This window comes from Mauremys mutica, chromosome 20 (assembly GCF_020497125.1).
Source record: "Mauremys mutica isolate MM-2020 ecotype Southern chromosome 20, ASM2049712v1, whole genome shotgun sequence".
Taxonomy (NCBI): Eukaryota; Metazoa; Chordata; order Testudines; family Geoemydidae; genus Mauremys; species Mauremys mutica.
The window spans coordinates 20,207,983-20,269,555 of NC_059091.1; the positions used below are offsets into that span (position 1 = coordinate 20,207,983).

Sequence of the window (61,573 nt, forward strand, 5' to 3'; positions counted from 1 at the left end):
CAAGAGGAGAGGCAATTCTTGATTTATTCTTAAGTGGAGGACATGATCTGGTCAAAGAGGTGAATATAGCTGAACTACTGGTAATAGTGACCATAATATAATGAAATTTAATATCCCTGGGAGGGGGGAATGCCACAGCAGCCCACCCTAGGAGCATTTAATTTCAGAAAGGGGAATTACACAAAAATGAGGAAGTTAGTTAAAGAGAAATCAACAGGTACAGTAGTGAAAGTGAAATCTCTACAAGCTGCACCTTAATAGAGGTTCAATTTAAATGTATACCCCAAATTAAAAAAACCACCACAGTAAGAGAACCAAAAAAGTGCCAACATGGCTAAAAATGAAGTAAAATAAGCAGTGAGAGGCTGTTAGTGTCCCCCCGCCCCCAACTCTGAACTCTGGGTACAGATGTGGGGACCTGCTTATACTCTACCAGCTTAGGTTAAAACTTCCCCAAGGAACAAATTCCCTTCCTTGTCCTTGGACTGTATTACTGCCACCACCAAGTGATTTACACAAAAATTTGGGGATAGGTCACTTGGAATCCCTATCCCCCCCAAATATCCCATGAAGCCTCTTCATCTCCTTTCCTTGGGAGACTTGAGAATAATATATCAACCAGTTGCCTTAGCAATGTGAGCACAGACCAGGCCCTTTGTCTTCAGGACACTGAAATCAAAGTTCTTCTTTTAAGAACCTTATTATTTATAAAGAAATAAAAGAATCACACCTGCAAAATCGGGATGGAAGATACTTTACAGGGTAATAAAAAGATTTTAAACACAGGATTTCCCTCTGTGTTTAGCTTTACAGATACAAAAACCAGGAATAAAACTACCTCTATAGCATAGGACAATTCACAAGCCAAAACAAAAGATAACATAATGCATTTCCTTGCCCTACTTATAGTTTCTATGATTTTAGAATTTATATTCCAGGTATATTTTTAGGAGATGTTGAACCTGCTTGGCTTCTCCCTCCGTCCGGAGAGGTAACAACAAAAGAGAACAAACAAACAAATCCTTTCCCCCCAGATTGGAAAGTATCTTCTTTCCTCGTTGGTCCTTCTGGTCATGTGCCAGCTAGGTTATTTGAACTGCTTAACCTCTTACAGGTAAGGTGATTCAGTGCAGCTGCCAAGGAGGGATTTTATGCTACTGCATACATAAATGTTGCTACTCTTCCCCCTATATTTATGACAGAGGCAAAAAGGCATCTTTTAAAAAGTGGAAGTTAATCCTATTAAGGAAAATAGAAAGGTGCATAAACTCTGGCAAGTGAAGTGTAAAACTATAATTAGGAAGGCCGAAAAAGTAAAAGCCAAACTTTTTTTTAAGTACATCAGAATCAGGCAACCAGTTGGGCCACTGGACGATCGAGATACAAAACGAGCACTTAAAGATGATAAAGGCATTGCAGAGAAACTGAATGAATTCTTTGCTTCAGTTTTCATGGCTGAGGATGTGAGGGAGATTCCCAAACCTGAGACATTCTGATTAGGTGACAAATCTGAGGAACTGTCCCAAATTGAGTTGTCATTGGAGGAAGTTGAAACATATTGATAAATTAAACAGTAATAAATCACCGGGACCAGATGGTATTCACCCAAGAGTTCTGAAGGAACTCAAATGTGAAATTGCCAAATGATTAACTGTAATTTGTAACCTCTCATTTAAATCAGCTTCTGTACCAAATGACTGGAGGATAGCTAATGTGAGGCCAATTTCAAAAAGGGCTCCAGAGATGATCCTGGCAATTAGAGGCTGGTAAGCATAACTCCAGTACCTGGCAAACTGGGTGAAACTATAGTAAAGAACAAAAACTTGTCAGACACATAGATGAACATAATTTGTTAGTGAAGACTCAACATGGTTTTTCTAAAGGGAAATCATGCTTCACCAATCTATTAGAATTCTTTGAAGGGGTCAACAAGCATGAGGAGAAGGGGGATCTAGTGTACTTGGATTTTCAGAAAGCCTTTGACAAGGTCTCTTGCTAAAGGCTCTTAAGCTAAGTAAGCTGTCATGGGATAAGAGGAAAGGTCCTCTTATGGATCAGTAACTGGTTAAATGATACAAAACAAAGAGTAGGAAGAAATTTACCTCCCCTAATTTTCAGAATGTGGGGAGGTAAATAGTGATGTCCCCCAGGGGTCTGTACTGGGCCCAGCAGTCCTATTCAACATATTCATAAATTGTCTGGAAAAAGGAGTGTCAAACATACAGCTAAGGGTAGCATAAAATCCCTCTTTTACCTGTAAAGGGTTAAGAAGCTCAGATAAGCTGGGTAGCACTTGACTAAAAGGACCAATAAGGGGAGAAGATACTTTAAAAATCTGTGGGAGAAGGTTTTTTGTACATCTCCCTAAGCCATATCTAAACTAAGCATCTAATATTGCAGAAATAGTAAGTAATAGCAAAGAAATGTGTTAGGTTCTTTTGTTTTAGCTTGTGAATTTTTCCTGTGATAAGTGGGAGTTTTATCCCTATTTTTGTAAATTTAAAGTTTTGCCTAGATGGGAATACGCTGTGTGTTTGAATCTTTTGTTATTCTGTAAAGTACTTACCATCCTGATTTTACAGAGATGATTCTTTTACCTTTTCTTTAATTAAAATTCTTCTTTTAAGAACTCAATTGATTTTTCATTGCTCTTAAGATCCAAGGGTTTGGGTCTGTGTTCACCTGTACCAATTGGTGAGGTTTTATTCTCAAGCCTTCCCCAGGAAAAGGGGTGCAGGGTTTGGGGGAATAGGACTCCAAGTGGTCCTTTCTCTGATTCTTTGTCTAAATCACTTGGTGGTGGCAGCATACTGTTCAAGGCAAGGTGGAGTTTGTGCCTTGGGAAAGCTTTTAACCTAAGCTGGTAAAAATAGGCTTAAGGGGTCTTTCATGTGGGTCCCCACATCTGTACCTCAGAGGTCAGAGTGGGGAAGAGGGGTAAACAGTAAGGCAACAAAATTTGCAGAGGATACAAAATTACTCAAGATAGTTAAGTCCAAAGCAGACTGTGAAGAGTTTCAGAGGGATCCCACAAAACTGGGCGACTGGGCAACAAAATGGCAGATGAAATTCAATGTTGATAAATGCAAAGTAATGCACATTGGAAAACATAATCCCAACTATACATATAAAATGTTGGAGTCTAAATTAGTTGATACCACTCAAGAAAGATCTTGGAGTCATTGTGGATAGTTCTCTGAAAACATCCACTCAGTGTCCAGCGGCAATCAAAAAAGTGAAAAGAATGTTGGGAATCATTACAAAAGGGATAGATAAGACAGAAAATATCATATTGCCTCTATATAAATCCATGGTATGCCCATATCTTGAATACTGCGTGCAGATGTGGTCACTCCATCTCAAAAAAAGATACATTGAAATTGGAAAAGGTTCAGAAAAGGGCAACAAAAATGATTAGGGGTATGGAACAGCTTCCATATGAGGAGAGATTAATAAGACTGGGACTTTTCAGCTTGGAAAAGAGGCAACTAAGGGTGGATATGATAAAGGTCAATAAAATCATGAGTGGTATAGAGAAAGTAAATAAGGAAGTGTTGTTTACTCCTCATAACTCAAGAACTAGGAGTCATCTAATTTAAAAACTAACAAAAGGAAGTATTTCTCCCCCCCCCCACACAGTCAACCTGTGGAACTCCTTGCCAGAGGATGTTGTGAAGCTCAAGACTAACAGGGTTCAAAAAAAGAACTGGATAAATTCATGGATGATAGGTCCGTCAGTGACTATTAATCAGGATGGGTAGGGATGGTGTGTCTAGCCTCTATTTATGGATAAGTTTATGGAAGGGATGGGATGACCTAATTTTGGCAATTAATTGATCTTTGACTATTAGCGGTAAATATGCCCAATTATCTGTGATGGGACACTAGATAGGGTGGGATCTGAATTACTACAGATAATCCTTTCCTGGGTGTCTGGCTGGTGAGTCTTGCCCACATGCTCAGGGTTTAGCAGATTACCATATTTGGGGTTGGGAAGGAATATTCCTCCAGGGCAGATTGGCAGAGGCATTGGGTTTTTTTTCACCTCTCTACAGCATGGGGCACTGATCACTTGCTGGAGGATTCTCTGCACCTTAAAGTTTTAAACCACAAGTTGAGGACTTCAGTAGCTCAGACATAGGTCAGGGGTTTGTTACAGGAGTGGGTGGGTGAGATTCTGTGGCCTGCATTGTGCAGGAGATCAGACTAGAAGATCATAATGGTCCCTTCTGACCTTGAAGTCTATGAGTCTATTTGCCAGAAGCTGGGAATGGGCAACAGGAGATGGATCACTTGATGATTACCTGTTCTGTTCATTCCCTCTGAGGCACTGTCAGGGGACAGGATACTGGGCTAGATGGACCTTTGGTCTGACCCAGTATGGTCGTTCTTATGTAATGTGGCCATCAGCCTGCAATGAGCCAGCCTAGGGCAAGATGGGGTGAGTTGTGCCTGCCTGACTTACATAGGTGCTGGACTAGGGGTTCTGGGATGATGCCTCACCCTGTCTTAAGTAGTTCCCATGAGAGAGAGTTTACAAGTTGGCTCAATGGCTGTCAACACCCCGGCTGTACAAATTGTTCCAGCACCCTTCTTGCCTTAGGGAGCAGCCTGCTATCTCTCTCTCTGCAATTTGTTGTGATATGTCAGTGTGATGTTTCCCAGGAGTTCCCAGACTCGTGACCCACCTCGCAACCATCTGGCCTTAGCATGAGGACGTCTTGTCTGTGTCTGCTACGGAAACTACCAGCCTCGGGCAACACAAGCACTGCCTTCCAGGCTCCCGCAGGCCTCGCTCTCTCAGTACAGCTTATCGATAGGCACACACCAACCCTGGAGTCCTCCGAGTGTCCCTCTGGACTGTTCAGCCCCTGTCCCACTGAACACTCCCAGAGCTACGAGAGCCACACTTCCCAAAGGAATGGCACACACCAGCTTGTAAGGCTCAGCTCAGGATCACCACGTTACTTAACGCACAGCACTTAGACATACATATACAGTGGAACCTCAGAGTTCCGAACACCTCAGGAATGGAGGTTGGTTGTAACGCTGAAATGTTCGTAACTCCAAACAAAACAGTCTGGTTGTTCTTTCAAAAGTTTACAAATGAACATTGACTTAATACAGCTTTGAAACTTTACTATGCAGAAAAAAAATTCTGCTTTTAACCATCTTAATTTAAACAAAACAAGCAAAGACACTGTGCCCTTACCTCCAATCTTTTTTTTAACCTTTCCCTTTTTTTAAAAATTGTTTATGTTTAACACAGTACTGTACTGCCTCCCCCACTCCCCGTGTTGCTGCCTGATTGCGCATCTCTGGTTCCAAATGAGGTGTGTGGTTAACCACTCTGAGGTTCTACTGTAGTGAAAACAAGAATAAGTTTATTATCAAACAGAGATTCCCATAATCGAGAGTGAGAATATTGGAAACAAATGGTCACAGTCACGTTGTCTGGAGCAGCTCATAACCTGAGTGCCAACCTCAAGGCAGAGACTCCAAACTGATCCCTATGTTCTATGATTAGCTTTCACCAACCCAGTAACAAGTGTGAATTTCTGAAACACTATAACAGTCTTACCATGGAGTCACAGACAGACTGGAATGCCCACGGGGACTATCTCAGCAGCCAGTCAAACTGGACCAAGTGAGAAATGGTCACTTACACCAAAGATCACTAATATTCAGGTTTCTTCCAGTCCCAAGATATCAGCCTCTTATCCCAGGTCAATCTGTAGTTTAGATCACACACCAAAGACAACGCTTGTAGCCAATCCTGTAATAAACTAACTAAAGGTTTATTAACTAGGCAAATGAAATGAGAGTTAAAGCATGCAGCATGCGTACGCAAATGAGTTACACTCTGTGGTTCTAAAAGGTGACAGAGTTGTAGCAACCTGTCAGCACTGAATGTCTTTTAGGGCTAATCCAGGTTGACCCAGTGGATCTCAGCTCCTGTTTTCTAGTGCCAGCCCTGTGAGTCCAAACAACAAACGACAGAGAGAGAGAGAGAGAGAGAGAGAGAGAGAGAGAGAGAGAGAGAGAGAGAGATGAGAAAGTTTGTCATCTAGTTTTATTTCCTTCTTCCACAATTTAAGCTGATGGATTGAGCACTTTTGCATGGAGCCTCTGCATGGGATGGGGTCATTAACAAAGCCTTTGTGTTGTGATGTCCCACAATGGCCCATTTGGATTCAATAGCCCTTCCCGATGGGCAGGAAATAACACCTTCTGTAAGGATTGAGCATTTTACATTTGTTGTGGAAAAATAACTGTGTTGTGTTTGGACTAGAACAGCCTGAGGCCCACTATATTATAAGCATGCTGGAGAGCCCATTCGTTTGGCAGCTTTTCCAGATAATGAAACAAAAGCTTATATAGCTTAAAACTACAATTAGTAATTTTTTTTAACAGAAAAACAGCCCATCATTAGGAATACAGAAGCACAAGCTTTTCTGTTGATTAACAGGTTGTTCTTTTGCAGTTAGCACAGAAGCTTATATTTTTTCAAGATTTGCTGTTGCAATTGTGTCTTGTTAGGGAAGAAAGAGGGGGTGAGGAAAATTACTATGACCACATACACCGTTATCTTGACCAACATTTTAGGCCTACTCAATTTTCTTTTTCAATTCCCCCTTTGGTGCCTTTTTGGCACCACTTTGGCCTAAACTTCCATACTTATAAGCCTGTTAATTTCCTCCCTTTTTTCCCCAAAGGTTATTGTCAACAGTTATTAACGCCACCCACTTCCCTGCACTGGCCTGGTTAGCATGAACATGGAAGATGCTAGGATTATTACGTTCTTTACAACAACAACATAATTCTAGGCCAAACAATAATAATATAAGCATGAACATTTTCATTGTAATAATATGATAGGGTTGTTATATAGCTTTAGTTACAAAACACAATACATTATACTTAGTACATAAAGTAGACACTTTATAGGCTGTGTGGAAAGCATGCTTTTTAATTTGGTATATATTTTGGAGCATATTTTTTTTAGTAATTTAGAACTTTTTTGGACCTTTAGTAGGTGTAAAAGCAAATTTTGGAACCGATTAGGCTGTTCAATTAAAAGGTATTAGAACTTAAGTGCTGATTGTAAAATTTTATTTGCAGGCCAATAAATAATATTACTGCCTGCAGCACAGGTGAGGTTGAAATGTATGTTTTAAGTGGTGCCCTTAACATATACACAGTTATTATTTGCTTGGAAAAGCAGGTATTCTGCTAGGGTAGTTCCTTGTTCCATACCTTTCCAGCAGATGTTATCATGATGTACCACAGCATGGACTCACCCCTGCAGCGCCTCCTGCTGGTCATCCTTGGGAATTAGCTCTTTGACCCAGGAGCACCCTCTGCAGGCCAGTGATCCGCTTGTCATTGGCCCCCATGTCCCTCCCAGGGTCCCAGTGCCCTTATCCCAGGGTTCTGCCTCCTGCAGTACCCCACAGTCTTACTGGCTTTCCCCACCCCCTATCCCCACATCACCTCAGTCATGGCTACTGCCAGTCGCTGTTTAGCCCCCACACCCTGGGGCAGACTGCAGTGTATCAGCCAATCATCACAGGCAACAAGAGGTTTGGACAGGCTGCCTTTACCCACCCTCTGGCTGCCCCCCTGCAAGCCCACTACCTAGGAGGCCTAGAACTAGGCCCTGTAGCCTGGGGAGTTACTAGCCTGTGGCTTCCCAGCTCCTAAGGCCTTTCCCCAGCCCTGCCTCACTCAAAGTCCCCTGGGTGAGTTCCCAAGTAGCCAGGCCTGTTTCCCTCTCCAGTCAGAGACAGACTGCTCCCTCTGGCTTCCCTGGCCTTCTTATAAGGCCCAGTTGCTTAGTTTGGGGCGTGGCCCGAGCTGCAGCCACTTCCCCCAATCAGCCAGGGTTTTACTTTGCCCAGCCCCAGCCCTCTACAGGGCTTTTCTAACCCCTCCAGGGCCAGAGTGGGTGCTCATCCTGATACACATGAACAGTGACAACTTTCCTGGGTGTTAGTTTACATACACGTTGAAGCTGTGTGGGTTTTAACGGCCAGAATGTTTATTTGACTTTCTACTTTTATTCAAATATTGGGTGTTATTTTAGGAGCATTGACTATAAAGTGGTTAGGCATATTGGTAGTTTAATTTTTTTAATGTTTTGGTGAATTACCTAATCCAACATGCATCCTTCCCACAGACCCGGCAGGATTTGGTATGTGGGAGCCAACACCCCTCCAATGGGTTCGTATACTCGGAAGGAGCATTGTGAATGTCTGCACTTTTACCCAGAACATTTTTAAGTATGTTTTTAGGGCCATAGATTAGATAATACTTCTGAAGCATCTTTAAGGGCAGTGGGCCAAGTTTGATGTTTAAGATTACTTTGAATGGCCTTTAGCTGGTTATTCAGGAAATCCATGATTTGAACATGCCAGATTCCACTGCAATGCCTTTTTAGTCTTAGTGATATTTAGCACCATAGTTGTTAGCAGTTTTTGGGTTATTGAACTAAGGGTAGAAATAACACACAATTTACCAAGGTCAGCCTGCACCTGAGTTAACTGTGCTTTAGTAATAAGACCTGCGGCCTTTTTTAATTGTCCTAATTTTTTTATATTGTTGAGCTTTATAACTATTACAAATTGCAGCTGCGCTGTTGGCACCATTCCATAAGTGTTTGGCCACGTTCCTCTTTTTTTGAGAGGAAACCTAGGCCTTTTGCTGTCCTAACCTAAGGGCTTCACCTTTTGAGAAATTAGGGTATGCAAAGGTGATTTGGAAGCTGGATAAGGGTAGTGTGAATTTATAGCTTTTAGAGGGCCAATTTTTAATGTTCTTTGTTGTCAGGAATTAATGGACCTTGGGGGTTTTAACAGTGCAAGTGTTCCTTCTTCTTTTTTGGAACAGTTATGGTTTAGCATTATACAGGGGAGAGGTTACTAGCACATCATCCTGTAATGATTTGGGTCTTTTAGTAAAATTTAAATGCATAGTGGTTCTGTTAGCAGACAAGGGAGAAGTTACTAGTGCTTCACCTTGTCCTTTTCTTCTGCTGTCCAGAAGGAACAGCAGCACCAAAAGGAGCGATAGCCTGCTTATTAACTGGAGAGACATCTCGTGGCAGAGGAACCTTTTAGCAGTGTGAAGCATGGGTCCAGGCAGTTAGTTTTTGGCACATTACAGCGGTGTTGGTAGTTAACAGCACTTGCTACGGGCCTTTCCAGAGCAGGGCCAGGGCGGTCTTTCGCTGATGGACCTTTATGTAGACCCAGACTTCTGGTTCCAGAGAATGCCAGGGTTGCTTAGGATCCTTGAGTAGTGCCTTTTTTACCTGTGTATAAAGAGGCCTGACACATTTTATTAGTGCCTGCTGTTGGGTGACGTTAAGGGGCTTGCACACCTGTTGCATGATCAGGTCTGTGAAATGGGTGCCTTGGTTACTGTTGATAGAGAAGGGTAGATCAAACCGGGGAATAATTTTTTTTAACATTTTTTAGCCACTGTGATGGAATCAGCCCTGGCACAAGGGTAGGCCTCTATTTATTTGGAATACATAGAAATACAAACAAGGGCATATTTATAAGAACAATATTTTTACATATTGAAAAATTAATCTGGATATTTACAAAGGGTCCCCTCGGGGTGGGGTGCACAACTGGTTTAGTTCATACTGGTTTGCCACTGTTGTGGGCTAGGCAGATAGGGCAAGAGAGGGTGTATGGGGATCTGTAAGAAGATAGTGGTACAATACTCCTCAGATGCCGGACAGAGTTTAGGGCAATCCACTTACACCGGGTACTGTAATGCGGGGAGAGATATTTATCTCACTTGAGTTTGTCACGTGTGAATGAAGGACTGGATGGTTCACAACTGGTGCCCATTTACAGTCTGAGTACAATGCTAATCATTAACCTGCAGAGAACATAAGAACAAACAAACATAAAAATGGCCATTCTGGGTCAGACCAAAGGTCCATCTAGCCTAGTATCCTGTCTACCGACAGTGGCCACTGCCAGGCTCTCCAGAGGGAATGAACAGAACAGTTATCCTTCAAGTGATCCATGCCCTGTCGCTGAAGGAACAGCAATGGATACAGTGTAGAGTCAAGCAGCAGGGTTTATTATGCACAGCGCTGGCAGAGTCACTTTGCTTATTAGGCTCAGAGACCCTGCTAAATAATTAATTACAAATAATTATACAGGGTTCTCACTGGGCGGAGAGAAGCGATGTCCACACCGAAGTTAGTTTTAATGAGATTTGCAGAGCCTGCTAGGCGGTGGGTTGTAGCCAAAGTCCCACTGTAATGCAAGTCAGAGCCTAAATGTTTTGTAGTGTGGCTGTAGCTCAGCTCCATGTCACCAGACTCGGGTGTGGAGAGTCTGCCAACACCATCTAACAATCCCCAGGGACTGCGCTTCCCAGCCCTTCAATTCCAAAACTTGCCACTTGCTTCCCAGGAACTTTATGTAACATGGGGATACTGATAATCGCCTCCTTTGTAAAGGACGTTGAGACCTTCTGAGGAAATGAGCTACAGAAGAGGTAGGTAGTCTTAGGGTGCAGGTCCAACACAGGCTGGTCTGGCCCCTCTCCTCAACAAGGGGTCAGCTGCTGCTCTGGATCTGAAAGGCTCTTGGTATCTCCTCAACCATAAGGCCTTGTAATGTCCTAGGGACGATCCCCCTCTGGGTTCCTGACTAGGACGTTGCTTATTCCTTCCCCTGAGCATCCACCCTTAAGATTGGAGACTGGCCACTTCCCAGGGCTTTGGGAGATGAGTCAGAGCTGCGGGACACCAGTGTGGTGCTGAGGTGGGCCAGCTACTGCTCTCAGTTACCCGGGTGCAGGGCAGGAGTAACTCTACTGAATTCAATGGGGTTACGCCTGATTTTTCTATGGAATATTCCAGCTGCTGGGGGTGGTTCCAACAGGGTTCTCACACCCAGGAAAGACAGAGACTGTTCCCTTCCCCCACCTCGAGAAGCAGCAATCAGCTGTTTGTAATGAACCAGCAGCTTCCTCTCCCATGCGAAGGCTGCAGTGTCTGGAGCTGGGCAGAAGCAGGGAGGTGTTTCAGACACACAAGGCTCCGCTTTCCCTCCACGTTCTTCATTGCTGTGTAAGTGGGGTCGGACTGAGCTCCCTTCTGACGTGGAGTGATGAGCTGGGGGAACAGACTCCAGGAGCAGACTGTGTTTGCCTAAGCACCCTACTGTGCCTAGGAACTCAGCAGAGGGAGCTGCTTTGCCAAAGTGACCCTTTTGGTGGGTGTTGGGTTACAAATCACTTTAGTAGGGAGTGCAGGGGAATGGCAGGTTGTCACCCTGATTGTGTGAGGAAAGGGCAGCAGAACTGTGCTTAGCCTGCCCTGAGTGACGCTCACTCGCTAAGCAGGGGGGTAGGGACGCCAAATCCCCTGAGAGTGAGAGAGAAAGAGGGTCTGGACAGGTGTCTGTATCCGGGGGCGTGGGCTCTGCCTAAAGAGTCCTAGAGGTGATTTGACCATCTCCCTCCCCACTGTGTAAAGACAGAGCTGATCAGACACACTGGAGAGTGTTTGGTTTGTTCAGTGGTCACTGGAGCTGAAATCACTGAGAACCAGGTCTAGCCGCTGAGACTCAGGGCACGTCTACACTTAACACGCTGCATCCGTACAGCTGCACCGAGGCAACTGTGCTGCTGTGGCGCTTTAATGGAGATGCTCTAAGCTGACAGGAGAGAGCTTCTCCCATCAGTGTAGTTAATCCACCTCGAGAGGTGGTAGCTGAGTCGATGGGAGAAGCTCTCCTGCCAACACAGCGGTGTCTACACAGAGGGTCAGGTGGATATAATTACATCGCACAGGGCACAGGCCGGCTTGTTGCTTCAGCAGTGACGTCATCCTGGTCCCCTCCCAGCTTTGCAGAAGGGGAGGTCTCAGAATTGGTTCCCCCCCTCCACTTTCCTGCGAATCTCAGGGCTCCCAATGGAACAGCAGAGGAAAACTGGGACAACCGTGTGTCCCAGGGAAGCATGGAGGGCCCGACCCATCTTCCAGATCTGAACCCTTCTGCAGGCCGGACGGCTGAGCCAGTGGCAACAGCCATCTACCTAGCTGCATGAATGTCTCCATGGACTGCCCCCATCGTCCTGTCACCTGCCCTCTTGCAGCCCCACAAAGCTTTCCTTGAGCTCTCCCTACTCAGCACTCTGTCCAGCCCTCCCGGGCACGTACAGTATAGAATGTCACAGGGGTGTCTACACAGGGGGGTCAGGTTGGTATAACTATGTCACACAGGGGGCGGGTGTGTGTGGATTTTTCACCCCCCTGAGTGACAGTTACACCGATATAGGTCTGTAGCTCAGACCAGACCTCAGTTGTCTACGTGGTGGTGGCAGCAGCAGCCGAGGCATTTCTCGATGGCATCCCCCCACCTCCCATCCCTCCAGCAGGAGTTTAATTCACATGAATGCTCTGAACTCTGGGCCTTCGCCGACCAAGGGCAGCAACTGTGAGTGGGGTGCAGGGGAGGGAAAAGGCAAAGGGAGGTTAAAGGAGAATTTGTTGGACTTTCACCCAGCAAGGGGAGAAACTGAGGCAAAGGACACTGCCCAGTATATTCTGGGGTAGGAGTTTGTTCATGGCTAAGGCTATGATTATGTCACAGACAGGAGGCCTTTCCCCTCCAATTAGCTCTTCCCCCCAATAATCCCCACCCCAGAACTGACAAGGGGGGCAGGGAGCTCCCAGATGCCTGCGCTGGGCCCTACCTGGCAAGGCTCCACTGCCGGGGCCTGTCTTCTCCCACGGGCTCAGCCGCGGTGCTGATCTTCTTGACACCTTGGAAAGGGGCCACGTAGGGTGCAGCGGCGGCAGGGAGAAGGCTGTCTCCATCACCAAGCATCCCCGACTGCCCCACGGTGGTTGACGGAGGACCCTCTGCAGTTGCCCAGCCATGCCAGGAAGAGGGGGGACTCCGGGGAGCTCTCAGCTGCCGTGGGGGGTGAGGGTACCCCACAGCATCCCATCCCCCATGGGAAGTGGGGGACCATAGAGCTTCCACGTCTCACAGGTGGCATGGAGCCCCTGAAGCTCCCACTCACTGCCATGGTGGTGGGGGACCCCGGAGCACCAGCAGCAGTGGCTCTGAGCTGAACCCGCCTCCCTGTTTTGTCAGTATCTTTTTAGTGAAAGTTAGGACAGGTCACAGGCAATCGTGAATTTTTGTTTATTTCCCGCGACTTGTCGGAGATTTTTACTAAAAATATCTTAGCCTTACTCATGGTCACAAGCTTTCAAATAGTGGTTGGGAGGTTTCTCAGATTAATGCCAGATTCCTTTCTCCTTTTTATTAAAAGTTCTCTTTGTTATACAGAGACTCAGTGCTTCTGAGAGGGGACGTATTGCTTCTCGGAGGCACCTGGGGTGGTCTGAAGTTTTCCCAGATTACTGGGTGAGAGCTCCAGCTGGTTCTGTTTTGTATTGGAACCCCCTAGGTATTGAACCCGGACTGGGTTGCTGCCGCCTCCACCTGGGAGAAAGGTTAGTCCTGGCAAGAAAAGCAGAAAAATGACAGTAGGTTCCAAAGCCACTAAGAGTGTAATGTGCAAACCAGTGTGTTGAATCTGGGAGGTGACGCACAGAGCCCCTGGATCCTGACCCACAGGGATAATGGAGCCAAGGGCAATTCTTCACGGTGCTGACTGCTCATCGGGAATAATCCGTCTGCACTGACAATCCTAGGGAACAATATGATATATTCAAATCATGACACTGCAAGAGCCAATACCGGCCTAGTCCACAGTGAGTGACCCCTGGAGCTCCCAGGAGAGGCAAGGGAAGGGAACGCAGAAGAAGTGCCAGGACAGGATATTCTGTTCTGGTGCCTCAGACATCTAGGATACCCCTCGATAGTGACCGACTCTCACTGACACTTGTAATCACTTTCCCAGCTGGCACCCTACTCTGTCTAGGAACTCAGCACAGGGAACTGCTTCGCACCTTTCTAGCAGTAATGAGACCCAGCTACAGATGACTGTTTCCCAGGCGGGTACTGGAACAGAGCAGAGGACCTCTTACCGTCTTGGTGCTGGTGGTGGGGACAGCAGACATGGACAGATCGTATGTCTGAGATTTCGTGCTGAATGTTCGGAATCCCTTGATCCATCTCCTGTACTCCTCTCTCACCTGGAGAGTGAGGGACATGGTCACTGCACTATGTAACTAACGCTGAGAAGATCAGACATGGCCACCGCGAGGCCAGTGAAGGTGCTGGGGGGTTGATGACAGGCACGGGCGTTACCTGGCGATTGAGGAGACAGTGCACCAGGAAGATGAATGCTCCCTGCAGGCTGTTGACGATGGTGAATAAATACGCCATGGCCGTGGCTGCTGGGCCGACTTGGAGGAGACCAAGGATCCATGTGCAGCCCAGAATGAAGAGCTGGGCGATGGCTTTAAAGGTCAGTAACCTGGATAAAGGCACATGGAGAGATCCCGTTACAATAATCCTATGGAGAGCAATTGGGTCAGGAGGATCTGAGCAGGGTGGGGTGGAGCTACTGTCCCCTGCTTTCCTATGTGGGACAGGGTTACTCTCAATGCAAATGCACTGGGAATTCATTCCCATGGATCCTAGATATGCTGTTCCCCTCTTGCAATCCTTCATACCCTCCGGTGCCAAGGACCTTCCAAACTAAGGCATCTGACCCTCCAGGATTGTTTTGTTGCCTTCTCACCTGTGGTCTCTGAGGGTGGACACATCTGCATTGAGGGAGGAGAGTTTGTTTCTCAGGATCCACAGGGTAAGGACAAAGAACGTTATATTTATCTATGGGAAGAGTGCGAAATATTTCCTGTAAAACATCCCATCTGGGGCTGGTGACTCCAGCTGAGGCAGAGAACAATTCCCCACCCCCCAACTTCCCCAGGGGAATATGTAGGGACATTTGTTTCCCCCCCTACAAAAAACACTGCAGAGTGGAGCCCTCTCCCTTCCTCGTTCCTTGGGTCATTAACTCGACTAGACCAAACTCTTCTATCTTCACTTGGCAAAACTCCTGCTGACGTCCCTGGGAGCTGTGCCTGAGTAACGTCTGTGGGCCTGGGGATACAACACAGGGACTAATCCCGGGACTGATCACAGCAGATGAGCCAGGTGGGACCTAACTGGGTCTTTCCTTGTGTTTTATGGGCCACGTTTCATTCCCTGCTTCACTGAAATCAATGGGGTCGCAGAGGTGAGAGGAGAATGGGGCCCTGTGGTTCTGTGAGGTACCCACCAGGATTATGGCACAGACTGGTCCCAGGAAGCTCCAATGAAAGTCTCTGTTCAGGCTAAGCCAGCAGCTACAGGGAGGGAGGAAGAAGAAGGTGACTTTAATGGGATTACTGCCCTTTTTCAGTCCTGGGGGCAGAGAGGGGGTGTCACAGGGTAGCTGGCTCTCAAAAGCGAGATGGATCTCAGCCTGCCTGTGACATGGCCGACTCTCTTGCGGGCACCAGGCAAACAGCCCTTCCCATGTACCTCAGCATCTCCTGCTTTCAGCCACCACTTCCTCTTCCAGCTCCTCAAATGACCCTTTCTGGTGTATGGGCGCAGTATTGATGGAGGGCCAGACATGCAGCGGAGGGACATTGGCCTAGCTGCACTGAAGGAAGTGGAGCTGCCCTGATTTACACCAGCAGAGGATCTCGCCTGGGGTGTCTAGAACACGCCACACCCTGTTTTAGTGGCGTCACTCACTTTAGAGAGGGGATCCACAGGGATTTGCACTCTTAAGAAGGTGCATTTGTTTCCTACCCACCACCCCCACAAACCCAGCCTGGGAGCTGGGCGTCAAGCTGGGATCTTTTTGGTTTGTTCTTCCGCATCATCGGTGGTGTGAGGCGTGTAGATGTCTGACAGGGAGCAACTCAACTGCAGCGCTCGGGGCGGCTTCGTGTCCCTGGGGATGGGAAGGGTCCCAGGGGGACATTCAGCTCCCAGGCAGGGTAAGCCGGGAAATCTAGGTTCAAGTCAGACCTGGGGTGAGCCGGACAAGCACATGGAAGCCCCATCCCAGCTCCCCTTCGGGACGGGCACTGCACGTACTGTGTGTAAGTTCCATAGCCTTCAGGATTCACCGCTGCAGAAATAGCCACCACCAGGGCTGGGAATCCGTAGCCGAACAGGTACATGAATCTCTTCTTGAACCGGCTGGCGCTGGTGTAATTCACGACCTGCAGGTTCCAGACGGTGAGGAAGAGGTGCAGCCCCTCCAGGAACATCCAGCTGAAGCAGGCCAGGAAGAGGTAGTGCAGGAGGCCAGCAATGACAGCACACGCCACCTGGGGGAGACAGAGAGCCCAGGGACACTGCGGTGGGGAAGGGAAATGCTGAGTATGGGGAGACCTGGCGGGGGGGGGTCACACCGGGATTCTTGTTAGCACAGCTCTCCAGGTACAGCGCTCCGTGACCCAGAGACGGCAGGTTCCTCGGTCTATGGAGGGTCCTGTGGGTGCACATTGCTGATGCAGGAAGGGAGCAGAGATTAGTGGTTAGAGCAGGGGAGCAGGGCTCAGGGGATCCAGGTTCTGTTCCCAGCCCTGCCACAGAGTCCCTGGGTGACCTTGGGCAAGTCACATAGGAGAGGGATCGAGGCACAGGGAGACTGTGACATAGGGATAGAACTGGCTGAACTCCAGGGGTTGGGGACACTCAGAGCACTGTGCCCAGTGTGAAGGGACCTAACGAGGTGCAAACAGCCCCCCGGGAATCCCCCCAGTGTCCTGCACAGCCCAGAATCCAGGGAGCACAAAGGGGTTCAAAGCCCCACACCCCAGTCCTGCTGCGAGTGGAGGCACAGAGCAGGGGAGAATCAGGCCATACCTGACTGCCGGGGCGGGTCACCGTGGTGAGGAAGAGCAGGTCGGCCAGGAAGAGGCAGAGGCAGAGCTGCAGGTGGAGGGAGGTGCTGACGTTGCGGATGGAGCGGCACAGGAGGAAGGTGAGGATGGCGAGGAGGAGGCACAGCAGGGAGAGGGTCAGTCCCACGTAGGTGATGATGGTCAGTGGGTAGCTCTCCTGTAACACAGCAAAGGGAGAATCACCAGTGAGCCCAGCCCAGCCCCCTCGGCTCCGACTCAGCCTTTTCCCCAGCAAAGCCTCCAGTCGCTCCAGGGAGAGCTTTGCCCACGGCTGGGTGCGGAGCTCAGGGTCCTGCCCTGTGACCCGAGTCTCACGGTGAGATACCGTCACTGCGGTGGGAGCCATTAGGACGGCGAAGCTGGAGAGATGGTCACAGCTGCAGGTGGTGTGAGTGCTGTTCGTGTGCACGGCGGTGCAGCCGTCTGGAGACCAGCTGCCGTTCTCGGCCACCACTTTCCAGTAGACGCAGAGAGCCTCTTCCTCCTCTTTTTTGGCCTGGAAACACAACAGAATCATCCTCATCCTCACAGGACCACAGAACATCGTTTCTGTTATCAGATGTCTACAGCAAACCCAAGGCCACTGACAGCTCCACGGCTCTCCCCACGCAGCCCCCAGTGCCCACTGGGGCCATCCCGGTGACAGCGGAGAGAGAACACAGATCCTGCTGCTGCAGCAAAAGCCCAGGCCCTGCTATTGGAGCGAAAGGGGAATAAATCCTTGCTAGCCGTTAGCACTGGGGAATGTGGCACATGGCTGAGCAGTTCCGACAGCATCCAGCAGAGGGCAATGCTGTGTGCACACATACCCATATGCACCCTAACCACTTCATTACCGTAACAAAGTGGTTCATTACCATATCCCCATATTGACTGGATACATATCACCTCAGGAAGGGATGCTGAGATAAAGTTTCTTGACACCTTAAATGACTGCTTCTTGCAGCAGCTGGTCCTGGAACCCACAAGACGAGAGGCAAATCTTAATTTAGTCCTAAGTGGAACACAGGATCAGGTCGAAGAGGTGAATATAACTGGACCACTTGGTAATAGTGACCATAATATAATAAAATTTAGCATCCCTGTATTGGGGAAAACTCCACAGCGGCCGAACACCGTAGCATTTAATTTCAGAAAGGGGGAACTACACAAAAATGAAGAGGTTAGTGAAACAGAAATTAAAAGGTACAGTACCAAAAGTAAAAACCCTGCAAGTTTTGTGGAAACGTTTTAAAGACACCATAATAGACTCTCAACTGAAATGTATGCCCCAATTTAAAAAACATAGTAAGAGAACCAAAAAAGAGCCACCGTGGTTAAACAACAAAGTAAAAGAAGCAGTGAGAGGCAAAAAGGCATCCTTTAAATAGTGGAAGATAAATCCTTATGAGGAAAATAGAAAAGCGCATAAACTCTGTCAAATGAAGAGTAAAAATATAATTAGAAAGACCAAAAAAAAATTTGAAGAACAGCAGGCTCAAGACTCCAAAAGTAAGAGCAAAAAATGTTTTAAATACATCAGAAGCAGAAATCCTGCTAAATAGCCAGTGAGGCTACTGGACAATCGAGATGCTAAAGGAGCGCTCAAAGATGATAAGGCCATTGCGGAGAAACTAAATGAATTCTTTGAATCAGTTTTCACTGTTGAGGATGTGAGGGAGATTCCCAAACCTGAGCCATTCTTTTTTGGTGAAAGATCTGCAGAGCTGTGCCAAATTGAGGTGTCATTAGAGGAGGTTTTGGAACAAATCGATAAACTAAACAGTAATAAGTCTCCAGGACCTGATGGTCTTCACCCAAGAGTTCTAAAGGAACTCAAATGTGAAATTGCAGGACTATTAACTGTCATCTGTAACCTATCAATTAAATCAGTTTCTGTACCAAATGACTGGAGGTTAGCTAATGTGATGCCAATTTTTAAAAATGGCTCCAGAGGTGACCCTGGCAACTACGGGCCAGTAAGCTTCACTTCAGTGCTGGGAAAATTGGTTGAAACTATCGCAAAGAACAAAATTGTCAGACACGTAGATGAACATAATTTGTTGGGAAATAGTCAACATGGTTTTTGTAAAGGGAAATCATGCTTCACCAATCTACTAGAATTCTTTGAGGGGGTCAACAAGCATACGGACAAAGGAGATCCAGTGGATATAGTGTATGTAGATTTTCAGAAAGCCTTTGATAAGGTCCCTCACCAAAAGCTCTTAAGCAAAATAAGCAGTCATGGGAGAAGAGGGAAGGTCCTCTCATGGATTGGTAACTGTTTAAATGATAGACAACAAAGGGTAGGTATAAAAGGTCACTTTTCAGAATGGAGAGAGGTAAATAGTGGTGTCCCCGAGGGATCTGTACCGGGCCCAGTCCTATTTAACATATTCATAAATGATCTGGAAAAAGGGGTAAACAGTGAGGTGGCAAAATTTGGAGATGATACAAAACTACTCAAGATAGTTAAGTCCTAGGCAGACTGCGAAGAACTACAAAAGGATCTTACAAAACTGGGTGACTGGGCAACAAAAATGGCAGATGAAATTTAATATTGATAAATGCAAAGTAATGCACATTGGAAAACATAATCCTAACTATACATATAAAATGATTGGGTCTAAATTAGCTGTTACTACTCAAGAAAGAGATCTTGGAGTCAATGTGGATAGTTCTCTGAAATCATCCACTCAACGTGCAGTGGCAGTCAAAAAAGCGAACAGAATGTTGGGAATCATCAAGAAAGGGATTGATAATAAAGACAGAAAATATCATATTGCCTCTGTATAAATCCATGGTACACCCACATCCTGAACACTGAATGCAGATATGGTCACCCCATCTCGAAAAAGATATATTGTAATTGGAAAAGGTTCAGAAAAGGGCAACAAAAATGATTAAGGGTATAGAATGGATTCCGTATGAGGAGAGATTAATAAGACTGGGACTTTTCAGCTTGGAAAAGAGGCAACTAAGGAGGGATATGATAGAGGTCTATAAAATCATGAGTGGTATAGTAAAAGTAAACAAGGAAATGTTATTTACTCCTTCTCATAATACAAGAACAAGGAGCCACCAAATGAAATTAATAGGTAGAAGGTTTAAAACAAACGCAAGCAAGTATTTTTTCATGCAACACACTGTTAACCTCTGGAACTCCTTGCCAGAGGGTGTTGCAAAGGTCAAGACTATATCAGGGTTCAAAAGGAAGGTAGATAGGCCCATCAACGGCTATTAGCCAGGATGGGCAGGAATGGTGTCCCTAGCCTCTTTTTGCCAGAAGCTGGGATTGGGTGACAGGGCATGGATCACTTGATGATAACCTGTCTGTTTATTCCCTTTGGTGCAGCTGCCATTGGCCACTGTCAGAGGACAGGATACTGGGCTTGATTGACCTTTGGTCTGACCCAGTATGGCCGTTCTTATGTTTCATGCTGATTCCCTGAACCCCACTATCTACAGAAAGCGGCTTCCAGATATTCCGGCTCAGGGGTGATCTAGGCGGAGCTGTTACCCTAGCGCACTTTGCATGCCTATGTGTCATGGCACGACCCCCGGTAACCTCCTCCAGTAACACAGCCCCAAGGCGTCAGGAATAAGGAGGCCTCCTCTTCTCAGGACCATCAGGAGCCAGAAAGGCAGCACGGTCCAAATGCCTGGCAGGAGATTGTGCCTTCTATATGCAACTCTGATAGTCCAGATACAGAGCAAAGAGAGGGGATCTCCCTCCACGCACCTGTTTATGGCGCAGGGTGAAGTTTGCGGGTCTGGATATGTTAATGGGTCTCCCGTCTCCAAGGGCCCCAGTCACCACCCTGGAGTTGAGGTGACTTTTCTCCAGCTTCCCACCAGCCTGTTGATTTCCCTCGCTGAGACGTCTCACACTCATGATGGAGTCCAGGGTGGAGTAGGAAATAAAAGCAGCAGCCCCCACACCAGCTGGGAGAGGAGATGATCCCTCGTTAGGGAGATTGGGACACTATTGCAAAGAATGACCCTGCAAGGTGCTCAGGGGTCACAGCAAATCTGTGGCAGACCTGGGAATGGAACCCAGGATCCTGGCCACGACTCTTAAGGTTTAGCCACTGAACCGTGCTACCTCCTCCCTCGGAGCCCCCAGCAATGCGTCCTGCTGGAAACGTCCAGCTGCAGGATGCAGAGATGAAGATTCAGGTTTTCTCAGCGAGACCAGGAGAGGAGCTGGCCGGGGATGAGGTTCCCCTGGTGCTGGAGGATTCGGGGCCCTGAATATGGCAGCTGAGGGTCCACATTACGCTGGTCCCCCACATATCTGTTTGGGGGTCTAGCTAGACTAGGGCATCCCTGCCCTTTCCATTCTCTGGGCCCACTTCATACCAGAGACCCTCTCATGAGCCGTCTCACCCCTGTGCCCCCAACTCCTCACTGCTTGGGGCTCAAGCTGTGGGACAGGCAGGAACGAAGGTGTCACCTCCATGGCCACAGCCTGAGAACCACTGGCTCAGCCAGCAAGGAGCACTCCAGGGCTAGAGACAGAGGCCAGGGCACGGCCTGGGGATCCATGGGGAGGGAGGGAGGAAGGGGGGAACCCAGACTGGGGTTCGGTGCCCGGGAACAGCTCTGTGCTGTGGTTTGGTCCCTGGGTGTCTCCATCCCCAGGATGGTACCTTGTGTGGCTGCCTCGGTGATTGTATCACAGCTCACGTCCATCGTCTCCTCGTGAGCGCTCAGTGTGAAGACCTTGCTGTGCTGGCTGCAGTTCCCTGTGACGAGCTGCGTCTGGATAGCTGTGGGGGATGAGGGTGAGGAATGACAGAGCCCCTCGCTGTGAAACCACTTCCCTGGGAATCTATCCATTCTGGGCCAGATCCACCCCCTCCCACTCCACTTGGAGCCGGGGGGCTTCAGGGCTCTTCCGCACCGCGGGAGGGGGAAGTTTGGAGCCCCCCCCTCCAAGTTGCAATGACCACCCCCCATATCTCCTCCCCCCATTCTGGCTCTGTCTCCCTGGGGATGCTGCAGCCCCAGCATGGGGAGTAGTGGGGGTGGGGGAAGGCGCCTGGCTCAGCGTGGCAGCCCCTAGTGGTGAAATGCCAAATATTACATGTAAACCCTTCTCGGGCACTGCTGTTGCTCCTGGGGACACTGGCAGGGCTGGGTTATATTTCCTGGTGCAGGGGCCGTGCTGTTCTGTGTCTGTACTGAACACAGGCTCACATCACAATGGTATTTAGGCTCTAACTTCCAGTGGATTTGGGGCACAGTGTGTAACCCCGTATCTCACGGCAGCCAGCAGGTGGCGCTGAGAGCCACACGTCCCACCTCACCTAGAGACTCTGTCGTCACGTTCTGTGTTGTCCTCTCTGGAGACCGGAGAGCAGTGGCCAGCGTGGACAGTTCCACTGTCTGCAGGACGAACGTTACAGCCGACACAACCTCGTCCTTGCCTCCACCCTCCAAGAGGGAGGTGCTGTTCAGGACCGAGTTGAAAGGGAGAGTCGCGTTCTGGGGACAGGAAACGAAAAGCCCTGGGAGCGAGGAGTCTGGGGGTTCAGGTGCCACGTCCCCTGTGTGTTCCCAGGGGGCATCGGCATCCCAGCATCTCCCAGTTGAGGGGGCAGAAGTACTCTCAGAGGGGGAGCTCGTTACAAAGGGGGTCCACTGAGGGCCCCACTGGCACCTGAAGTCAAATGGGGCTAGAACACTTTGTCTTTCCTTGTTTGCTCCTGCTCCCCCATCCCTCCATTACAGATGCCAGGGAACAACATTGTCACAAGCCCACGGCTTCCTAGGCTGTCTCTATGCTGCATCCGGCAGCTGCTCAGAAATGTCTGGCATGGCAGGGATAGAGCCCAGATCCTGCTGCCTGAAAAACCCAGGTCACTGACAGATGAGCTGAAGGAGAATCCCCATTAACTGTTAGCAGTATAGCACAGGGGTAGGCAACCTACGGCATGCGTGCTGAAGGCGGCACACGAGCTGATTTTCAGTGGCACTCACACTGCTCTGCTCTAGGCCACTGGTCCAGGCGGCTCTGCATTTTAATTTAATTTTAAATAAGCTTCTTAAACATTTTAAAAACCTTATTTACATTACATACAGCAATAGTTTAGTTATATATTATAGATTTATAGAATGAGACCTTCTAAAAAACATTAAAATGTGTTACTGGCACGTGAAACTTTAAATTAAAGTAAATAAATGAAGACTTGGCACACCGCTTCTGAAAGGTTGCCGACTCCTTGTATAGCACCTCTGATGAACAACAACAGTTCTGAACACTAGAGGGGGCATGTGGGTGGACAAACACCAACATGCACTCACACCACTAGAGCACATGTGCACACAGACACAAACACCACTTGAGGGTGCACCCACCCTTCCCACAGCAGAGGAGGGCACAGATCTTTTCTGAGGAGTATCTACATGTCTCCTTCCCCACCCAGTGAGATTCCTAACATGGCACAGCAGCACACAGGGCTCTGGGGCACACACAGGGGCACTAGCCAGCAAGGTACATTCAAGGGGCGGAGCCTCTCACCTCCAGTGATAACGTCGCACTCCCGTCTCCAAACATGGACATCAAACTGTCGAAGGTCAAATTAAAGAAAGAGGAAAAATTGCTGCTTTCACCGCTCCGCTTTCCCTGCAGAGAGACCCGGGCAGAGGGTGAGTTCTGCAGGCGCTGAAGGGCGACCAACATTGGTATTTGCCTTATGCAGGGCCTGATCCTGACACCCCTCACTGAGTGAATAAAGCTTTTATACCAGACGTGTCCAAGACATGTACGATGGCGCTGTTGCCACAGCGAGAGGTTCATGTGGAGAAAGGGAACAGTTTCTAGTAACAGCTGGAATACATCAAGGCTTGGGACGAAGCCCCTTTTTATTCACATGGGTGCTGGATGCATTGACAGAAAGCAGCCAGAGAGTGGCCCCTTGGCACGTGAGTTTTGCAGCTGATGTAGTGCTCGTGGGGGAGAGAAAAGAGGAAGTGAAAGAAGATGCAGGTAGACATGGAGGTGCATATTGAAAGAAACAGCATGAAAATCAGCAGAAGAAATCACAGTACATGGTCTGTAGATTCAGTGCTCTCCTGCAGGATGACAATGGGTGTGTAAGTCTGCGGACCAGCCACTAGCAAAGCTACAGAAGTTTTAGAAGGTTCAATATCAATTTGAAACCCCCTAGAATATAATAAGTTGATAAGTTTGTTTATGAGGTTATGTGAAACAGTGTCAAAAGCCTTACTAACGTCAATATGACACATCCATCTGACGAAGTGAGTATTCACCCACGAAAGCTTATGTTCCAATATGTCTGTAAGGCGCCACAGGACCCTTTGTCACTTTTTACAGATCCACACTAACACCGCTACCCCTGTGATACTTGACAAGGTGATAAAAAACAGCCAGCATGGATTTGTCAAGAACAAATCCCATCAAATCAACAGCTTTCTTTGGTAGGGTAACTAGCCTCGTGGATAGCTGAGAAGTAGTAGACATGGTATATATTGACCTTAGTAAGGCTTTTGACACTGTCTCACGTAACCGCATAAACAAACAAGGGAAATACAACCTATATGGAGCCACTCTAAGGTGGGCGAATAACTAGTTGGAAAACCATTCCCAGAGAGTAGTTATCAGTGGTTCACAGTCAAGCTGGAAGGGCGTATCCAGTGGAGTCCTGCAAGGATCAGTTCTGGGTCTGGTTCTGTTCAGTATCTTCATCAATGATTTAGAGAATGGCACACAGAGAACACTTATAAAGTTTGTGAATGATACCAATATGGGAGGGGTTGTAAGTGCTTTGGAGAATAGGATTAAAATTCAAAATGATCTGGACAAAGTGGAGAAATGGTCTGAAGTAAATAGGATGAAATTCAACAAGGACAAATGCAAAGTTCTCCATTTAGGAAGGAACAATCAGTTACACACATTCCAAATGGGAAATGACTGCTTAGGAAGGAGTACTGTGGAAAGGGATCTATGGGTCATAGTGGACCACAAGCTAAATATGAGTCAACAATGTAAAGCTGTTCCAAAAAAAAAGCGAATTTCATTCTGGGATGTATTAGCAGGAGTGTTGTAAGCAAGACATGAGAAGTAATTCTAAGGCTCTATTCTGCTCTCATTAGGCCTCAATTGGAGTATTGTGTCCAGTTCTGGCACCACATTTCATGAAGGACATGGACAAGTTGCAGAAAGTCCAGAGAAGAGTGAGAAAAGTGATGAATGGTCTAGAAAACACGACCTATGAGGGAAGATTGAAAAAATTGCATTTGTTTAGTCTGGAAAAAAGAAGATTGAGTCAGGACATGATAACAGTTTTCAAATAGATGAAGGGTTGTTACAAGGAGGAGGGAGAGGAATTGTTCTCCTTAACCTCTGACGATAGGACAAGAAGCAATGGGCTTAAATTGCAGCAAGGACAGTTTAAATTGGACACTAGAAAAAGTTTCTTGTCAGGATAATTAAGAACTAGAATAAATTGCCTAGGGAGATTGTGGAATCTCCATCACTGGAGATTTTTAAGAGCAGGTTGGACAAACACCTGTCAGGGATGGTCTAGATAATACTTATTCCTGCAATCACTGCAGGGAACTGGACTAGGTGGCCTCTGAAGGTCCCTTCCATTCCTATAATACTATGATATTACAGGAAAACGATGAACTCAACAAAAAACGTATAAGCAGACTGGGAAAGTCATGGAGTAAAGGGAGAGAAGTGAGGGAGTTCTCTGCAAAAGGAGAACACCTGTCAAATAGAAAAGTAATATCTAGAAGATGGTCATCAGGCCAGCACTTTTGTATGGTTCAAAACCCGGGGACTGAAGAAGAGCCAGGAGCTATTCATGAAGACAGAGGAAGTGAAAATGTTAAAATGGATGTTTGGAGTTACAAGGACGGGCCATGTTCGACATGAGGGAATTAGGGCAAGTGAAAGTAGGACCAATGATAGAGAAGCAGAGGGATCCAGGCTCAGATGGTGTGGGCCTGTGACAAGAAGGTCAGAAGAACAAACAGGAAACAAGGCGCTAAACTTAGATGCAGAAGATAAGAGGATTGGGAGAGTCCAGACTAGATGGGTGGCTCAGGCTGTCATACAAAAGGATGTGATGAGCTGTGGAGTTTCTGAGGAACTGCTTCAAGACAAACTGGAATGGAGACGGACTTGAATAGCTGATCACATGTAGATGGGACCAGCCTAGAAGGATGAGGAGGATCGAGTCCCAGGGATGAAAGGAACAAACACAGTATTGCTCTGATCTTGGATTGGGGTTTACACGGGTCACCGTAATAGCAACAGCAAAGGTTTTTGTCTGGGAATTTCCATATTGGTGGTAAAAAACACAGAGCAAAATGCCCAACAAATGAATAATGGGGTCAAACGTACCTGCAGAGAGAAATTCCTGAACATCTCTTTGATGGCCACGAACTGAACGCTGGAGTTAATGCTGGGGACTTGGAGAGATGGGAAGAGAGGAGCAGTCGTTAGAGTTTTCATATCAGATTTTCATATTAACTCACTCCTGCCTAGGGGAAAATCCCCTTCTCTTCCCAGCCCCGATGGCTGGTCTCTGTCCACATGCCAGTCCTGCCCTGCCAATAGTTTAACATGCGGCTGCTACAAAACTCCCATCTCCCTCCCTTCCTCCCCGTCTCACTCTCTCTCTCTCTCTCTGCTCTCCATTTACACTCCACTTTGCCTGTCCCTGCTGCTCCTGTGGTTTGGTTCTGGACCCAGCTCCCAGTGGACGGGATTTGGCTGGCTGGGCAGGCAGACTGGTAACTCCCTTCGTTGTTGTTGCACTGGGCTCTCTCTGTCCCCCCAGCTCCATACCTGAAGAAGCAGGCCTGGACAGGGGTGAAGAACCCCTGAGGCTGCAGAAGGAGCTGAGGTGCCCGGGGGGGGGGGGGTGCAGAGGCACATGTGCAGGCTGCAGGGAGCAGAACTAATTGCTGGGCTGGGTGAGGGGCACAGAATGAATTAACCATAATGTGGGGGGATTGGTGGAGAAGCTGGAGGCTCTGTGCCGTCAGGAACCAGAGATCTCCTGCTGTGTGGACAGAACCACTGTATCCTACCCAGGGAAGAGTGGGCAGTGCGGGAATGGCCACCAGCACACGGGAGGGTGGCTTCATAAGTCAAAATACAGACCCGACACAATGAGATCATCTTTTTCAAAGGAAAAAATCCCACAATTTTGGGGCCAATCTACTGATTTTGGGGGTCTGACTCCTGATCTCTGCACCTGGGGTTGGTATCACTGAGATTCCCACCCAGAGGGCTTGGCCAGCGCCCTCTCTGCTCCCTGCCAGCAGGAGCTGGGCCTGCTCTGAGTTCACATGGGAGGAGAGGGGAGCCACCAGAGCCTAACAGGCCAGGCCTCATAGTCACGGGTTCTGGGCACTGAAATCACTGGGGGCTGGGAACGCCCAGCACATCTGATAGCCAGCAGGGGATCCCACTTGAGAGAAAACTTTTTTTGATGGCTTAAGTTCACTCACAAGGGCCTCCCACAGCCTAGGCCTCCTCCCGGTGGGTCCAGATTCTGCTCTCACACTGGGGTAAATCTGGAGATACTCTGGAACTGTGGCCAATGGGAGCTGCGGAGGCGGTGCCTGCAGGTGGAGGCAGTGCGCGGAGACTCCTGACCCACCCCCCATGAGCCACAAGGACCTGCCAGCTACTTCCGGGAGCAGTGCAGGGCCAGGGTAGGAAGAGAGCCTGCCTAGGCCTGTTTTGCTGTCGACCGGGACCCACCGAGCTAAGCGCCACCCGGCTGGAGCCCACATCCTTTACCCCCTCCCGCAACCCCAATCCTCTGCCCTAGCCGTGAGCCACCTCCCAGATCCCACACCCCTTACCACACTCCAACCTGCTACCCCAGCCCTGAGCTCCCTCCCTCACCGAAACTCCCTCCCAGAGCCTGCACCCCACAACCCTCCCCCCACAAACCCACCTGCACCCCAGCCCCCTTCCCCAGGCTCAGCCCAGAGCCCGCACCCCCTCCCACACCCCAAACCCCTGCCCCATACTGTGAAAGTGAGTAAGAGTGGGCGAAAGGGAGGGAGAGGGATGCAGTGGGCAGGGCGGGGCCTTGGAGAAAGGGAGGGAGAAGGGTGTTTTGGTTTGTGTGATTAGACAGTTGGCAGCCCTAGGGAAGAGACGCTCCGCCCCTGGGGGCCCTGCTCACCCACTCCCCGGCCTGGCTCCGGCACGGATCAGTCTCATTCCAGCCTGGCCCTGATGTGGCCCCTAACCCGCTCCCCAAGCCAGACCTGGGCATGCTGGTGCCTGTGGCTCTGACATAACTGGAAACACCCCAGTGGACGGACAGGCTGGGCTGGGGGAAGGTGAGAGCCCCAGACCCATTCCCAGCTCCCTGCCCTCTTAGGCAAGACCTCTGCCTGTATAGCCCCAGATGCTGCTCAGCCCCCCAGGTGCCTCCTCCATGTTCCCAGCTGCAGGACCCACCTTTGCACACCGTCGTGTTCCCATTGGAGGGGATGTAGCCGGCCAGACACTCACACCGGTAGCTCCCATTGGTGTTGATGCACATGGTCTTGGGCCCACAGATATCTGTGGTCTTGTTGCACTCGTCGATGTCTGAGAGGGGAAAGCGGGGGGGAGGGTGTCACACACAGCATGGCTGGGAGCACATTGGGGTGAATGACATGGAGCCCCCAATTTTAGGAGGCTTAGGGGGCTTAGTCTGTCTGTCAGTCTGTCTGCTCCATCTAACTCCTCCCCCATTCAATTCTGCTTTCTTCCCTGCTAATTGGTGGCGATCCTTCCTGAGGAAGTAGGGGCAGGGCCCCTGAAGAAAGCTAAACTCTCCCCGATATTTATCCATAATGCTTCTGCTTCTCACAGAAATCTTTGTGGCTAAAATCCCCTTCACCTGGACATCAGCAAACAAGTCAATCAGTGGGGAGAGTCCAGAGCGCTCACGGATCCTTCCCTTGGGCCGTGCTCCAGCAGCTCTTTCTCAGACTCCTCTTCTCTCTCTTTCCCGTGGCAGCGTTTTGCTATTTCCCGCTACGCCCCTTCCCCTCGGTCGTTATTTGCATAAAAGCAGCACCCAGAGCACTGCACCCACACGGCCATAAAGAGCCTCTAGACTAAATAGACAAGAGGTGGGAGAGAAAACTGAGGCAGGGAATTGCCCAAGGACACTCAGCAGGAACAGAGCTGGGACTAGAACCCAGTTCTCATAGCGTATCCACTAGACCTGTCCCTTTCAGCTTATTTCCTCCATAGAAGGCCAAGAATGTATCTCCCCTGCCTCACCATGCAGATTTTACCCTCTGCTCCCCCTCACTGGGAGGAGCTTTGTGTCTCCTGGCTCACGGCTGGGAGTGCATCAGGGCTGGAAAAAATCCCTTGTTCCTTTGGCAGAAAACTTAACTTTTGCTCCATTGTTAAACCTCTTGGAAGGCAACGAGCCTTCGCCATGCCTGTGAGGGGACCTGTATGTGCCGACCGCTTGATGATGATGCTGTGCCTCAGAACAAGGAGAGAGCAAGTTTGTCCTGCTCTAGTGGCTGGTTCCCATAAGTAGATAACAGCCTGCTACAATGACTGGCTAATGGAGTTACTCCCTTAGCTCCAGCAGCTGAGATGTGTCCTTTCAGCAGACAGGTCCTGGGTTTGATTCCTGCTGATGACCCAAGCTGGTTCCTTTGGGATGTCAGCTCCTTCCCCAGCCTTAGCAGCTGCTGAGGGTTCGGTTAATGGGTTCCAGAAACCTGTGAGCCTTTTGTCCAACAGAGTCCTCGGCTCCTTCTCAGCCCAGTTTGCTTTGCAAAGACCTGACCTTCCCCCACCTCAGAGCTCTGCTATGAAAGAGCATCTTGGGCTCTGATTGCAGGTTTGGGGGGATGTTGCAGCTTCTAACAACCTCCCCTACTCTCGTGCCTCGGTGGAATTACGCAGCATGACAAGAGGCATGTCGACCTTCAGTCCCTGGGCTCAGTTTCCAATTTGTAAGACAGGCTGGGAGTCAGAACAGACACTTTGCCCGGGTGGGGCGCAGAGAAAGAGCGAGACCTCAGGGCAACCTGGTTAGTTTCCCCATCCAGGCATGCGGGTTAGTGTCAGAGATCCTAGGTCAGTTCAGTGATGGTGCATTAACAGCATCGCCAACGCCAAGCAATCAATAAAAGCCCCAAACCGTGAGTCAGGCTGCAAAAAAGTCACGAGATCGGTTTAAAAACTGCAAGATTTTTTTAAAGTCCATTTTGGCTTCGTTTTGGTTGACTCTGGTTTGGGAGCTGTCGGTCACCCCAGCGTAACATTTTGCAGTTTTTCCTCCACCATGTGGACCTGGCCCTAATTTTGATTTTAGCCAAAAGCAGAATCACGTGACTCCAGGAGGTGGGGCTTTAAGGCAACGCCACGCGTTAGCAACACTGCAGAAAGGCCAGAAGCAGCATGCCTTTGCCACAATTGTTTCCAGCTCCTGTTGTACCTGTGCAGATCTTACACGTATCCTTTTGACTCTTTCCAAATCTCCAACTGCATTTACACATGTAACTCCCTGGCATGTTGTCATAAACATACAGCTAAGGGTAACATAAAATCCCTCCTTTACCTGTAAGGGGTTAAGAAGCTCAAATAACCTGGTTGGCACCTGACCAAAAGGACCAATAAGAAAAGAAGATACTTTCAAATCTGGGAGGGGGAAGGTTTTATTGGTGCTCTCTTTGTTGTGCTCTCTTGGGACAGAGAGAGGGACCAGGCAGGAAAAAATCATCTCCTAAAACCATACCTGAAATAAGCATCTAAGATTATAAAAATTGTAAGTAAAGCAAGGAAATGTGTTGGATTACCTTTTGTTTTAGCTTGTGTATTTTCCCTATGCTAAGAGGGAGGTTTATTCCTGCTTTTGGAAATTTGAAGTTGAGCCTAGAGGGGAATCCTCTGTGTTTTAAATCTTTTTATTACTCTGTAAAATTACCTTCCATCCTGATTTTACAGAGGTGCTTCTTTTACCCTTTTCTTTATAATAAAGTTCTTCTTTTAAGAACCTGATTGATGTTAGTGTCCTAAAGATAAAGGGTCTGCTCTGCACTTTTATTAAAGACAATTGGTTAGTATATTATTCTCAAGACTCCCCAGGAAAGGGGGTGAAGGGGTTTGGGGGACTATTTGGGGTAAACTGGGACTCCAAGTGGCCCTTTTCCCTGGATGTTTGTCTAAATCACTTGGTGGTGGCAGCAATACCATCCAAGGACAAAGAAACGATTTGTGCCTTGGGGAAGTTTTAACCTAAGTGGTTAGAAAGACGCTTAGGGGGTCTTTCATGCAGGTCCCCATATCTGTACCCCAGAGTTCAGAGCGGGGAGGGAACCTTGACACATGTTGACGCAGTTCCCGTGGGGCTCACAGATTGTGGCGTTTCGCTGGCACTCGTCAATGTTTGCAAGGAGAGAGAAAGCGCTAGGTCAGGCTGATCTAGGAGCTGCATACTAGGCACTGGGGTGACGGGGCTGGTTACAGCCAGGAGTTCGGTTACTTGGTCAGCAAACGGCTATTGTCCGGAATGAGCCGCTCCAGCTGGGAAGGGAAAAGCAGCCCTGCCAGGAAATGCGCCTGCTGCTTCCTAAAGTTATCAAGCAGATCTGGCGATGCCCAGTGCTGCAATATCAGTGCAGACAGCAATGCCTGAATGAGCCGTCCGCCCCTGGAGGGGACAAATGGGGAGCTGCTTTGGAGGAAGGGGATAGAGAATAACATGAGGGCTGGTCTAATGCCTGGATATCAGTCAATGGGGTGAACCTCCTCTGCACCCCACGGGCTGCCCTGGGCACCCCCTTGCACACAGGACAGTGCAGAACCAGAGGGGTTCAGAGACAGGCAATGAGAATGATCGGGGCCTGGAGAAACCCTCTATGGAGAGAGATTGAAAAGACTGGGACTGTCACCTTAGAGTGAACGTAAGAGGGGATGGGTTAAGAGTCTATAAATGACTGATGGGGATAGAGAAGGGAGATGGGGAGCTTCTGTTCTCCCCAAGTCATAACACAAGAGCAAGGGCCAGTCAGGGAAGTTAGAAGGGGGGAAATTCGAAACTGAGCCAAGGAAAGGCTGTTTCACGCAATGTGTGATTAGCCTGTGGAACTCCCCACCACAGGAGTCACTGAGGCCAAGAATTTAGTAAGATTCAAGGAGCGACTGGACATTCATATGGATGATGAGAACAGCCAGTGTGATCATAGTTAAAGGGCACAAACGTTTGGGAAGAGGGAGAAAACCTCCTGCTGTGGGGCTTCAGCCCAGCTGAGTATTAGAGACCAGGAAGTAAAGGCAGATTATCCCCCAGCTGCCACTGCAGGGCTCTTCCACTGTCCTCTGCAGCATCTGGATTTGGCCCGTTGGAGCCGGGATACCAGGCTAGATGGGCCTCAGCTCTGATCCCGTCTGTACCGTGCAAGTGCCAGCGTTACTTGTGTCTCAGCCTGGCCTGCACCATGGTTTTGCCTCTTCAGAGGCTGAGCTGCTCCCGGGGCAGACTGAACCATGTAAGAATCATAGAATCATAGAGTATCAGGGTTGGAAGAGACCTCAGGAGGTCATCTAGTCCAACCCCCTACTCAAAGTAGGACCAATCCCCAACTAAATCATCCCAGCCAGGGCTTTGTCAAGCCTGACCTTAAAAACATCTAAGAAAGGAGCTTCAACCACCTTCCCAGGTAACTCATTCCAGTGCTTCACTACACTCCTAGTGAAAAAGTTTTTTCCTAATATCCAACCTAAACCTCCCCGACTGCAAAGTGAGACCATTACTCTTTGTTCTGTCATCTGCTACCACTGAGAACAGTCTAGATCCATCCTCTTTGGAACTCCCTTTCAGGTAGTTGAAAGCAGCTATCAAATCCCCCCTCATTCTTCTCTTCTGCAGACTAAATAATCCCAGTTCCCTCAGCCTCTCCTCATTAAGTCATGTGCTCCAGCCCCCTAATAATTTTTGTTGCCCTCCGCTGGACTCTCTCCAATTTTTCCACATCCTCCTTTTAGTTTGGGGCCCAAAACTGGACACAGTATCCAGATGAGGGCTCACCAACGCCAAATAGAAGGGAATGATTGCATCCATCAATCTGCTGGCAATGCCCCTACTTATAAAGCCCAAAATGATGTTAGTCTTCTTGGCAACAAGGGCACACTGCTGACTCATGTCCAGCATCTCATCCACTGTAACCCCTAGGTCCTTTCCTGCAGAACTGCTTCCTAGCCATTCGGTCCCTAGTCTGTAGCAGTGCATGGGATTCCTCCATGGACTCTGCACTTGTCCTTGTTGAACCTCATCAGGTTTCTTTTGGCCCAATCCTATAATTTGTCTAGGTCCTCTGTATCCTATCCCCACCCTCCAGCATATCTACCAGAGTCCATGCGGGATGAGAACGGAGCTTCTGGACTAAGGCTGAGTTGCCCAGCACTGCAGCTATTCCCTGGCCCCCAGGACCCATGGGGGAGGATCGGGGGTGGGGCTGGAGCACACTGTGCTGTGGCTATTCTCTCCTCACTGGGGCCCATAGGGGGCAGAGCGCACGGTGCTATTTCCATGGCCCAGACACGAGGCCCCTTCCCAGGCTCAGGGGGACACTAGCAGCCGAGATGCTGCGTGCTGGGGCCAGCGAGGGTCCCCTCCCCTCTCCCCAGCGCATCTCTGCAGCACAAGGAGTTTGCTCCGTGCGTCTGTTTATTGCCCATCCAAGCGCCAGGCACAGGGGTGAGCTCGGCCCCATGCTCTGCGGGAGCAGCACCAGGCCTGGAACGAGCATTGCAAGGGGGGTCTCAGCAGGTGGGGCCAGGGGAGCTCACCCTGGCAGCTGTTCTCACTCGCGTGCTTGAAGTTGGCTTTCCCAGAGCTGGGCTCATAACCATCGATGCAGGTGCAGTAGTAACTCCCAGGCACGTTGGTGCAGTTTGCCTGGGGTCCGCAGTCTGGCGGGCTTGGGCCTTGACACTCGTCAATATCTGCAACACAAGAGCGGATGTTCTGTACAATCCTAGCAGGAAGACGTTCCTGTATCACCCACCTGTACTGAGCTGGGTGACGGGACCCAGGAGACCAGGCCCCTGGGAGCTTAACAATCACAGGCCTGATTCTTAGCTACACTCAGGCAGCTGCTCTGGCAGGGAACAGCCACTAGAGAATCCCCCATCCTGCAAAAGGGGCCACCCCGACTGCTGTGGAGCTGCTGTCGGGGTCCTGCACCCACCCTGCTCCTAGCACCTGATGTAGAGGCTGAGGTCAGGGTGCCCAGAACTGCAGCTATTCCGTGCCCCCCAGGACCAAAAGCGGGAAGATTCGAGGTGTCATCATGGTGCCCTGTACTTCAGCTATTCCCTGCCCCCCAGGACCCATGGGGGAGGATCGGGGGTGGGGCTGGGGCACACTGTGCTGTGGCTATTCTCTCCTCACCAGGGCCCATAGGGGGCAGAGCGCACGGTGCTATTTCCATGGCCCAGACACGAGGCCACTTCCCAGGATCAGGGGGATACTAGCAGCCCAGATGCTGCGTGCTGGGGCCAGCGAGGGTCCCCTCCCCTCTCCCCAGCGCATCTCTGCAGGTGTGAACTCGGACCCATGCTCTGCGGGAGCAGGTGAGGGTCACATCTCATCACAGCTTCACTGACGACCTCGGGCTACTGCCAAAGCGAGCAGCCACCATGGTGCAGCGACAGGGCTGGAATGAGCATTTGTGTGCGAGGGGGGGGTCTCAGCAGGTGGGGCCAGGGGAGAGCTCACCCTGGCAGCTGTTCTCACTCGTGTGCGTGAAGTTGGCTTTCCCTGAGCTGAGCTTGTAGCCATCGATGCAGCTGCAGGAGTAATTCCCAGGCACGTTGGTGCAGTTTGCGTGGGGTCCGCAGTCTGCCGGGCTCGGGCCCTGACACGCGTAAATATCTGCAAGACAAGAGGGGATGTTCTGTACATTCCTGCCAGAGAGATGTTCCCCTTATCACACGCCTCAGCCCTGGCACTGAGCCAGGTAATGGGACCCAGGTGACCAGGCCCCAGCCAGTTTAATAATCACAGGCCTGATTCTCAGCTATACTCAGGCGGCTGCTCTGGCAGGGATCGGCCACTGGGGAATACCCCACCCTGCAAAAGGGGCCACCCCAGCTGGTGTGGAGCTGCTGTCGGGGTCCTGCCCCCACCCTGCTCCTAGCCCCGGATGTAGGGGCCTAGGCCGGGGCCCAGCACTGCAGCTATTCCCTGCCCCCCAGGACCCATGGGGGAGGATCGGGGGTGGGGCTGGGGCACACTGTGCTGTGGCTATTCTCTCCTCACTGGGGCCCATAGGGGGCAGAGCGCACGGTGCTATTTCCATGGCCCAGACACGAGGCCCCTTCCCAGCTCAGGGGGACACTAGCGGCCCAGATGCTGCGTGCTGGGGCCAGCGAGGGTCTCCTCCCCCATCCCCAGCGCATCACTTGCAGCACAAGGACTTTGCTCTGTGGGTCTGTTAACTCCCTGTTCAAGCTCCAGGCACAGGGGTGAGCCCGTCCCCATGCTCTGCGGGAGCAGGTGAGGGTCACCTCTCATCACAGCCTCGCTGACAACCTCAGGCCACTGCCAAAGCCGGCAGCAGCCTCGGTGCAGCGCCAGGCCTGGAAGGAGCATTTGTGTGTGCGAGGGGGGTCTCAGCAGGTGGGGTCTGGGGAGCTCACCCTGGCAGCTGTTCTCACTCGCGTGCATGAACTTGGCTTTCCCATAGCCATCGATGCATTTGCAGAAGTAATTCCCAGGCACATTGATGCAGTTTGCGTGTCCCTGGCACTCGTCAATAACTGCAACACAAGAGGGGATGTTCTGTACAGTCCTGCCAAGGAGACTTTCCTTTACCACCCACCTATACTGAGCTGGGTGATGGGACCCAGGTGACCGGGCCCCTGGGAGCTTAGCAGGCACAGGCCTGATTCTCAGCTACGCTCAGGCTACACTAGGCTGCTCTGGCAGCAGAACAGCCAGTTGAGAATATGGTGCATTGAAAACTGTGTTAGCATCACAAGCTCTCACTTTACGTCTGCAAGGGGCTTTCGTGGACCTGCTTGCAGGCTAGGGGGCTCACGTGACCAGGGCCGGCTCTAGGTTTTTTGCCGCCCCAAGCAAAAAAAATTTTGGCTGCCCCCCACCCCAGCCCTGGGCTCCGCCCCGCACTCCTCTGCTGCCCCAGCCCTGGGCTCTTCCCCCCACCCACACCCCCTGCGACCCCAGCGCTGTGCTTCCCCCTTCCACCTACCAGTGCCCCCCACACACACCTCCTGCTGCCCCAGCCCTGGGCTCTCCCCCGCCCACCTGCACCCTCCTGCTGCTGCAGCCCTGGGTCACTGGTAACTCGCTCCCAGGGCGGGTCATTCAGCAGGAATTTTGGATGTGCACAGAACACAGACAGGATTGGGTCCCATATGGTTACAGAACTGCAGTAAAGTGGAAAAATTTTCAGCTTGTGTGATTGGAGGATATCTGGATGCATATTATAAGACTGTCCTATATAAATGAGGAAAAGTTGAGGTGCCTTTATTATTCTTTTGTTCCACTCTTTCTTTCTCTGGGGAATTTGCCAATGCAATATCACTGTCTTCCTTTTAAACAGACAAACAAAAAAAAGGCAATGGCTGTTGAAAATAGCAATTCCAGTCCTAATAACCACTGGGAAGCATTTCTTGCTCAATTTTATCCTACTTTTTCTACAGCAAGTTACAGTGGATCAGTATATTTGATTTGGGAGAAATGAAGTAACAGCTGCCCAAACTGAGCTTGAGCACTCCTGAATTTTGAGGTGTTCAAATCTGGAAGGCAGGTGCTGTGTGTGTGTGGGGGGGGGGAGCTGTGGGCTCTGCAGGGGAGCACGGCAGTATGTATGCAGCAGCGTGTCTGGCGCTGCGCAGAGCCAGCCACGCTCGTCTGAGTGGCACGGTAAGGGGACTGGGGGGTTGGAGAAGGGGTAGGCGGTTCTGGGGGGGGCAGTCAGGGACAGGGAGCTGGGGGGGTTGGATGGGTCAGGGGTTCTGGGGGGCAGTCAGGGGACAGGCAGCGGTTGGACAGGCATGGGAGTCCCAGGGGTTTGTCAGGGGACAGGTAGGGGGTGGAGTCTCAGGGGGGAAGTTGGGGAGGGGTCTCAGGAGGGGGCAGTTGGGGACAAGGAGAAGGGAGGCTTAGATAGGGGGTGGGGTCCTGGGGGGCAGTTAGGGGCAGGGGTCCCAGGAGGGGGTGATCAGGGGACAGGGAGCGGGGGGAGTTGGATGGGTTGGGGTTTCTGTGGGGGGAGTGGATGGTGGCAGGGTGGGGCTCCCCTCCCTCCCCCTGGAGTGTCCTGTTTTTTGAATGTTAAAGTCTGGTCTCCCTACCATTCACAGCACTCACAGCACGCTGCCGCATGAGGTCCCCCTCCTTCCTTTCCAGTTGGTAGTGACCAAGGGAATGCTGGGAAATGTAGTTCTTTCCCTGCTCCAGGGCTGGCTCTAAAGGTAGGGAGCTAACCAAGGAACTACAGCTCCCAGAGCCCCCTGTTGGTTCTGCCGCCCCTGCAAATGGGCTGCCCCAAGCAGGTGCTTGCTTTGCTGGTGCCTAGAGCCGCCCCTGCCTGTGACAAACTTAAGCCCTGAAGTGGGAGCTTTTCCCTCCCTCCCAGAGTTATTGTCCATTAACTAGCACAGCTCCAGGCATTGTCATTCCCCTTAGAAACAGCCAGTTCCTCTTTAAAACTCGACACATTCACAACTCCCTTGCCGCAGTGGCAGTGAGTTCCAGAGGCTAATGCTGCCTCAGGTGGAGGAGTATTTCCTTGTATCTGCTTTGAATTTGCCCCCTTTTCAATTCAATTCAATCCACACACTGCCCCTTTGATCATTGGTCTTTCTAAAGCTCATGATTTTCTAAGCTGATCTGATTTTTTTTAATGCCTGGGATTGTCATCACGAGCTCAACCATGCACTTTAGACCCACTGGAGCCGAGTTCAGTGCGTAGCTGTGCAGGGTTGGAGCTAAGCATGTGCTTTGCTGACTCAGGGGGCTCAGGGAGCACAGACAGGGATCAGCACAAAGCGATTTAGCAGCTGGCAGCTTCCAGCGTCCCCCGGTGGAGACACCAGCATGTGGGTATCCCCTGCCAGGGGACTGGCATTGGTGCATGCGCCAGCTTCACCAGCGCACAGGGGTCTCCAAATGCACTGCACTGCGAGTCCAGAGAGACCTCTCGGTCTGTGCCCTGGGCAAACTCCCTGCCCTGGGGGAGTGACGCGGAGCTGGCCAGCCCGTGTGTCCCTGTGCCATGCCGCTGGAAGCCAGGGTGTCTGAGGGAAGCCTGGGGCTGGGCTGGCAATGCCAGTCCCAGCATATCCCCCTCACAGCGCAGCTCTGGGGGAGCGACATGGAGCTGGAGCAGAGAGAGGATGGAGCAGGGACCTGGTACAAGGCCTGGAAAAAAGTCAGCAGAAGTGACGCTCTGAGCAAAAGTCCGGCCCTGTGGGACACTGAGCCAGGAAGGGTTAAGCACCTTGCAGGCTAAATGACCCAAATTCTGCCTTTAAAGCCACACTAGAAAAAGAGCCGGGAGCTGTTTCTGGCTCTGGGGAAGCAGCCGGTATCGGAGCCGCTGGTTTGTTGCTGTCTCGGTGAATCTAAGTATTAGAAATAACCAGCAGTTTGGGGGATTGTCGGCCCCACTCTGCAGTTTGCCCTGATGGAGCAATCTCAGTGTGGCCCCCCCAGGCACCAGTCACACCCTGTCACAAAGCAGAGGGTTGCCGGCAAGTTCACCGTCCGGTGCACAAACTCGGCACCGGTATTGCCGGCATTGCTAAAACACAGTGACTGTGTAACCACATCCCAGCACCAGATTCCCCTGAATGGCGCACGATCAGATGGTTTGGTGGGTGGGGAATGTTTTGTCTGAAGCAGCAGGAGAAAGGCACAAGGGGGGTAACAAGCATGTTGTGAGACACCCAAGCTGGGACGTCAGTTGTTTATCCCGGATGGTTTGTCTCAGTCTGTAACTGTCGGGGTCCATTGGCAGAGGCAGACGTGTGGCCGTGTCCCTGGGGCATCTCTGGGCGCTGGCACCAGGCTGCACTGGCGATAAACCTGGCCGAGCGCCTTGGCCACTGCCCCGACTCTGGGCTGTCTGGGCACTTCGCCGGAGGTCTGCCGGGCCGGCGACCCGCCCAGAGCCGGGACAGCACACGGAGCCGACGAACGCCAACCCCACGTCCGCGCCCCAGACTGCTGGAACTCGGGGGGCCTCAGGGCAGCCTGGGGCTGGGCTGGCAATGCCAGTCACAGCACATGCCCCTCCCAGCGCTGCCCACGCAGGGAGCCTGGGGCAGTGGGAGGGTCCCTCGAACTAGCAGCTGCGCCCCCTAGAGGCCAGAGCAGAGCATGGCTGCCTGCCCCCAGCGGAAGCTCAAACAATAGAGGACCAGGGGCGAAGTCAAGAACGCTTTAGCCCAATTCCCAGAGCCGTTCCCAGGGCCCCTTCCCAGGCTCAGCAGGGCACTAGCAGCCCAGATGCTGCGTGCTGGGGCCAGCGAGGGTCCCCTCCCCCCTCCCCAGGGCATCTCTGCAGCACAAGGAGTTTGCTCCGTGGGTCTGTTTCTAACCCTGAGGGTTTATTCCCCATCCAAGCGCCGGGCACAGGGGTGAGTCTGGCCCCATGTGCTGCAGGAGCAGGCGAGGGCCACATATCATCACAGCTGACGGCCTCGGGCCACTGCCAAAGACGGCAGCAGCCCCAGTGCAGCGCCAGGCCTGGAAGGAGCATTTGTGTGTGCGAGGGGGGATCTCAGCAGGTGAGGGCAGGGGAGAGCTCACCCCGGCAGCTGTTCTCCCTCACGTCCCTGAACTTGGCTTTCCCAGAGCTGAACTCGTAGCCATCACTGCAGGTGCAGTAGTAACTCCCAGGCACGTCGATGCAGTTTGCGTTGAGGCCGCAGTCTGCCGGGCTCGGCCCCAGACACTCGTTAATATCTGTAATGCAAGAGGGGACGCTCTGTACAGTCCTGGCAGGGAGACGTTCCCCGTATCACCCCCCAACCCCCACACTGAGCTGGGTGACGGGACCCAGGCGATCGGGGCCCTGAGAGGTTAATGATTAAGGGCCTGATTCTCAGTTACTCATTTTTGCTGCTGGAATGTAAGAAACAGCCTCCCCACCTCCCCCAGGTACGGGGGGGTCGGGGGTCGGCCCCACAAACACCCACATCCCCCATGTGAGAGGAGGGTGGGGTGACGTCCCCCTGGGGCTCCAGGCTCCCTGTGTGTTGGGACGGATGACCAGCTGCCTCTCCTCTGCCCCCCTCCCTCCTTGGATCCCTGCGGGGTGGGGTGTGGGATAGTATAGCCAGCGCTACCCCATTCTCTCCTCTGGGCAGGGATCTGTGGGGCTCTTCTGCCCCTGGATACCCAGGGGCTCATTAGGACCCAGGCTGGGATTCAGATGGGTCAGTGTGATGCCCCCCCCCCCCACTGTGTGCCCAATTCACAGAGGCCAACTCTCCTGGCTCCTGCTGCTCACCCTGGAGGCCCCGGTTCGATCCCCAGGAGGGCGGCCCTCACCCGAGCTGGTGCCCCCCCACATTCCCCAGCCGGGCTGAGCACCCCCAGTAGGCCCTGGAGTCAGTAGAGTTGGCTGCTCCGGCCCTTAATGCCCTGCTCTGTCCCAGCCCCCGCCAGGACAATGTGGGAGCCCCGTTACCGTCACAGGGCTCCCTTGGGTCCGTGAAGAAGCGATTCCCATGTGGCTGGGAACTCTCCTGGCTCCTGCTGCTCACCCTGGAGGCCCCGGTTCGATCCCCAGGAGGGCGGCCCTCACCCGAGCTGGTGCCCCCCCACATTCCCCAGCCGGGCTGAGCACCCCCAGTAGGCCCTGGAGTCAGTAGAGTTGGCTGCTCCGGCCCTTAATGCCCTGCTCTGTCCCAGCCCCTGCCAGGACAACGTGGGAGCCCTGTTACCGTCACAGGGCTCCCTTGGGTCGGTGAAGAAGCGATTCCCATGTGGCTGGTATCCATCCAGGCAGGTGCAGTGGGCACGTGGGTCCCAGGTTTCAGTTCAGCCCAATTTTAGAGGGCGGGGGGCACCTACAAATGCCACTTCTAACATCTGCGCCATCAGGGGTTTGATTCGGTTTGGTCAGTAACCCAGCCCTTGGCTACAAAGGGGACCTGCCCCTCACTCCAGCCCCCAGTGTAGAGCCCTGGGCCCCAGGGTCTATTCTCTGCTGGCCACGGGGCTGGGAAGGGAAGGGGAGGGCTGCACAGGGGCCTTCTCCTCTCCCCTGCACGCCCCCACCGTGCTCTGTAAACCCACCCCAAGACGCCCACGCCAAGGGGCTGCTCCCGGCTCGCCAGACCTCTGACTCTGCTCTCCTCCCACAAGGGAAAGGGGCCGGAGGGGGCGGAGGCCGGAGCCCGGGCAGCCGGGAGCGCTGGGGAAGGTTAGCCAGGAGGAGTCGGTCTTACCTTGTACGCCATGATTCTGGGCCACGGTGCCCCACAGGCACAGAGCGATGCAGAGCCCTGGAAGGCAGAGACAGGGTGAGGCACCATGGGCAGATGGTAACCAACACTCAGTGCCACTTGCCCAATGCCAGCACCCCCCACCCCGTCTGCCCAGAGCTGCCCCATGAACTCCCCCACAGACCCACTCCCAAGCCCTGCCCCCGGACCACACTCACTGGCAGCGCTGGGAGGTGACACTGTCTGCCGTGCGGAGGGAGGAGCGCTCCAGCAGCAGGGCTGTGTGGGGCTGTCTCTCCCTTTGCTAGCCCTGCCCTGTGCTGGGACCTGAGAGTGGCAAAATTTGAATTTTTATGCACCCCATAGAATGCCGGCATCCCCAGGCACATGCCTATAGTGCCTAATCGGAAATCCGGCCCTACCCATTGTGCCGGGTGGCACCCAGAGCCCACCAAAATCAGGGCCACATCATGCTCGGTGCTGCACAGACACACAGTGAGCCAGTCTGTGACCCAAAAAGTTCATGGCAATAGGCAAAGGAGGAGCATTCTCTCCACTTTACAGATGGGGAAACTGAGGCACAGTGTAGGGTAACGACTTACCCAAGGTCACCCAGTGCATCCATGCAATGGACAAACCCCCTTGGAAAGGGGAAGCACTGCGGGGGGGGATGGGGCACAACACAGGCTGCTGTTGATCTGCTTTTCGATCAGGTATGGGTCCAGATCCGCCCCCTCCTGCTGGTGTTTATTTATAGCCTTTTGCTCTGAGTCATTAACCACATGCGGGTGCAAAGAACCAGATAATAAAGGACCCGGGGGCCGAGTGCCCGAGGTGCTGTGAAAAGGGGAAGCATAGCGGGCTGGGGAACCCCATTGTGCTTTCCTAGGGAGGGAGCTAGAAAGGGGGCGCAGCTTTGAAATTCAGCTCTGGTCAATCTCCCCCAGGGAGACTCTGTGGAGGATGAGGGAGCTGGGGAGGTGGCGGCATCACAGTTCCCCTGGAAGCGAAGGCCGAGCCATTAATTCAGAGAATCTAAGGCCAGGACGGGAGCAGGCTGATCCGGCCTCCCACACTACACGGGCCAAAAAATGACCCAGGGATTCCTGCATCCAGCCCATAGCTGGGGATGGAGCTAGCGCAGAGCTTGAGAGAGGAGAGCCCATCTGTTCGACTGAAAGTGATGGAAACGGCTGTTGTGTGTTCACACTGCCACCTGCCTCTGCAATAGCATGTTCACACTTGTGGCACTTGCAGCGGCATTCAGAGCAGTGCACTCTGGGCATCTATCCCACAGAGCACCTCTTTCTCTTCTGCCACTCAGAGTTGTGGGAAAGCAGAGAGGGTCTGGGGGAATCTTGGGTCCTGTCAGAGAACCCTATTATGCATTGCTTCGCATCCCAGCATTCCCTGTGCTTCTGTCTGAATTTGGCACCATCTTTCAACTGTGTATTGTGCATCCTGCCTCTTCGGGTTGCAGGAATGGATCCCAACTGTTGACCAGTATGCTGCTTGCTCTGACCAATACGTCACAAGTGGCAGTGCAGTTATTCTTTAAACTACAAAGGCAAGAGGAGGGCGACATTGATTTCGCCATGGGTAGTAGCTACGATAAGAGATTGCTTGTGGCATTCACGGAGGTGCTGACCACAGTGGAACGCCGCTTTTGGGCTCGGGAAACAAGCACTGAGTGGTGGGATCACATCGTGATGCACGTCTGGGATGATGAGCAGTGGCTGCAGAATTTCTGATGAGGAAAGCCACATTCATGGGACTATCTGATGAGGTCATCCCAGCCCTGCGGCACAAGGACAGGAGAATGAGAGCTGCACTGCCATTGGAGAAGAGTGTGGCAATTGCACTGTGGAAGCTGGCTACTCCAGAATGCTACCAGTTTGGAGTGGAAAGTTGACCGTTGGACTCATGTTGATGGAAGTCTGCAGGGCCATTAATCACATCCCACTCCAAAAGACCGTGACTCTGGGCAATGTGCGCGACGTTGTGGATGGCTTTGCACAAATGGGCTTCCCTAACTGTGGAGGGGTGATAGATGGCACGATTATTTCAGTTCTGGCACCAGACTACTTAGCCACTGAGTACATTAATCTCAAGGGGTATTTCTCAATGGTTCTCCAGGCGCGTGTGGATCACCAGGGGCATTTCACAGACATTAACACAGGCTGGTCTGGAAAGGTGCATGACACAGGCATCTTTTGGAACACTGGCCTGTTCAGGAAGCCGCAAGCAGGAAGCCACAAGCAGAAGATCACTGTAGGGGAAGTTGAAATGCCCATTGTGATCCTGGGAGATCCTGCCTACACTTTAATGTTGTGGCTTATGAAACCATACTCGGGGCAAATTGACAGCAGCAAGGAATGGTACAACAACAGGCTGAGCAAGTGCAGAATAGCCATTGGATGTCCTTTTTTTCCATTTAAAAGGCTGCCGGTGCTGCCTCTGTGGAAAGCTGGACCTGGCTGATGGCAATATTCCCATGCTTATAGGCACATGCTGTATGATCAATAATATTTGTGAAGCAAAGAGTGAAAGCTTCACTCAGGGCTGGATTGTAGAGGCTCAGCACTTGAAGGCTGAGTTTGAACAGCCAGAGACCAGGGCTATTAGATGGGCGCAGCACAGGGCCATAAGGATCAGAGATGCCTTAAGGCAGCAATTTGAAGCCAAAAGCCACTAATATTTTTTGCTATGCTCAGGAGTGCAGTGCTTGCAATGCTAGGAGGTGATTGATGCAGACGATGCAATATGTGGGTTTAACGTAATGGTATGTTGCTTTGCAGGGCTCTTTTTACTTTCAATTAATAGAACAAAGATTGCTCTCAAACCAACACAAATTCTTTTATTAAAAAACAACAACTGGAGGAGAGAGTCAAACAAATAAAAAACATCAGCAGTGAGGGGGATGGGGGAAGGGAAGATCCCAGGAGGAGGAGGGGTCCTGGGACGGCTAAAGATTTGTGTATGTCCAGGGATCATATCCAACCTTCTCCTTTGAAGTACAATGCAGCAGGGCCAAACTGCAGAGGGATGGGTGTTGAGTGCAACCCTCCTTCCCCCAACAACTCACTTCAGCAATTTCCAAAATCAAATCCACGTATTGGGGCCTCCTCTCCTGTTTGCACTTTGCCAACATCCAACAGCTGTGATTGGCTAGCCTCCACTGAGGTGGAAAAGAGCTCCTGGATGCATGCATCTCTGACCTCCGAGTCATCCTCTGCCTCTGTGTCCCCCTCCCACTCCACATCCTTGTCCAAGATTTCCTCCTACTGGCTCGGTCGACTTTTGACTGGCACGCGAGCCACTGAAGTATCCACAGTGGCCTTTGCAGTGGAGGTGGGGTCGGTGCCAAGTATCACATCCAGACTTTTGTAGAACGGCAGCTTGTGGGTGCAGCACCAGAGTGGCGGTTTGCCTCCTGCATCTTGTGATAGGTGTTCCGCAGTTCCTTCACTTTGACCCTGCACTGCAGTGTGTCCCGGCCCCTTTCTGTCATGCATCGTGAAATCTGTCCGTAGGTATCATAATTCCTATGGCTGGAGCCCAGCTGGCACGGAACAGCCTCCTCTCCGCAAATGGTGATGAGGTTCAGCAGCTCGGCATTGCTCCAAGTGGGAGATCGCCTGGTGTGTGGAGCAGGCATGGGCACTTAGAAAGATGTGCTGAGACCACTGCACGGGTCACCAAGTGAACAGGAAAGGGATTTCCAAAGGAATTTATGGGATGCGGATGGCGGTTGGTCACCTGAGGGCAGGGCAGTAGAGTTCAAACCGATGACCAGAGAGGCAAGAACGGGCATTGTGGGACACCTCCCGGAGGCCAATTGAAGTGCTGGAATCGGCCAGGGTCTCTATACTGGCACTGACGCAGATAGCTGTATCCCTCTTGTTGAGGTGTTTTTTTACAGTGCTACAACAACACAGTTTCTGTGCACTAAGTGGCCTGGCAGTGTGTACACCTTGGGAGTTACAGTGCAGAAAGTTGCTTTACTGCGCAGAAACTTACCAGTGTAAACAGGACCTAAGATGTTTCCAGCAGTCATCCTGGACAGGGATTCAGTGAAGAATGAAACCTGATTAACTCACTTCCCTGCCTTCAACAGGATTTAAATATGGCGGGAATCCTTTGTTTTCTAGTTTGATCCTCACCCCCTATTAGTGGAAAAATACTAGTAGTCCAGTACCAGGTGACATGATCCCATGACCCTGAAGTGTCAAAGCAGCATCCCAGGAAGCTTCTCAGGAAGGTGGGAGATTAGCATCTTCAAAGTTCTATTGTCCATCTTAAATGGCCAAATAAGGCTGATTGCCTACTGTCTGGTGGATGTTCCCCAGGTATTACATAGTCAATATTCTTAAATTAATACATACATGCAAATAGGATAATCATATTCAGTAAATCATAGTCTTTCCAATGATACCTCACATTACCTATCTTGCATAGAACACATCTGTTATGCCAGATTCATATCATAACAATATCCTATGAAGAATATGGGGTGTAACTTTCCATGACCTCCATGACTTCTGAAGCAGCTGGTGTGGCTGGCCCTGGGCAGCCGCTGCTGGAGCAGTTTTGGGCCACCGCACCTCCCAGCTGCAGCAGTAGTTTGGGTGTGGGAGAGGTCTCAGGGCTGGAGCAGGGGGTTGGTGTGCGGGGCGCTGCTTACATTGGGGAGGGGCTCCATAGAAGTGGCTGGCATGTCCATGCAGCTCCTAGGTGGAGGGCCAAGGGGCTCTGCGCACTGCCTCTTCCTGCAGGCACCAACCCCGCAGCTCCCATTGGCTGTGGTTCCCAGCAAATAGGAGCTGTGGAGCCGGTGCTCATGGCAGGGTCAGTGCATGGAGCCCCCCGGCCTTCCTCCCCCTCCAGGAGCTGCAAGTACAGCTCCTGTCAGCCCCACCAACCCTACCCCCCGCCCCAGCAGGGGTCCCGGCCATGTGCCGCCACCCCTCCAGCACCTGTGACATCCTTTCCAGGCTGCCCCCCCGGACCTGTGGTGTCCCCCGGGCCACCTCCTCCCAGCACCTGCTGCGCCCCCGGGCCACCTCCCAGAGCACCCATGGCTCCCCAGACCAAGTGTTAGTTAAGGGTATATAGTACAGGTCATGGACAGGTCACGGACCTGTGGTGAGAAGCATCTAAGTTTGTAAGGGCACTGAAAGTGTTAAGATCATCTTAAAATGTGTTTTGCTTTTATTTCATTTGACCAAATCTGACTTGTTCTGCTTTGACTTATAATCATTTAAAATCTATGTTTATACTTAATAAATTTGTTTGTTTATTCTACCAGAAGCAGTGTGTTTGGTTTGAGGCCTGTCAGAGACTCCCCTTGGGATAACAAGCCTGGTACATATCAATTTCTTTATTAAATTGACGAACCCATATAAGATTGTAGTGTCCAGGGGACATAACTGAACACTGCAAGATGGAGGTTCCTAGGATAGTGTCTGGGACCGGAGATATTGGCTAATGTAATTCAGCAGCAAAATCCAAGGAGCAGCTTACATGCCAGAGGCTGTGCGTGAACAGCCCAGGAGTGGGGGTTCTCACAGCAGAGCAGGCTAAGGCTGGCTCCCAGAGTCAAGGATTGGCGTGACCTAGCAGATCACCAGTCCAGATAACACCAGAGGGGAACGTCAAAACCCTTTAGCTCTTTGTTCTGGACACATGAATTCCAGTTACCAAAAGTGTGACGGCACCTCCTAGGCTTGTCCCATATATATTGTCCTTATCTTTGGGACATTCCAGTGAGAGTAACTCCCTGCCTGTTACTACGGTAGAACACCCCATATGTGCTGATCCTGACAGTTTTCCTGGCTAATGCAAGGTGTGATGGGATACTTAGCATAGGTGAACAAGACATAGGAAGACACAGGCCACCGTTCCAGGCCATGTAACTGATAGAAGTGTGTATACAAATAATGTTATATGCATTAAGCACATACTATCCATATTAATATAAGTAATGGGAATCATACCTATTGATCAATGATATATTATATTAGCCCGGCATATATTGGTGAACACTTCAGAAATTGATTTAACCCCCACCTAAACAATTCAGCTAGTCCTAATGACCCAGATCCAATGACCCCACCCCTCATTACAGTGCCAATAACCTCTTGGAGAGCTGCCAAGCCTGTATCAGCTTCATGGCAGAGACACATTCTGTGAGACTCTCATGATGGGCACAAATGCGGCACATACAGCATTACATTCTGCCAGCCTGGGAACTTAATGGTTAACACTGGAGAATATATTATTGCCCTTATATAAATCGATGGTACGCCCACATTTTGAATACTGCATACAGATGTGGTCTCCTCATCTCAAAAAAGATATACTGGCTCTAGAAAAGGTTCAGAGAAGGGCAAGTAAAATGATTAGGGGTTTGGAATGGGTTCCATAGGAGGAGAGATTAAAGAGGCTAGGACTCTTCAGCTTGGAAAAGAGAAGACTAAGGGGGGATATGATAGAGGTATATAAAATAATGAGTGATGTGGAGAAAGTAGATAAGGAAAAGTTATTTACTTATTCCCATAATACAAGAAGTAGGGGCCACCAAATGAAATTAATAGGGAGAAGGTTTAAAACAAATAAAAGGAAGTTCTTCTTCACACAGCACACAGTCAATCTGTGGAACTCCTTGCCTGAGGAGGTTGTGAAGGTTAGGACTATAACAGCGTTTAAAAGAGAACTGGATAAATTCATGGAGGATAAGTCCATTAATGGCTATTAGCCAGGATAGGTAAGGAATGGTGTCCCTAGTCAGAGGGTGGAGATGGATGGCAGGAGAGAGATCACTTGATCATTACCTGTTAGGGTTCACTCCCTCTGGGGCACCTGGCATTAGCCACTGTTGGTAGACAGGACACTGGGCTGGATGGACCTTTGGTGTGAGCCAGTATGGTCATTCTTATGTTCTTGTAGCCACAGCTAATTTTCTTTGTTTTCTGTCTCAGCTCTTCCCCGGGTGAGTGGGGGGTGAAAGGGCTTGAGGGTACCCCACAAGAAGGAATTCCCAAGTTCTCCTTCCTGGGTTCAAAGGGGTATTTTGCATTCGTGCGGTGCAAGTGGTTACCAAGCCAAGGTCAGAGGAAAGCTGTAACCTTGAGAGTGTAATACAAGCCTGGAGTGGCAAGCAGGACCGTCCTTACCCATACGCAAACTACACAGCTCCGTAGGGCACCAGGAAATTTGGGGCACCAAATTGCCCCAAAATTCTAGGTACCCTAAACAGCTGCATGCTGCTCCCGTGGTCAGTCCGATCCCCTGGCTGGCTGAGCTGGCCAGGAAAACTGTCCCCATCCTGCTCCTCCTCTTGTCCCAAACCCCACCCCTTTTCCACCCCAGCCATGGCCCCACTGCTCCCCTTCCCCTGAGCTACATCCTGGGGGACAGCAAGACAGATCGGGCATGCCCTGCACTCACCGGGCAGCAGGGAGTGGAGCAACCTGGACCCAGCCTGCTCCACTCCGCTGACTCCCAGCCGCACCACTGGTGAATGCTAGGGAGAGGTTCACCCTGCTCCCCAAGTCCCAAGGCTGAGAGCCAGGGGAGCAGAGCGGAGCAGGCAGGGGCTGGGTCACTCCACTTCCCGCCACCTGTGAGTGCGGGGTTGGGCCCACCCTGCAATCACCAGGTGGCAGGAAGTGAAGCGACCTAGTCCCAACCCACTCCGCTTCACTGGCTCGTGATGGGGGCGGTTTCCTTCCTCCCCCCTGGAGGCTCCCTGTGGAGGCCTGGGACCACCCCACCCTCCGCAGAAGCCTGGAGCCAGCTCTCCCCCCGGTGGGGAGCGGGGTTTGCATAGGGCACCAAAATGTCTAGGGATGGTCCTGGTGGCAAGCCTCTCTCAACACCATGGCGACACTTCTGTTTCAAGCTAGATGAGAGCTATTGCAACTGTCTTCTCAAGCTGGAACGTTCTCTTTCCAGCTCCAGCGCAGACAGACCCGTGGGCCCGTCTGGACTCTCCTAGTCCCACCTGAGTTCAGCCCATGGACTTTGTTCCACTCACCCAATGGATACACATCATCTCGGGTTGCCATGGTGGCTCAGATGCTGTCAGGGCAGGTCGAGTTCTGTGGATTCTGAGCTTTGCAGCCTCCTTATCTTGGGGAAATTAGACAGGAAACCAAGTTGACTCATGTCCTGTTTGATTATATCGTATCAATCAACAGCACTGCACACAGAAAAGCACCCTCTTCTCAGCGTGCCCTGCTCTCCTTCCTTCTGCCCTACCACTTCCCCCAGACCCATAAGCATTTACTTTGCTGAGTACCTATAGGGAAAACTGACCACAGTGCAGAGGGCCTAGCACCGCTTCACAGAATCACAGAAATGTGGAGTTGAAGGGACCTCAGAAGGTCATATAATCCATCCCCATGCGCTGAGGCAGGACCAAGTGCACCTAGAACATCCCTGGCAGGTGTTTGTCCAACATGTTCTTAAAACCCCCCAATAACAGGGATTCCACAGTCTCCCTAGGTCACCTGTTCCTGTGCTAAACCATCCTTAGAATTAGAAAGTTTTTCTTGATATCTAACCTAAATCTCCCTTGCTGCTCACTAAGGCAATTCCTTCTTCTCCTACCCTTGGTGGACATGGGCACCAAATGATCACAGTCCTCTTTATAACAACCTTTTGCATATTTGCAGATTGTTATCATGTCCCCCCTCAGCTGTCTCTTCTCTGGACAAAACATGCTCAGCTCTTTCAACCTTTCCTCACAGGTCATGTTTTCTAAACCTTTGATCATAAGAACATAAGAACATAAGAACGGCCGTACCGGGTCAGACCAAAGGTCCATCTAGCCCAGTATCTGTCTACCAACAGTAGCCAATACCAGGTGCCCCAGAGGGAGTGAACCTAACAGGCAATGATCAAGTGATCTCTCTCCTGCCATCCATCTCCATCCTCTGATGAACAGAGGCTAGGGACACCATTCTTACCCATCCTAGCTAATAACCATTTATGGACTTAGCCACCATGAATTTATCCAGTTCCCTTTTAAACATTGTTATAGTCCTAGCCTTCACAACCTCCTCAGGTAAGGAGTTCCACAAGTTGACTGTGCGCTGCGTGAAGAAGAACTTCCTTTTATTTGTTTTAAACCTGCTGCCTATTAATTTCATTTGGTGACCCCTAGTTCTTGTATTATGGGAACAAGTAAATAACTTTTCCTTATCCACTTTCTCAACATCACTCATGATTTTATATACCTCTATCATATCCCCTCTTAGTCTTCTCTTTTCCAAGCTGAAGAGTCCTAGCCTCTTTAATCTTTCCTCATATGGGACCCTCTCCAAACCCCTAATCATTTTAGTTGCCCTTCTCTGAACCTTTTCTAGTGCTAGAATATGTTTTTTGAGGTGAGGAGACCACATTTGTACACAGTATTCGAGATGCGGGCATACCATGGATTCATATAAGGGCAATAATATAGTCTCAGTCTTATTCTCTATCCCCTTTTTAATGATTCCTAACATCCTGTTTGCTTTTTTGACTGCCTCTGCACACTGCGTGGACATCTTCAGAGAACTATCCACGATGACTCCAAGATCTTTTTCCTGACTCGTTGTAGCTAAATCAGCCCCCATCATATTGTATGTATAGTTGGGGTTATTTTTTCCAATGTGCATTACTTTACATTTATCCACATTACATTTCATTTGCCATTTTTTGCCCAATCACTTAGTTTTGTGAGATCTTTTTGAAGTTCTTCACAATCTGCTTTGGTCTTAACTATCTTGAGCAGTTTAGTGTCATCTGCAAACTTTGCCACCTCACTGTTTACCCCTTTCTCCAGATCATTTATGAATAAATTGAATAGGATTGGTCCTAGGACTGACCCTTGGGGAACAGCACTAGTTAGGTACTCCTCTCCATTCTGAAAATTTACCATTAATTCCTACCCTTTGTTCCCTGTCTTTTAACCAGTTCTCAATCCATGAAAGGACCTTCCCTTTTATCCCATGACAGCTTAATTTACGTAAGAGCCTTTGGTGAGGGACCTTGTCAAAGGCTTTCTGGAAATCTAAGTACACTATGTCCACCGGATCCACCTTGTCCACATGTTTGTTGACCCCTTCAAAGAACTCTAATCGATTAGTAAGACACGATTTCCCTTTACAGAAACCATGTTGTCTATTGCTCAACAGTTTATGTTTTTCTATGTGTCTGACAATTTTATTCTTAACTATTGTTTCGACTAATTTGCCTGGTACCGACGTTAGACTTACCGGTCTGTAATTGCTGGGGTCACCCCTGGAGCCCTTTTTAAATATTGGCGTTACATTAGTTAACTTCCAGTCATTGGGTACCGAAGCCGATTTAAAGGACAGGTTACAAACCTTAGTTAATAGTTCCGCAACTTCACATTTGAGTTCTTTCAGAACTCTTGGGTGAATGCCATCTGGTCCCGGTGACTTGTTAATGTTGAGTTTATCAATTAATTCCAAAACCTCCTCTAGTGACACTTCAATCTGTGACAGTTCCTCAGATTTGTCACCTACAAAAGCCAGCTCAGGTTTGGGAATCTCCCTAACATCCTCAGCCGTGAAGACTGAAGCAAAGAATCCATTTAGTTTCTCCACAATGACTTTATCGTCTTTAAGCGCTCCTTTTGTATTTTGATCGTCAAGGGACCCCATTGGCAGTTTAGCAGACTTCCTGCTTCTGATGTACTTAAAAAACATTTTGTTATTACCTTTGGAGTTTTTGGCTAGCCGTTCTTCAAACTCCTCTTTGGCTTTTCTTATTACACTCTTGCACTTAAGTTGGCAGTGTTTGTGCTCCTTTCTATTTGCCTCACTAGGATTTGACTTCCACTTTTTAAAGGAAGTCTTTTTATCTCTCACTGCTTCTTTTATATGGTTGTTAAGCCACAGTGGCTCTTTTTTAGTTCTTTTACTGTGTTTCTTAATTTGGGGTATGCATTGAAGTTGGGCCTCTATTATGGTGTCTTTAAAAAGGGCCCATGCAACTTGCAGGGATTTCACTTTAGTCCCTGAACCTTTAAACTTTTGTTTAACTAACCCCCTAATTTTTGTATAGTTCCCCCTTTTGAAATTAAATGCCACAGTGTTGGGCTGCTGAGGTGTTCTTCCCACCACAGGGATGTTGAATGCTATTGTATTATGGTCACTATTTCCAAGCGGTCCTGCTATAGTTACCTGTTGGACCAGCTCCTGCGCTCCACTCAGGATTAAATCTAGAGTTGCCTCTCCCCTTGTGGGTTCCCGTACCAGCTGCTCCATGAAGCAGTCATTTAAAGTATTGAGAAATTTTATCTCTGCATTTCGTCCTGAAGTGAAATGTTCCCAGTCAATATGGGGATAATTGAAATCCCCCACTATTATTGGGTTCTTAATTTTGATAGCCTCTCTAATTTCCCTTAGCATTTCATCATCACTATTACTGTCCTGGTCAGGTGGTCGATAATAGATCCCTAATGTTATATTTTTACTAGAGCATGAAATTTCTATCCATAGAGATTCTATGGAACATGTGGATCATTTCTGTTGTTCTCCGCTGGACTCTGTACAATTTGTCCTCATCTTTCTTGAAGTGCAGCACCCAAACCTGGACATGGTTCTCCCGCGCCGAGTAGAGAAGAGTCACTTCCCATCTCTGACCCACCCCACTCCTGTTAATACATCCCAGAATGGCATTTGCCTTTTTTCAACAGCATCACACTGTAGACTCACATTCCTTTTGTGGTCTGCCAGAAACCTCACACCCTTTTCTGCAGTGCTGCTGCCAAGCCAGTGAGTCCCTATACCTCTCCTGTGAATAAGGAATTCCAACTATCTTTGCACTTTCCTTGTGGTAGTTTTATCTATACTATATTTACTTAGTTCGAGGAGGAAAATGTAATGTGGCATTGTGTTGAAAGACTTACTAACTCCAAGCTACATCACGGCCACCTCTTCCCCCCATCCACTAGACTGGGTAACCAATCAAAGATGGGAATTATGTTTGTTTGGCATGACTTGTTCTTGACAAATCCATGTTGGTTATTACTTTTCACCTATTATCCTCTAGGTTTTAATAAATTGGTAGTTTAATCATTTCTTCTAGTATCTTTCTGGGTATTGAAGTTGGGTTCTCTGGTCTATATTTCCCTAAGAGCTACTTTTTACATTGTTTTGAACTGTGCCCTTGTTATGAACCTCACCCACCCTCCATGAGTTCTGGAAGGTAATCGTTAATGCTTCAGAGATTGCTTCAGCTAGATTCTTAAGTACACTAGGGTGAATTTCATCAGGCCCTGCAGAGTTGCATAGATCTAACTTAGCTAAATATTCTTCATCTGTTATTTCCCTATTCTGGCCAGTGTTCCTTCCCTCTTGTTAAAATTAACTGGTGTGAAGGATCAGGTCACAACTAACCTTTTTAATCCTGCATTCAGTAAAACTGAAGAGGTGCCCATACTGAGCACCTGGTTGCTAACATTGTGGTCAGAGATATCAGAGTCCTGGGTTGTTAATAATTCTTGCTGTAAGCAGTTATCTAAGATGGTGCAGCTGTAATGCCGAAGTCACTTTCTTAGCTGTGGCTCTTCTTAACAGAAACAAACAGAAGAACAGATCTTCATCCAGCTCACAGTGTGGCTCCCTATGCGTGAGATGGTGATGTCCAAGTCTCAGCTGTGATTGTAGCTCTTGTCTGCAGCTGTTGGCTTGGAGACGCAGACAGAACATCAGTCCTGTTCCAGGTGGTGCCGTAGTAACAGGGTTAACACTGGAAGAAGATGGAAGAGGCAGCTAATGACTATCCATGCTTGACGGTGTCAGAGAGTGGGATGTGGGTGGTCAGGTCTAGTGGTCAGAGCAGGATCTGTCAGCAAATAACCGGAGCCTGGGGTCAGGGTCAGAGCCAGAGGCCAAATGCCAGTGCCAAGAATCAGAGCCAGAGGCAGGATCTAGGAGTCGAAATCCAGGGTCAGAATCAGGGTTGGAGCTGAAGTTGGAGATGAGGAATCGGAGCTGAGGGTCAGAACCAGGTTATTTGGAGAGAGACAAGGCAGGAGCCGGGCTGCACCAAGGCCAGAGCTACCATAGCTGTGGGCAAAAGCTTTGAGCAGCTACTGAACTGCTGCTGCTGGGCTTAGGAGCCTGTCTGCTGACCCTTCCCACCAATCAGGCAGCTTGGTACAGGCCAGCTGCACTCGTTAGGTTGCCTGGAGACTGGCTTTGCTGCAGGCCCTGATTCCCGACAGATGATCCTTGTCTATGGTCCCATATGGCAGGTTCTTCAAAGGAGAGTCCTCAGGACTTGGGACTCTCCAGTCCTCCCATCCAGGTGTCCATGAGCTCAAGGTGAAGAGAGGCAAAGAAATACACTCAACCTCCTCCTCCTATGATCACCCTCATGTGTGGGTCTTACCAGGTCCCCTTTTCTTGTGGCCCCTCCTAGAGGAACAGCTCTGGTCCAATCAGTGTCACAAACGTGCTTCTTCCAAATAGATCAACCTTCCACTGAGGAAAAACACTGCACACACAAGTGGGTTTTGCCCACATAAAGATAGTTTCTGCTCAGTGACTTCCCCTTTCTCAGGTGTTTCCTGGTAGTTTGCTCTGTCCTATCTGGATTGTGGTGAGCAGTGGGGTGTGGTTCACCTGCCTTATTTCCTCCTCTGTCTGCTTTAGAACAACACATTCCCTGTGGCTAAAGACATTTCTTTGCTCTCCTGTTTGCCATTGGCCAGCGGAGTCTATGATGGCATGTGTGCTGGGGTCATTAACTGGGGCCCCATTATACTGTCCTGACAACCAAGACTTCATTCTCCAAAGCTTCCTCATTCGACTGCCTTCCTGAAGACATGCGTAAACTCAGCTGTCCCTGCCTCAGTGAGCGTCGGCAAAGCTGTTCTGAGCAGGCGCCCTTAAGGGTTAGATTCACAATCACAAGTTACCAGTGTAGAACTGCAGATATTCCCAGATCCCCAACTGGTGTAAATCGGCATCGATCCAAAGGAGTCCACACCCCCATTTACACCAACTGAGGATCTGGCCTTATTTTATGAACTGCCAACTATTGAGGGGTGGTGTCGTGCCCAAAACTAGCCCATGGCTCATAAATGGGGAGTTTATTGAGAATGAGGAAGCTCGTCAGAAATGACCCGACATCTACACTGAGGAAAGTGAGCTCAGACTCAGTGTTGAGGCTGCTGGAACCAGACCACCAAGCGAAGGACGGAGGCTAATCCCAGACACCAGGAGCTAGAGAGGCTCCCTGCTTACCCCTGGCTGGTTTACACATCCCCATACGCCACAGGCTGCGCACTGCGACCTGAACTCTGCTCCCTCCCCAGCTCAGTTCTTCCCCAGCTCTAGTGGCTGTGGCTGTTTGGTGCCGTAGCTGGTTCTGTTGGCAGAGTCACTTGGCGAAGGGCTGAGCGCACACGGCTGACGACAGGCTGGCGTTCCTGAGGAGGCAGAGCTCAGCTTGCAGTGTGTGGCGCAGTAGCCAGGGTAACGGTGCAGCCTGCCGGGAGTGGAGAAGCTGAGGGCATGTGCTGGTCGCTGGCAGAACTTTTTATTTCCTGATTTTGGGGATTTAATTCCTAAGTGTTTTTCATGTTTCACTGGAGGTTGCAGTGTGGAGAGGGGGAGAAGAACAGCTGTTGGTGGAGAATGCTTGATCCAGCAGCTGCACGAGCTCTTCTCTGCTGGAGGAAAAGGTGCATTGGGAGGAAAGCAGCCCCAAACAGATTTTATATGTCCCCCCATCCCCACAATCAGGCTTGGGTGAACCTGCTTCCCCCAATCACCCAGTGACGTTTGTGCACACCTGGCCTCCATCCATAAGGTTTCCATGCACAGTTGTTGTTACAGCCAGTGAGAGTGAACAGGGAATAGCAACCGTGATATTTGCAATATGCCCTGTGGTCTGAGCCTCTGACCCACTCAGCTCCCTTTGTACAGACACTGGATGCACCTTCCAGAGGATGCCATGGTATCCTCTCCCACTGAGGCTACCTCTCCAGGGGAGAGAACTCCAGTTATTAGGAAGAGACGAGTAATCGTAATACATGTAGGTACCAGTGACACAGGGAAGGATGGGAGAGAGATCCTGGAGGCCAAATTTGGCTGCACTGTGCCTCTCACTGGGGCATCAACTCTGAGCCCAGCAGCAGGGCTCTGCCAGCACCCCCCCCCACCCCTCCAGCATGGGGGGGTTGTGCGATGGGGCAGGAGGGTAAGAGCTCAGCATGCCTGCCCCTCCCGAGACACCCAGGCTGCCGAGGTAAATATCTGGAGGGCCCCACTGCCAGCTCTGGGGGAGTAAAGGGATGTTTCTGCTGCTCCTCAGGGTGGGAAAGGGGCGGCCCACGGCTCTGCCCCATCTCTCTGGGGCAGCAGGAGGGGAGTGTAGTACAGTGCTCTTGGCAGAGTTGCCTAGAATATTATGGGATATAACCTTGCCCTACTCTGCCTTGGATTGCTAGCTCAGCCTATTTGATCCTGTGCCACTTACTTCCTGTTTTAGTCAGTGGGATCCCCCCCCCCCTGCACACAGACAATACCACACTACCACCCCCCGTTGGAGGGGAGGGGGTGCTCGACCCCCAATGCACCCTTTCCAGCAAACCTCCACCCCTGCCCCACCTCTTCCCACCCACACCCAAACCCCCACACCCCTTCTCTGCCCCCTCGCCCCCAGCACCTCCTGCATGCCGTTGAACAGCTGATCACAGCGGGCGCGGGGCGCTGGGAGGTGCTGATCCACGGGCCTCCCAGTGGGTGCTGAGCACCCATGGAGTTGGGACCTATGTACACACACATTCTGGGAGGATGCAGTTAAGTGAAGCAGCGAGTTCCCAGCAGGCTCTCTTGAGCACTTATTTTGGTTGCACTGAGCAGTCACTTTCCAACACTGGTGATGTGGAAAAATGTAATACTAGCAAGTTATGGGAAAATTGAAGAGTTTCCTGTAGAAAGTGAGGATCAGCATTAATCTATGGAAAGCTGGAGCCACTAATTTCCTCGCAAATGAGATTATAACTAAAAGACAAATGGATTTAACCTTGCACCTCAAACAATGTCTGCACTGTCAATGCTACCCTTGTGCTTTGCATTCTTTGCAGCTGAAACCTTGATATGCCTCAGAGGCTGCTTAAGTAAAACCTACTCCCTCTTCAGGAGTTTGTTGCACTCCCAGGAAGTAGGAGGTAAAATTTCAGAAGATCTGCAAGAGATCTGAACAGAGCAATAGACAGCACAGCCAAGTGTTACCGTAGAACATTTCAAGTGTCATGGCAGAGTGAGGAGCAAGGTGAAACTGTAGCTGTGTATGTGGAAGAGCTAAAAACATTAGCTGACTAGCGATCGGTTGGAAATGTCCTAAGTGCTGCAGGGGAGATTAGTGATACCACAAACCAATGAGGGAATTCAAAGACGATTGCTGGTGGAAGGGGACGTAACGTGGCCCAAAGCAACAGACTGAGCAACGGCAATGGAAGCAGCAGTTAAAAAACGTACAAGCTTTTTACTTAGAATCAAAGTGACTCAGGCGCCTGAGGTATTTCCTCATCAGTTTGTAACTTTAAAATGGCCCAGTGTCATAAATGCCTCAAGACTGACACATAGCCAGGCAACACAGAGATGATTATCAAACAGCGTCTCAAGGCCCGTAGGGCAGGGCCGGATTTACACCTTACACACCCCTAGGCACTGCATCTTCAGTGTCCCCCCGTCTGCAGCTGACCTACATGTTACACACAGGTTTAGAGAGGTAAGGTGCCCCTAGAATGCCGGCACCCCTAGGCATGTGGTTACTGTACCTAACTGTAAATCTGGCCTTGTCTGTGGGTGGATCCCTATGGTGTGTCTACACAGCATATTAAACCAGGGCTCTGACCCAGGTTTAAGACCAAGCCCTGCTTCTGCCCACACAGAAGTTAGTTTCACTCAGGCCTGCAGAGCCTGCTGGGGGTGCGTCAGAGTCCAAGTCCCAATGTGATGTAAGTCAGAACCCAGACATTTTGAAGTGTGGATGCAGCTCAGCTCCATGTCACCAGACTCGGGTGTGGAGTCTCCACCAACACTATCCCACAATCATAGAATCTTAGGACTGGAAGGGACCTTCATTGGTCGTCTAGTCCAGTCCCATGTACTCATGGCAGGACTATTTTTTATCTAGACCATCCCTGACAGGTGTTTGTCTAAACTGTTCTTAAAAATCCCCAATGATGGAGATTCCAAAATCTCCCTAGGCAATTTATTCCAGCGGCTAACCACCCTGACAGTTAGGAATATTTTCCTAATGTCCAACCTAAACCTGCCTTGCAGCAATTTAAACCCATTGCTTCTTGTGCTATCTTCAGAGGTTGAGAACGACAATTTTTCTCCCTCCTCCTAGTAACAACCTTTTATGTAGTTGAAAACTGTTATCGTGTCCCCTCTCAGCCTTCTCTTTTCCAGACTAAACAAACCCATTTTTTCAATCTGCCTTCATAGGTCATTTTTAGACCTTTAATCATTTTTGTTGCTCTTTTCTGGACTTTTTCCCATGTGTCCACAGCTTTCCTGAAATGTGGCGCCCAGACCTGAACACAATATTCCAATTGAGCCCTTGTGCTATCTTCAGAGGTTGAGAACAACAATTTTTCTCCCTCCTCTAAAGCACTTGCAAGTCCTCCCAGCTTGGTGTCATCCACAGACTTTATGAGTGTACTCTGTATGCCATTATCTAAATGATTGATGAAGATTTTTCACAGAACTGAACTCAGAACTGATCCCTGAAGGACCCCACTCATTATGCCCTTTCAGCTAGACTGGGAACCACTGATAACTACTCTCTGGGAACGGTTTTCCAACCAGTTTTGCACCCACCTTAGAGTAGCTACATCTAGGTTGCATTTCCCCTAGTGTGTTTATGAGAAGATTATGCGTGACAGTATCAAAAGCCTTACTAAAGTCAAGATATACCACATATACCACTTCCCCCCATCCAAAAGGCCTGTTACCCTGTCAAAGAAAGCGATCAGGTTGGTTTGACATGTTTTGTTCTTGACAAATCCATTCTGACTGTTACTTATCACCTTATTATCTTCTAGATGTTCTCAAATTGATTAATTGTTTGATCAATTGTCTCTCACTGTACAGAAGTTAAGCCAACTGATCTCTGGTGAGTACACTCTCCTGAATACACATTTTCAATCAAACTGTAGAGTTAAATGCTATTATTATTTTTAATGTTTAATCTGAATTAAAAAATTGGGATACTAGTTAGTGGCGGCCAGTCCAGCTACAAAGAGAGTGATCTCTGAAAGTAACTTTTTCTGTGCCTGGGGATGGACCAGGAATCCTCCATGGACATTTTTAGAAAGCTCTTGTGGAGGTACTCTGCAATCCTTTACAGAAGGTTTCTGGGAAGAGATGCCTAATTTCCTCTGCCATGGTAGGACACTTTCCCACACCACTCCAATATTAACTCTTCCGGCGTCATTGCGGCACACAGCATTGCAGCATAAGGACCAGGTAAGTAACCAGATGCTTGCAGCAACTCCTGTCTTTTCACTTCTGTTACCCTCAGGAGAATGATGTCGCATATGGTTACCTAGGGGAACTGCGGGAAGTTATAAGTTATAAGCCCTTATGTCACAAGCAATTCAGCAAGTAATCCACTCCGATTTGGTGGATCACACAACCACGCTTTCCCAAGCATGCCCTCTGTGGTTGGATAGGATCACCGCATACTGCAGCCAGCATTTCCAAAAAAAGGCGGGGGCATACTTCCTGTTCCTTTCCACCCCAACCCAGGGCTGCTTCTTTAACAAGCAAATTGTTTGTGCAGGGCTTGACATTGGTGCCTGTCCTCAAGCACCATCCAGGTGGCTATAGGAAAGGGGCTGTGCTGAGATTGGAACCATTGATCCCAGATGTCTGAAAAGCTGCAGCATGAGACCTCCCGCCCCTGCCTCGTGGGCTCACTCACCATGGCTGTGGCAGCAAAGCGACTCTTGCAGTAGCCAGTGGTTCTGCTTATGTTGTGGCTTGTGGGGAAGTGCATTGAGGGCTGTTTCTTATATGAAAAGATTTAACCTTGCACCTCAAATAATGTCTGCACTGTCAACGCTACCCTTGTGCTTTGCATTCTTTGCAGCTGAAACCTTGTCCATGGGCGCATCCTCCACACCGGGACAGTGACTTTCCCAGACTAGAAGGTGGAAAAAGAAGACTCAGGAGGACATGTTCAATGAGTTAATGCGTGGCTCCGAGAGTGCAGGGCAGGAGTAACTCTACTGAATTCAATGGGGTTACGCCTGATTTTTCTGTGGAATATTCCAGCTGCTGGGGGTGATTCTAACAAGGCTTCAAACTCCCAGAAAAGACAGAGCCTGCTCCCTTCCCACACCTCGAGGAGCAGCAATCAGGTGTTTGTACTGAACCAGCAGCTCCCTCCCCGATGTGAAGGCTGCAGTGTCTGGAGCTGGGCGGGAGCAGGGAGGTGTTTCAGACACGCAAGGCTCCACTTTCCCTCCACGTTCTTCATTGCTGTGTAAGAGGGGTCGGACTGAGCTCCCCTCTGACGTGCAGGGGCCATGAGTTGTATGGGCCTGTGGTGCCCAGGTTCCAGGAATATTCAGGGCCCAGCGGCCTGGCTCCACCAATGTTCAGAGCCGGGTCTCTCCCCAGGCCCCACCAGCCGCCCCTCTGCATCTCCCCCTTTCCCTAGAGTGTCCCCCGGTCCCTGCCTGCTGCCCCCGTGCACTTCCTCCTGGCACCAGAGCGTCCCTGCCTCAAGCGGGTGGCTGCCCTGCCACTCCGCGCTGCCCTCCCTCGCTGCTGACGCCGACTGCTGTTGCCAACAACACAAGAGCGGCACCGGCGGCACACTGAAGCAGCTGCTGCACCTGAGGAGGGGAGGAGGCGCACACATGATTGGCAGCCCTCCCCTCCCACGACACCCACCGGGAGGTGACACCAAGGGGCTGCTGGGAGATGGAATCCGGATTCACCTCAGCAGCTGCTTGGGTGAGTGTCCGACCGCGTGAGCCAGCCCCCCCTCTCCCCTCCGCAGCCACCACTCCTGCCCCACGCTGGGCAAGGGCAGCCCCATCCCCCGTGGTGCTATGGTGAGAGGCAGGAGGCTGAACCAGGGGAGGAGACCACATGTCATGCAGCCCCCTCCCACTCCCATCACACACCACAGGGGAGGCGACGGGGCTTCCTGGACCTGAGAGGGGCCCGGCACCTGGGAGCAGGTGCAGTGATGGTGCCGGATGAGTGTGCTGCCAAGGG

At 50.3% G+C, this 61,573-nt stretch overlaps 2 protein-coding genes across 4 annotated transcripts; both read right to left on the reverse strand.

Annotated features, from left to right (window-relative positions):
* Positions 1-13,218: 13,218 nt before the first annotated feature.
* On the reverse strand, positions 13,219-23,508 carry LOC123353443 (adhesion G protein-coupled receptor E3-like). 3 transcript variants are annotated; one of them, XM_044994531.1, is made up of 12 exons: positions 23,376-23,506; positions 22,162-22,339; positions 21,502-21,621; positions 20,592-20,794; positions 17,196-17,366; positions 16,833-17,027; positions 16,056-16,291; positions 15,244-15,310; positions 14,701-14,792; positions 14,265-14,433; positions 14,042-14,149; positions 13,219-13,701 (listed from the first exon to the last, which is right to left on the reverse strand). In XM_044994531.1, the coding sequence occupies exons 1-12, from the start codon at positions 23,415-23,417 to the stop codon at positions 13,654-13,656; spliced, it is 1,629 nt and encodes a 542-aa protein (XP_044850466.1). In that variant the 5' UTR covers positions 23,418-23,506; the 3' UTR covers positions 13,219-13,653. The 3 variants fall into 3 exon arrangements, with proteins under 3 accessions (XP_044850466.1, XP_044850465.1, XP_044850464.1); XM_044994530.1 differs by lacking the exon at positions 13,219-13,701 and having other exon boundaries at positions 13,988-14,149; XM_044994529.1 differs by lacking the exon at positions 13,219-13,701 and having other exon boundaries at positions 13,988-14,149; positions 16,056-16,318; positions 16,833-17,366; positions 23,376-23,508.
* Positions 23,509-25,813: 2,305 nt separating this feature from the next.
* LOC123353817 (adhesion G protein-coupled receptor E2-like) lies at positions 25,814-49,398 on the reverse strand. The gene is made up of 8 exons (XM_044995231.1): positions 49,339-49,398; positions 41,304-41,360; positions 39,658-39,813; positions 35,517-35,636; positions 33,663-33,818; positions 28,314-28,445; positions 26,229-26,296; positions 25,814-25,828 (listed from the first exon to the last, which is right to left on the reverse strand). Exons 1-8 carry the CDS (start codon positions 49,367-49,369, stop codon positions 25,814-25,816), a joined length of 735 nt encoding a protein of 244 aa, XP_044851166.1. The 5' UTR covers positions 49,370-49,398.
* Positions 49,399-61,573: the final 12,175 nt, after the last annotated feature.

Coding starts and splice junctions, on each gene's coding strand:
- LOC123353443 (XM_044994529.1), bottom strand. CDS start 23,417: ATGTCCATGTTTGGAGACGGGAGTGCGACGTTATCACTGGAG. Junction 22,340..23,375: donor GTGCGACGTTATCACTGGAG/GTGAGAGGCTCC, acceptor TCCTGTCCCCAG/AACGCGACTCTCCCTTTCAA. Junction 14,793..15,243: donor CAGTCTGTGCCATAATCCTG/GTGGGTACCTCA, acceptor CTCTTCCCATAG/ATAAATATAACGTTCTTTGT.
- LOC123353817 (XM_044995231.1), bottom strand. CDS start 49,369: ATGGCAACCCGAGATGATGTGTATCCATTGG. Junction 35,637..39,657: donor GAGGGAGAACAGCTGCCGGG/GTGAGCTCTCCC, acceptor CTTGTGTTGCAG/TTATTGACGAGTGCCAGGGA. Junction 28,446..33,662: donor GAGTGAGAACAGCTGCCAGG/GTGAGCTCCCCT, acceptor TTCCCCTCTCAG/ACATCGACGAGTGCAACAAG.